Source organism: Pristiophorus japonicus, chromosome 1 (genome assembly GCF_044704955.1).
Source record: "Pristiophorus japonicus isolate sPriJap1 chromosome 1, sPriJap1.hap1, whole genome shotgun sequence".
In the NCBI taxonomy this organism is placed as follows: domain Eukaryota; kingdom Metazoa; phylum Chordata; class Chondrichthyes; family Pristiophoridae; genus Pristiophorus; species Pristiophorus japonicus.
In genome coordinates this window covers 45,550,442-45,609,364 of record NC_091977.1, presented here as the reverse complement: position 1 = coordinate 45,609,364, position 58,923 = coordinate 45,550,442, and the positions used below count along the sequence as shown (strand labels likewise).

The window sequence follows — 58,923 nt, the reverse complement described above, 5'->3', positions numbered from 1 at the left end:
GGGGGGGAGAGGAGGGAGGGGGGGAGAGGAGGGAGGGGGTGGGGAGAGGAGGGAGGGGGTGAGGAGAGGAGGGAGGGGGTGAGGAGAGGAGGGGGGAGAGGAGGGAGGGGGAGAGGAGGGAGGGGGGAGGAGAGGAGGGAGGGGGAGCAGAGAGGGGGAGGGGGAGGAGAGAGGGGGGAGGGGGTAGGAGAGGAGGGAGGGGGTAGGAGAGGAGGGAGGGGGTAGGAGAGGAGGGAGGAGGTAGGAGAGGAGGGAGGGGGTAGGAGAGGAGGGAGGGGATAGGAGAGGTGGGAGGGGGTAAGAGAGGAGGGAGGGGGTAAGAGAGGAGGGAGGGGGGAAGGGGAGGAGGGAGAGGCTGAACGGGCCCGGTCGACGAGAGGAAGCCGGGCCGAAAACTTCAGGCGGGGCCTGACCCCAGCAAGATGCCAGGCGGGCAGGTCCCGCCGAGGACGTGGAGGGAAGGGGAACGGCTGAACGGGAGGGAGGGGGGAGGTGAGCGGGGGGGGGTGGGGGGTGAGAGCCGGAGCGGAGCAGGAGCTGAATGGGGGGAGGGGTGGGAGGGGAGAGCGGCAGGCAGCGGACCTGAAAGTGATGGGGGCGGGGGGGGGGGGGGTGGAGAGCGGGAGCTCGAGAGGGGGGAGGCCTGAGTCCGATCTTCGCCGCCCTAGTGAGCCCATTCGGCCAGGGTTAGGGCTTCGGGCCCCTCCCACACAGCCTCTGGAGTTGGAGCTACTACACATGCGTGCACACTCTAGCGCGCATGTGCAGAAGTCCCAGCACTGTTTTGAGCACCGGGACCTGGCTCCGCCCCCAACTTGTGCTGCGCTGCGTCAAGGGCCTGAAACGTCCCAGCAGTGGGGAGAATACCAAGGTAAGTTTGACTTTCAGCATGATAGGGGGGCTCTTGGTGGTGAAGGTGTGTACCCCATACACTTCTTCCTCGGGTTGAGTTGCCTCTCTTTTTTGTTCTGCATGATCCGCACCGGATCGATCATCCTCTGCCGATTCTGCCACGTGGTGAGTCGCAGCACTCTTGCACATTCGCTAGAGGTGCCCCATTGTTTCGCAGCCTTTGCACACGTAGTGCTTGAATCGACATTGATGGGCTCGATGATCACCCCTGCAGCGTCAACATGGTGCTAATGGATTTGCATTCACGCCCGATGGCAGACTCTGAGTCATTCAAGGTCTTGCAGCTGCAGACATGTAGGCCCTGCCATATGCAGTTCTGCCTGCTAGCAACGTTATTTTATGCACAGTACTTGCCGGTGAGCTTCTATGCTGGGAAGATATCTGTCTGGTATTATTCATCATGGATATGAATGCCTGGGCAATCGTGATGGCCTTGCTCAGATCTAGGGATTTGGCGGACAGCAGCTTGCGAAGAATGGCCAATGCTAAGCACAAAGATGTTCCGCAGCATTTCCCCCAAAAATCCAGCAAATTCGCAAGTTCCCGCAAGGCGTCTTAAGTCGGCGACATAACTCGCCACGTCCTGGCCTTCGGAGCGGTGGTGCATGTAAAAGTGATACCTGGCCATTAAGTCGCTCTCCTTCGGCTTGAGGTGGTACCAAACCAGCGTACACAACTCTGTATATGTCTTCTCCGCTGGTTCCTCCGGTGCTAGCAGATTCTTGATGAGGCCATATATTGTGGGCCCACACACGATGAGGAGAATCGCTCTGCGCTTGATCGCTTTATCGTCTTCATCCAGCTCGTTGGCCACGAAGTACTGGTTGAGATGCTTAACGAAGGCTTCCCAATCATCACCTTCAACAAATCTCTCTAAAATACCAACGGCAGCCATGACCGCATGAAAGTTCGTAATCTGTTATTCGTCGCCAATTGTTAAGTATGGAAGAACTCCACAAGATTGAGTACTGTGAGCTAAAACTGATGTGACCTTAAGTCTCTTTAATACAACTCCAGAGTGCCTAAAGCAGCACGGCAGAAATCCTTTTATACGCCCTTGCACGAGGTAGGCAGGTGACCCTTGTGCCTCCAACAGTTGCGCTCTCTGGTGGCAAGTCTTACACAGTTACAATGTGTACATACATAACAGAGATAGTCATTGCTTTGCACTTGTGTGGCGCGAATATTACCTGAATGTCAACCAGGTCTTGTAGCATGCAGGCATGGACTGCTCCATTATCTGAGGAGTTACAAATGGAACTGAACACTGTGCAATCATCAGCGAACATCCGCACTTCTGACCTTATGATAGAGGAAAGGTCATTGATTGAAGCAGCTGAAGCTGGATGGGCCTAGGACACTGTCCTGAGGAACTCCTGCAGCGATGTCCTGGGGCTGAGATGATTGAACCCCAACAACCACAACCATCTTCGTTTGTGCTAGTTATGACTCCAGCCAATGGAGAGTTTTCCCCTGATTTCCATTGACTTCAATTTTATTAGGGCTCCTTGATGCCACACTTGGTCAAATGCTGCCTTGATGTCAAGGGCAGTCACTCTCATCTCACCTCTGGAATTCAGCTATTTTGTCCATGTTTGGACCAAGGCTGTAATGAGGTCTGGAGCCGGGTGGTCCTGGCAGAACCCAAACTGGGCATTGGTGAGCACGTTATTGGTAAGTACCACTTGGAAGTTGTCATCGACAGTACTATCATCACTTTACTTATGATTGAGAGTAGACTGATGGGGCGGTAATTGGCCAGATTGGATTTGTGGACAGCACATACATACCTGGGCAGTTTTCCACATTGTCGGTAGATGCCAGTGTTATAGCTGTACTGGAACAGCTTGGCTAGAGGCGCTGCTAGCTGTGGAGCACAAGTCTTCAGCACAACAGCTGTGATATTGTCGGGGCCCATAGCCTTTGCTGTGTCCATTGCACTCAGCCGTTTCTTGATATCACATGGAATGAACTGAATTGGCTGAAGACTGGCTTCTGTGATGGTGGGGACCTCAGGAGGAAGCCGAGATGGATCATCCACTCGGCACTTCTGGCTGAAGATGGTTGCCAAAGCTTCAGCCTTGTCTTTTACACTCATTTTCTGTGCTCTGTCATCATTGAGGATAGGGATCTTCATGGAGCCTCCTCCTCCCATTTGTTATTTAATTGTCCACCGCCATTCACGACTGGATGTGGCAGGACTGCAGAGCTTTGATCTGATCCGTTGATTGTGGGATCACTTAGCTCTCTTTATAGCATACTGCTTCCGCTTAGCATGCATGTAGTCCTGTGTTGCAGCTTCCCAAGATTGGCACCTCATTTTTAGGTACGACTGGTGCTGCTCCTGGAATGCTCTTCTACACTCCTCATTGAGCCAGGGTTGGTCCCCTGGCTTGATGGTAATGTTAGAGTGAGGGATATGCCAAGCCATGAGGTTACAGATTGTAGTGGAAAGAATTCGGTTGCTGCTGATGGACCACAACGGCTCATGGATATCCAGTTTTGAGCTGCTAGATCTGTTCTGAATCTATCCCATTTAGTATGGTGGTCGTGCCACATAACACAATGGAGGGTGTACTCGGTGTGAAGACGAGATTTTGTCTCCACAAGGACTGTGCGGTGGTCACTGTTACCAATGCTGTCATGGACAGATGCATCTGCGATAGGTAGATTGGCGAGGACGAAGTCAAGTAGATTTTTCACTTGGCAGGGCCTTCTGCCACAGGCCCAATCTGGCAGCTATGTCTTCAGGCCTCGGCCAGCTTGGTCAGTCGTGGTGCTACCGTGCCACACTTGGTGATGGACATTGAAGTCTCCAACTTAGAGTACATTCTGTGCCCTTGCTACCCTCAGTGCTTCTTCCAAGTGGTGTTCAACATGGAGGAGTACTGATTCATCAGCTGAGGGAGGACGGTAGGTGGTAATCAGCAGGAGATTACCTTACCCATGAGTAACCTGAAGCCATGAGACTTCATGGGATCCGGAATCAATGTTGAGGACTCCGAGGGTCACTCTCTCCCGACTGTATACCATTGTGTCACCACCTCTGGTGGGTCTGCCCTGCCGGTGGAACTCTGAAAGGTATGATTCTGTGAGTATGACTACGTCAGGCTGTTGCTTGACTAGTCTGTGGGACAGCTCTCCCAATGTTGGCACAAGTCCCCAGATGTTAGTGAGGAGGACTTTGCAGGATCGATTGGGCTGGGTGTGCTGTTGTCGTGTCTGAAGCCAGTACCTCGGTTGATGCTGGGTGGTGTTATTATTGTTCTTATTATTATTGCTTTTTTTTGCGATTTGTTACAACTGAGTGGCTTCCTAGGCCATTTCAGAGGGCAGTTAAGAGTCAACCACATTACTGTGGGTCTGGAGTCACATATAGGCCAGACCAGGTAAGGGCGGCAGATTTGTTTCCCCTAATGTACATTAGTGAACCTGACGGGTTTTACAACAATCCGGTAGTTTCATGGTCACCATTATTGATACTAGTTTTTTATTCTAGATTTATTTAATTAACTGAATTTAAATTCCCCAGCTGCCGTGGTGGGATTTGAACTCATGTCTCTGGATCATTATTCCAGGCCTCTGGATTACTAGTCCAATAAAATAACCACTATGCTACCGTATCCTAAAGGTAACATATGAATGTTAACAAAAGTTTTTGCAACTCCTCCCCATCTCAGGTAATTAAAAAATTTTTTATTGATTAAATGGTTCCAAACGCTCGTAACAACTAAAACAGTAACAGAACTTCTCTTCCCATTTATCGAGCTTTCTCTGTTTTATGTATTGTGATGTTTTGAGATTTTGACTATTTTGCCTAGGAGGGATTTCAGATTAATTGATATTAGGATGTTGCTATTAAGTTACGTTCAGCTCACAGGGGATTAAATTCACAGAACACACACGATTCTGGGAATGTTGATTAAATCCAGCAAAGCAGCTGGAAAAATGGTGATTCTCACATACCACATCAACTTGAGACACTGGGGTTCGACAAGGCATTCCAGTAACCTTTACACTTAATAGATTTTAATGGTTTCAATCATTTACATCTCAAAAAAAGGAACGAATCATAATCCTGCAGAAGAGAAATTGACTGTTTAAGAGAAAGTGAGTGATGCTTTCTCTGCACCTGCAGATTGCCAGACTAACTAAAATCTGGCAACTTTGCAAATACCATTTGCAAAAACCAAAGTGAGAAGCAGCAAACAGGACAGCACAGAGACGTCCAACTTTATTCTGCAAATGGAACCATCTTCCAGTCTCACTCCTCGATTTCACTGGCAGCCACTACAGAGGACATTCAATTAAGAGTTAGGATGTGTATGCCCCGAAATTGTGCATTTCCTTTTTTGAAATATTCTTTTTTGAATGGTTATTTTATTTTACACAAGACAGTGATTGAGCCTGCAGTAAATCAAGATGACTGTTTTGAACTAGTTGCAAGGAGCCCCATCTAGTGGCGTCATTTAAAAACCGAGAGTTAACTTCCTTTTTAAATTATGAAGGGCATACTTTCTCTGTTGTGTACAGTTTAAAAAAAAATCTTTCACTAAACTGCCATCATAAACCAATTAGTCACTCACAAAAAGAAAATATTTCTGCAGCAATTTAATGAGTTTTTCCCAGAGTTAAATTTCCAGTTTATTGTGTTTGCTGAAATAATGCAAACATTGAAACACAATTTTCTGGGCACTTTCTTCACCGCCAACTACAATACTGAGTCCAATAAAAGAAAACAAGACTACTACAGTGACACAGCAGTTAAACATAGGCATGAATTTATAATATATAAGGAAAAAAGACTTGCATTTATATAGCGTCTTTCATGACCTCAGGATGTCCTAAAGCGCTTTACAGTCAATTAAGTACTTTTGAAGTGTAGTCACTTGTAATGTAGAAAACATGGTAGACAATTTGTGGTCCCACAAACAGCAATGCGATAATATATTTTAGTGATGTTGGTTGGGGATAAATGTTGGCCAGGACACTAGGCATAACACCTCTTCGAATAGTGCCATGGAATCTTTTAAATTTACCAGAGAGAGTAGAGGGGCCCTCGGTTTAACGTCTCATCCGAAAGACGGCACCTTTGACAGTGCAATACTCCCTCAATACTACACTGGGGTGTCAGCCTAGATTTTGTGCTCAAGGAGGGTTGCAACCTTCTGACTCAAAGGCAAGAGTGCTACCAACTAAGCCACGATTGACATCTAAATAAATATTCAACATAAATATTCAACATAATCTTACCTTGAGCATAAAGTGAGCAAGTGAGGCTCTAGAATACCCAATCATCCTCCGCACCTCGGCTATTCTAACCTGGCTCTTCACTTTCCACAGATGACATTTTCTTGGTGAGAATGGTACTGGAACCCCTCGTGCTTTTGAGATGAGCCCAGTGAAAACTGTCAAAAAATACAACTACAGTCTATCATCATTAGCTCTGTAAAACTAATGGCTGTGCAATCCAAAATATAAACTCACATTCATAATAATCATGTTACATCAATTTAAAGCTTCATCTGCACAAGCAGGCTTTAGATCACCTCAATCGGAAGGAATTCACGGTATTTTATCTTTTTTTCGCCATCGATTTTCCAGTTTTCTCCCCTCCTCTGAAGATATCGACTCCTTACTGGGGTATAGTGCCACAGATACCTTCAAATACCTCACCCAAGTGTTTTCCATGTGTGAGTTTCTGGTCACTTGCCATTTTAATTCTCTGTCCTACTCCCACTCTGACCTTGGTCTCCTAAACTGTTCCAATGAAGCTCGAGGAACAGGACCTCATCTTTTGATTAGTCACTATACAACCTTTGAGACTCATCGAGTTCAACAATTTCAGATCATAACCATTGCTCCTATTTTTGGGTACAGCAGCTGTTGGTCATGATTCTGGTGTTCATTAAATCATTCCTGCCTTTCACCCTATCACAGACCTTCCCTTTTGTTCTTTCCTCCTCCGCCCCCTTTCCCTGCCTCTGTACTTGCTTAAAACCTGTAACATCTGTAACATTTTTCAGTTGTGACAAAAGGTCACCGGCTTGAAACGTTCCTCCCTCCTCAGATGGTGCCTGACTTGTCAGTATTTCCAGCATTTTCTGATTATGAGGTACTAGTTTACCAACTGGAGGAAAAAGACTCGCATTTATACAGCGCCTTTCGTGACCATCAGACGTCCTAAAGCGCTTTACAGCCAATGAAGTATTGAAGTGTAGTCATTGTGCAATGTTCCCTTGAAGCTGTGCAGCCCCATTTAAAAGGGACCCACTCAGCCGATGAGCCGGCTTTTAAAGTGAAAAAAATGCGCTTGAATGGGCCACGCAGCCTGTTAAAAGGGGCCACGTGGCCTTAAAAAAAATTACGAGGCACATTGCACTGTAGGAAATGCAGCAGGCAATTTGTGCACAGCAAGCTCGCACATACAGCAATGTTATAATGACCAGATAATCGGTTTTAGTGATGTTGTTTGAGGGGTAAGTATTGGCTGGGTCACTAGGGAAAATGGAGAAAAAGATTTAGTAATGTAATGGTTACATTACTGGACTAATAATCCAGAGAATGTGAGTTCAAATTGCTACCGTGACATTTTGAGAATTTGAATGCAGTTTGAAATAAAATCTGCAGATAAAATAAAAGTTGCTAACAGTAAAAGTGACCATCAAGCTGTGGAACTGTTGTAAAAAAAAAACAACCTGTTCACTAATGTCCTTATAGAAGAAAATCTGCAGTCCTTACACCATCTGGCCTAAACGTGACTCCAGTTCCACACCAATGTGCTTGACTATTAGCTACCCTGTGAAGTAGCCTAGAAAGCCACTGCCTGTATCAAAACAACAAAGAATACCACATGGACTGTGACCTGAGGTTCATGAAGGCGACCCACCACCACCTTCTCAGGGCAACTAGGGTTGGTTAACAAATGCGGTCTTGCCAGTAACGTCCACATCCCGGTAATGAATTAGAATAAACATTCCAGCTTCAGCTTGGCTTAGTTGGCACCACTTTTGCTTCTCGCTCAGACAATTGTGGGTTCAGGCCCTGCATCAGGATTTGGACTCATAATGTTGATTAGGTGCTTCTATTGGGCACTGAAAGAATGCTGCTCTGCTCAGGTTGGTACTGAACTTCAAGTGTTGTTGCAGCTGCATCCAGGCAAGTGGTGAGTATGCTACTGCGTTCCTGACTTGAGCCATAAGAACGTAAGAAATACGAGCACAAATAGGCCATACAGCCCCTCGAGCCTGCTCCGCCATTCAACAAAATCATGGCTGATCTTCTACCTCAACTTCACTTTCCCACACTATTTCCATATCCTGATTACCTCAACCATTGGTGGCCATGCCTTCTGTTGCCTCGGCCCTAAGCTCTGGAATTCCCTGCCTGAATCTCTCTGCCTCTCTTTCCTCCCTTAAGATGCTCCTTAACACCTGCCTCTTTGACCAAGCTTTTGATCACCTGTCCTAATTTCTCCTTATGTGGCTCGGTGTCAAATATTTTGTCTTATAATACTCCTGTGAAGCACCTTGGGACATTTTAATACATTAAAGGCACTATAGAAATACAAGTTGTTGTTGGTATCCAAAAGTCTATCGATCTCTGTCTTGAATATACTCAACTGAGCCTCCACAGCCCTCTGGGGTAGAGAATTCCAAAGATTCGCAACACTTTGAGTAAAGAAATTCCTCCTCATCTGTCCTAAATGGCCGACCCCTTATTCTGAGACTGTGACCTCTAGGTCTAGACTCTCCAGCCAGGGGAAACATCCTCCCAGCATTTACCCTAGCAAGCCCCTTTAAGAATTTTAGATGTTTTAATGAGGTCACCTCTCATTCTTAACTCTAGGGAATATAGGCCTAGTCTGCTCAATCTCTCCTCATAGGATAATCCCCTCATCCCAGGAATCAGTCTAGTGACCTTCGTTGCACTCCCTCTAAGGCAAAAATATCCTTTCTTAGGTAAGGAGACCAAAACTGTACACAGTACTCCAGGTGTGGTCTCACTAAGGCCCTGTACAATTGGAGTAACACTCCTTTACTCTCATATGGCAATCCTTTTGCAATTAAAACCAAGATACCATTTGCTTTCCTCATTGTTTGCTGTACCTGCATGTTAACTTTCTGTGATTTGTGTACAAGGACACCCAGTCCCTCTGAATACCATCATCTCCCAATCACACGCCATTAAAAAAATATTCTGCTATTTTTCCTACTTCATACTTCTCCACATTATATTCCATCTGCCATGTGCTTGCCCACTCATGCTTTACCTGTCTATATCCCTTTGCAGCCTCTTTGCATCCTCTTCACAGCATACAACTTAGAGCCTAAGCAGTTGAAGGCACGGTGGGCAATGTTGGAGCAAAGGAAATTAAGGATGCACAGGAGGCCAGAACTGGGGGAGCACTTAGATCTCAGTTATAGAGATAGGGACAAGGTCAATACATACAAACCTATATTCATTGTATATGATCACATATGCAACTATAGGAATCTAACAAAGAAAGAACTTGCATTTGCATAATGTATTTCCCAATGAACCAAAACACTTTACAGCCAACAAAGTATTTTTGATCTGTAGTCACTGTTGTAATGTAGGGAAATTCAGCAGCCAATTTTTGCACAGCAAGGTCCCACAAACAGCAGCAGTGAGATAATGACCAGATAATCTGTGGGGTTTTATTTACGTGTTGGTTGATGTGCTGGCCAGAATACCAGAAAAACTCCCCTGTTCCTCTTCAAACAGCACTCTGGGATCTTTTATATCCACCCGAGAGGTCAGACTTGGTTTAATATCTCATCTGAAAGGCAGCACCCCTCAGTACTGCACTGAAGTGCCACTCAGTCTCTGGAGTGGGGCTTGAACATACGGTGTTCTGACTCAAACACGGGAATACTACCACTGAGTCAAGGCAGACACATGGCAAAAAACTGACCAACAACTTCAAAAAAGTTAACAACTTACAATTGGCGCTGAGTATAAGCTAATGATGTGAAAATAAATAATTACACTGTAAGTGCATTGAGATATGGATCTGTTGAACTTAAGCAGTAGATATGCCCAACATATTGCAAGAAATGCCATAAGTACAGAAAAGATGGCAAGCGGATAAAAGAATTGTAGACACAAGATTTACTTTCTAGGTGCAGTGTGGGGCATCCTGTTAGACTAATTTCTTAGATGTAAATGCTCATATTTTGATTTGTGACACTCAATGAACTTAATCCACAACATGGTCCTTTTTGGTACTTTATTGATGTCACAAATTCAACGGTGAAGCAACAACAACCTGTATTTATATAGCGCCTTTAACGTAGTAAAATGTCACAAGGCGCTTTACAGGAGTGTTATAAGACAAAACAAATAGATTTGACACCGAGCCACATAAGAAGAAATTATGGCAGATGATCAAAAGCTTGGTCAAAGAGGTAGGTTTTAAGGATCATCTTAAAGGAGGAAAGAGAGAGAGAGAGAGGTTTAGGGAGGGAGTTCCGGAGCTTAGGGCCCAGGCAGCTGAAGGCACAGCCGCCGATGGTTGACCAGTTATAATTAGGGATGCTCAAGAGGGAAGAATTTGAGGAGCGCAGATATCTCGAGGGGGTTGTGAGGCTGAAGGTAATTACAGAGATAGGGAAGTGCGAGGCCATGGAGGGATTTGTAAACAAGGATGAGAATTTTGAAATTGAGGCGTAGCTTAATCAGGAGCCAATGTAGGTAGGTCAACGAGCACAGGGGTGATGGGTGAGCGGGACTTGGTGCGAGTTAGGACACGGGCAGCTGAGCTTTGGATCACCTCAAGTTTACGTAGGGTAGAATGTGGGAGGCCAGCTAAGAGTGCGTCAGATCTAGAAGTAACAAAGGCATGGATGAGAGTTTCAGCAGCAGATGAGCTGAGGCAGGGGTGGAGACGGGCAATGTTACAAAGGTGGAAATAGGCGGTTTTAGTTATGCCGTGGCTATGTGGCCAGAAGCTCATTTCAGGGTCAAATATGACACCTAGGTTGCGAACTGGTTTAGTCTCAGACAGGTGCTAGGGAGAGGGGTGGTGTCGATAGTTAGGGAACGCAGTTTGTAATTGGAGAAAATTTCTGCTCATCCAGTACTGGATATCGGACAAGCAGTCTGACAATTTAGAGACCATGGAGGGGTTGAGAGTGGTGGTGAGGTAGAGCTGGGTATCGTCAGCGTACATGTGGAAACTGATGCCATGTTTTCAGATGATGTCACCAAGGGACAGCATAGAGATGAGAAATAGGAGGGGGCCAAGGATAGATCCTTGGGGGACACCAGAGGTAACGATGCGGGAGTGGGAAGAGAAGCTATTGCAGGAGAGTTTCTGTGTACGATTAGATAGATAAGAATGGAACCAGGCGAGTGCAGTCCCACCCAGCTGGATCGTGGTGGAGAGGTGTTGGAGGAGGATGGAGTGGTCAACCATATCAAAGGCTGCAGAAAGGACGAGGTGAGATAATTTACCTTTGTCACAGTCACAAAGGATGTAATTTGTGACTTTAATGAGAACCGTTTCGGTACTGTGGCAGGGACGGAAACTAGATGTTTCTAGATTGATGGGATTCAAACGTGGAGTTCCAGGAAAGATGTGCACGGATTTGGGAGGCGACAACACGTTCAAGGACTTGAGAGTAAAGCGAGGTTGGAGATGGGCGGTAGCTTGCAAGCAGTGGGGTCAAGGATTGTTTTTTTGAGAGGGGTGATGACAGCAGATTTGAAGGAGAGGGGGACAGTATCTGAGGAGGGAAACGTTAACAATGTCAGCTAACATGGGAGCCAGAAAAGGAAGTTGGGTGGTCAGCAGGCTGTAGTGTAAAGATAAATATTTGAAAAAGAAAAATTAGGAAAGTTTATGAGGAAACAGCAAGAGATTTAGTCGATAGCTCAGAGAGCAACTACAGGAAGGAAGAGCTGATGGCCTCCTTCTGCTTTCCAGTTCACACCTGCGCATCTCCATAGGCCCGATTTGCCAATTCCCACCCCACACCATCCTATCTTCCTCCGTGGAGCTGAAGGCAGTGTCTAGCATAAGATTGAGCGATTTCCCGCTGGACTTTCCCTTGTGGCTAGCCGCTGGTCTTGTCCCCGCTGCCCATAAGTTCGTCGGACAGGAGGCTTGCCGCACTTTCTATGAAGTTATGGCAGTGGTGCAGGACCAGCCACGAGATTTGCTGAGCCTGCAACAACTTGCCTTACTTGCTTTATTGCCACAAACTAGTAAGGCACAATGACCTGTACCTGGTGGAGGAGCCAAGTGAAGAGGAGAAAATGGTCTTCAGCTCTGAAGGGGAGTCCAGTGATGATTAATTTGCTTTAGCATGGATAGAGAATTGGCTGGCGAACAGAAAGCAGAGAGTCGGGAGAAATGGGTCCTTTTCCGGTTGGAAATCAGTGGTTACTGGTGTGTCACAGGGATCAGTGCTGGGACCACAACTGTTTACAATATACATAGATGACCTAGAAGAGGGGACAGAGTGTAGTGCAACAAAATTTGCAGATGACACTAAGATTAGTGGGAAAGCGGGTTGTGTAGAGGACTCAAAGAGGCTGCAAGGAGATTTGGATAGGTTAAGCGAATGGGCTAAGGTTTGGCAGATGGAATACAATGTCGGAAAGTGTGAGGTCATCCACCTTGGGGAAAAAAAACAGTAAAAGGGATTATTATTTGAATGGGGAGAAATTACAACATGCTGTGGTGCAGAGGGACCTGGGGGTCCTTGTGCATGAATCCCAAAAGGTTAGTTTGCCATTGCAGCAGGTAATCAGGAAAGCGAATGGAATGTTGGCCTTCATTGCGAGAGGGATGGAGTACAAAAGCAGGGAGGTCCTGCTGCAACTGTATAAGGTACTGGTAAGGCTGCACCTGGAGTACTGTGTGCAGTTTTGATCACCTTACTTAAGGAAGGATATACTAGCTTTGGAAGGGGTACAGAGACAATTCACTAGGCTGATTCCAGAAATAAGGGGGTTACCTTATGATAGATTGAGTAGACTGGGTCTTTACTCGTTGGAGTTCAGAAGGATGAGGGGTGATCTTATAGAAACATTTAAAATCATGAAAGGGAAAGACAAGATAGAGGCAGAGAGGTTGTTTCCACTGGTCGGGGAGACTAGAACTAGGGGGCACAGCCTCAAAATACGGAGGAGCCAATTTAAAACCGAGTTGAGAAAGAATTTCTTCTCCCAGAGGGTTGTGAATCTGTGGAATTCTCTGCCCAAGGAAGCAGTTGAGGCTAGCTCATTGAATGTTTTCAAGTCAAAGATCGACAGATTTTTAACCAATAAGCGAATTAAGGGTTACGGGGAGAGGGCGGGTAAGTGGAGCTGAGTCCACGGCCAGATCAGCCATGATCTTATTGAATGGCGGAGCAGCCTCGAGGGGCTAGATGGCCTACTCCTGTTCCTAATTCTTATGTTCTTATGATAAGTATCAGATTCTCAGCTTGCCAATAAAACAGAATAAGCATTGCCATCCTTGAGATTCAATTTGTGCACTATCATACTCAGGTCAGTCATTTACAATTATAGCCTCCAATGGCAATGGCACCCTCCGCAAAGCACAGATATCAAGCCATTAAGTAAATTCAATAACGTTTTCAGACTGCAGCGAATGTCATGTAAGTGAACCTCCAGGAATAGGTCCAACCAGAGTTGGCAACCCTACCTCCTTCTGCGCTGTAAACTTCTATGAGTGAGCTAATGTGCGGAGAGAGTTAAGGTTCGAGAGACCAAAGGGCCTTGTGATATCTGAGGCTTTAGATTGTTTTTGAAATGCTGACGCTCATCTCCCTTCCGTCATTTAATGCGCCGCATCGCAAATACCCGCGGTGCCGCCGGACGCAGAAAACGGAAGTGACGTTGTTAGTAACGCTCCTGAGAAACCGAAGCGAAGACAAAACAAGCATTAAAAAATTGTGAGAGAGATCGCGAGTGACGGGGGTCAGGGGCCGAGTGACGGGGGTCAGAGGGCGCGTGACGGGGGTCAGGGGCCGAGTGACGGGGTCAGATTGTGAGGCGGTGAGTGTGAAGCAAAGCCACTGAGTCCCTCTGACCGCCACCAATGGACAGCGACACGAACCTGGACGGGGAGGTCGATCACTCCTTCTTCGACAGCGACAGCGAGGGCGGGAGGTGCAGCCCCGGCCCCGACACAGGCCCCAGTCCCGGCCCCCACACCGACACAGACCCGAGCTCCGCGGACGCTTCCTACCTGGGCAGCGACGGTGAGGGGCCGGGGAGCTCGCTGTGCCAGGGCGAGTGCGGCCAAGGAGCGACTGGCCAATGCAACGACCATGTATCAGAGAGCCGAAGCCGGCCGGGAAGTTTGGCTTCCCCCGCCTCCTTGTCCTCTGCATCCCCCGCCTCCGAATCGCTCTCTTCCCCGTCCTCCTCCTCCTCCTCATCATCATCATCATCATCCAGTGGAAAGGAGGCCAGCTTCCCAGGGGAAGCTCGGGTGAAAAGCACAAGGCCGTCCAATCATTCGGGGGACAACGCGGGAAGCAGCGATGAAGGCAGCCGGGAGATTGGATGCAGACCACAGTCTGGCCCCAGTGCCCAGCGGAGTTCCCGCTCCAGGTCGGGTGAAGCTGCTCCTTCGGATCCAGCACCAAATTCTGAGTCGGACTCCGACAGCCGCAGCTCGGATCGCTCGTCTTCCTCTTCATCAGGGAAATGCTCTCCATCTCTCCCCACATCCCAGCGGCGACCCAAATCTTCCCCGAAGTCCAGGAAAGGGCCGATCAAAGGCCAAGGGAAGGACGAAGACTCCGAGGGTACAGTAACCGACGTGACTCCCCTCACTAGTCCCGATAGCAGTCCCGTTTACCGATGTAAAGAATCAAAAGCCAACTCCCGCAGGAAAAAGAGCAGCACTAAACAGGAAAATATTAGCCAGGAAGTCTACAGCAGTCTGGACAGATTAAGCTTTGATAAGGGAAATGGTCAAGGGAGGCAAAAGTCACGGAGGCAGAGGCAACCGAGGGAAGCTAAGTCTTGCGCTATGTCTTCAAAGTCAGATTCTTTGGGGCACAAGAGGCTTGATCAAAGACATAGACAGAAGATCATCAATGATGCCACTGATCTTAACCAACTACTGAAAGGTGAAACTTAAACTGTTTCTTTTTGTCAGATGAAGGTTAGTTATTAAACCGTTAATAAACTTTATTTCAGTTGTAGAAACATACTAGTAATTGCCCAGGGATGAACCCTACCCTATATATGATCTATTGATACACCTGTTAATATATTACAAATCTGCCACATGCTGTTTGCAAAGCCTTACTTCCTGTGACAACAGCCTTAAGGAAATGTGTCACAAAAACATAATAAGAGCAGGAGTAGGCCATTTGGCCCTTTGAGCCTGCTCTGCCACTTAATAAGATGGTGGCTGATCATCTAGCTCAGCTCCACCTTCCCGCAATATCCCCATATCTCTTGGTATCCAAAAATCTATCGATATTTGTCTTGAATATACTCAACGACTGAGCATCCACAGCTCTGGGGTAGAGAATTCCAAAGATTCACAATCCTTTGAGAGACACGGATTAATCAAGGACAGCCAGCATGGATTTGTTAAGGGAAGGTCATGTCTGACTAACTTGATTGAATTTTTTGAGGAGGTAACAAGGAAGGTTGATGAGAGTAGTCCGTTTGATGTAGTGTATATGGATTTTAGCAAAGCTTTTGATAAGGACCCACATGGCAGACTGGTCACGAAAGTAAAAGCCCATGGGATCCAGGGCAAAGTGCCAAGTTGGATCCAAAATTGGCTCAGAGGCAGGAAGCAAAGGATAATGGTGGATGGGTGTTTTTGTGACTGGAAGGCCTTTCCAGTGGGGTTCCGCAAGGCTCAGTATTAGGTCCCTTGCTTTTAGTGATGTATATCAATGATTGAATGTAGAGGATATGATTAAAAAGTTTGCAGATGAGACAAAAATTGGCCGTGTGGTTCATAATGAAGAAGAAAGCTGTAGACTGCAGGAAGATATCAATGAACTGGTCAGGTGGGCAGAATAGTGGCAAATGGAATTCAATCCAGAGAAGTGTGAGGTAATGCATTTGGGGAGGGCTAACAAGGCATGGGAATATACAATAAATGGTAGGACACAGAAGTGTAGAGGAACAAAGGGACCTTGGAGTGCAAGTCCACAGATCGCTGAAGGTAGCAGGCCAGGTAGATAAGGTGGTTAAGAAGGCATATGGAATACTTGCCTTTATTAACTGAAACATAGAATACAGGAACAAGGAGATTATGCTTGAACTGTATAAAACACTAGTTGGGCCACAGCTGGAGTACTGTGTGCAGATCTGGTCATCACATTACAGGAAAGATGTGATTGCACTAGCAAGGTTACAGAGGAAATTTATGAGCATGTTGCCTGGACTGGAGAATTTTAGCTCTGAGGAAAGATTGGATAGACTGGGGTTGTTTTCTTTGGAACAGAGGAGGTTGAGGGGAGACCTTATTGAGGTGTATAAAATTATGAGGGGCCTAGATAGAGTGGATAGGAAGGACTTATTTCCCTTAGCAGGGGAGGTCAATAACCAGGGGGCATAGATTTAAAGTGCTTCGTAGGAGGTTTGAGGGGAAATATTTTCACCCAGAGGGTGTTGGGTGTCTGGAACTCACTGCCTGAAAGGGTGGTAGAGGCAGAAACCGTCACCACATTTAAAAAGTACTTGGATGTGCACTTGAAGTGCCGTAATCTACAGGTTTACAGACCTAGAGCTGGAAAGTGGGATTAGGCTGAATAGCTCTTTGTCGGTCATCATGGACGCGATGGGCCGAGTTGGCCACATTCCGTGCTGTAAATTTCAATGAGTGCAGACATTTCTCCTTATCTCAGTCCAAAATGGCCAACCCCTTATCCTGAGACTAGTGAATCCTAGTTCTAGACTCTCCAGCCAGGGGAAACATCCACCCAGCATCTACCCTGTCACGCCCCTTTAAAATTTTGATATGTTTCAATGAAATCACCTCATTCTTCTAAACTCTCGTCATGCCGCAATTATACCCTCCTGCCAGTGGTGCTGCTGTAGCATCTTAGTTTTGCATCTCCCAGCTCCTCAGCTGGTATTGCAGAGAGACTCAGATGTTCCAACCAACTGTTTCCCAAGTTGCCATAAGTTTTGATGTTTTACTATTATATAAAATCTAACTATTATACCAGATGACAGAATGTGTCACTAAATTTAAATTAAGAACTGAAGTATGGCTGTGTGTTTATAATCCAATTAACCTTGTCTATAACAGCCCCTGAAGACTATACTTACTCTTGACTCCCCGTGTGTAATGCCAAAGCTGAATAATTATTTGGAAAGGCAGTTAGACATGTAGTGCATCTGATGTGTTTTGACAATGCATCTATATTTTTGCAAATTTCTGTTTTCTGTCATGCTTCAAGAAAAAGATTTTAAAAAAAAACAAGGCAATATCTCTAATCTTTCAGGAACTCATTAGTTTTGAATGTTCCTCTGTTCGCATGTGTATTTGTTGCTGCAGAATGTTGGGTTATGCAACTTCAAACTGAAGAAACATTTTAGTTGTGTTGTTGCTAGATGCACTGAGCTTATTAGTAACAATGCCCGATAGGGGGGGGAAAGCCAATACACATTAATGGTGCGCCGATATGTTGCTTGTGATGTTCTTAATTTAACACCTTAAATTGTTCCCACCATTATCACCACCTATGCTGATGTACTATGTTACCTAGTTAAAATACCCTCCTTGATGCACAGCATAATCTGTTGGGGCAGATTCTGTAATCTAAGTGTGCCGATTGGTTGGGTGGTTTTCACGTTTTAAGCGGGAATGTGAAGATTTCACATGCCCATCATTGCACTTCACTAAAATTGTGATGATAAAATCCATCAACAGTGTGGTAATGAAACTTTCACACCCACCTTTACATTTTACTAAAATTTTACTGAATCCTTTTATTGTTGAATTTTGCATTTGAGCAATTTTACTCGTTTACCCAAGACTGGTTGTGTTAAAAGTTTTTTTTTTAAGTGTTGAATTTAAAGTAATCTGAATGCTGTTGTTCCTCTTTCAGCTATGATGCATTTGGAAAAGAGAGAGCTGCGAAAAATAGTTACTGATTTTCCACCACAGAGGTACAGGAAAAACTACACCTTCAGTAATGACGAGACAAAGCGGATTGATCGCGAAAATCAGAGATTGTTACACGAACTGACCCGAAAGGCCACAAAGCCAACAGTTGTTGCACCAAAGAAAATCTCACCTGCGACGGTCCGAATTTACCACAGCACTCTGAACAGGCAGCGGGAGCAAGTGAGGATCGAAAGAGAAAACCTGGTGAGTTTTCTACATAGCCCAGAGGTAGAGAAGCAGGAGTGCCCAGAAAATTTCAAAAAAGCTACATTGAGCTTTCTGCTGAATTAGCTGGTCTCACAAAGGGAGGTGCTGTGATACAGTCAGTCAGTCTAGGCTAATCAGGGTGCTCACTTCTGATTTTCCAAAGACCACCTGTTGGCTGTGGAGCCTGCAATAGCTGAGGTTGAATAGCACATTGACACTCCATCCAGGCTCATGCATGGTGAATGACTACTTGGGCAAAATAACAGAGAGATGCTGCTGCTCAGGGAACCATAGAACAGCCAGAGAAGGGAGAAAAATCAATATTTTGATAATGGTTTTTGTCATTCAACAAATTTTGTAGAACATATAGTTTAATTCTGATCTGTTAACTTGGAATTTTTTTAAATATTTGATCCTTTTTAACTGGGTTCCATATGTCTTGTATGAAAAGACTGATCAGTTGTAAATCAGATGTACCCATAGTCTGTGTATAATGGTTCACAACTTGGAATAATGGCACTACTTGCATTGTGAGGAGGACACAAAACATTTGCAAAAGGATATAGACAGGCTAAGTGAGTGGGCAAAAAATTTGGCAGATGGAGTATAATGTTGGAAAGTGTGAAGTTATCCACTTTGGCAGAAATAATAGGAAAGCAAATTATAATTTAAATGGAGAAAAATTGCAAAGTGCTGCAGTACGGAGAGACCTGGGGGTCCTTGTGCACGAAACACAAAATGTTAGTATGCAGGTACAGCAAGTAATAAGGAAGGCAAATGGAATGTTGGCCTTTGTTGCAAAGTGGATAGAGTATAAAAGCAGAGAAGTCCTGCCTCAACTGTACAGGGTATTGGTGAGGCCACACCTGGAGTACTGCGTACAGTTTTGGTCTCCGCATTTAAGGAAGGATATACTTGCATTGGAGGCAGTTCAGAGAAGGTTCACCAGGTTGATTCCGGAAATGAGGGGATTGACTTATGAGGGTAGGTTGGGCCTATACACATTGGAGTTCAAAAGAATGAGAGGTGATCTTATTGAAACTTATAAGATAATGAGGGGGCTCGACAAGGTGGCTGCAGAAAAGATATTTCCACTCATGGGGAAAACTAAAACTAGGGGACATAGTCTTAGAATAAGGGGCCGCCCATTTAAAACTGAGATGAGGAGAAATTTCTTCTCTTAGAGGGTTGTAATCTATGGAATTCTCTGCTCCAGAGAGCTGTGGAGGCTGGGTTATTGAATATATTTAAGGTGGAGATAGATTTTTGAGCGATAAGGGAGTAAAGCCTTATGGGGAGCGGGCAGGGAAGTGGAACTGAGTCCATGATCAGATCAGCCATGATCTTATTGAATGGCGGAGCAGGCTCGAGGGGCCAAATGGCCTACTCCTGCTCCTATTTCTTATGTTCTTAAGATGTGTAGGGTAACTGTAGAAATGGCTATGCGAATGCCTTCATACACAGGAAAAACATTGGCAATAATTAAACCCAGAAGTTAAAACAGGAATCAGTAAATGGTAGGGTATAATACCTGTCATGGAAACTTCATTACTGTAAGTAGTATCATTACAGTGGAAGTGGATATCACAATTGATGGTCTTCAAAGCACGGGCCACTGATTTGATTGAAGAATTTGCTTGAGACCTCTGAATAGTAGATTATTCTGTGCTAATTTATTAAATGCTGCATATAAAACACCATTTAAAAACTGTGCTGGGATCCCAACTATTTACAATCTATATAAACGATTTGGAAGAAGGGCCTGAGTGTAACGTAGCCAATTTTGTTGATGATACAAAGATGGGAGGAAAAGCAATGTGTGAGGAGGACACAAAAAATCTGCAAAAGGACATAGACAGGCTAAGTGAGTGGGAAAAAATTTGGCAGATGGAGTATAATGTTGGAAAGTGTGAGGTCATGCACTTTGGCAGAAAAAAAAAATCAAAGAGCAAGTTATTATTTAAACGGAGAAAGATTGCAAAGTGCCGCAATACAGCAGGACCTGGGGGTACTTGTTCATGAAACACAAAAGGATAGTATGCAGATACAGCAAATGATCAGGAAAGCCAATGTTATCTTGGCCTTTATTGCAAAGGGGATGGAGTATAAAAGCAGGGAAGTCTTGCTACAGCTATATAAGGTATCGGTGAGGCCGCACCTGGAATACTGCGTGCAGTTTTGGTTTCCATATTTACGAAAGGATATACTTGCTTTGGAGGTGGTTCACTAGGTTGATTACGGGGATGAGGGGGTTGAGTTATGAGGAAAGGTTGAGTAGGTTGGGCCTCTACCCATTGGAATTCAGAAGAATGAGAGGTGATCTTATCGAAACATATAAGATTATGAGGGGCTTGACAAGGTGGATGCAGAGAGGATGTTTCCACTGATGGGGGAGACTAGAACTAGGGGGCATAATCTTAGAATAAGGGGCCACCCATTTAAAACTGAGATGAGGAGGAATTTCTTCTCTGAGGATTGTAAATCTATGGAATTCGTTGCCTCAGAGAGCTGTGGAAGCTGGGACATTGAATACATTTAAGATAGAGATAGACAGTTTCTTAACAGATAAGGGAATAAGAGGTTATGGGGAGCGGGCAGGGAAGTGAACCTGAGTCCATGATCGTATTAAATGGCGGAGCTGGTTCAAGGGGGGCCGTATGGCCTACTCCTGCTCCTATTTCTTATGTTCTTATAAATTCAAATCATTCTTTTTAACCATAAAATGAACAAATGGGATTCTATAGACAAAGGAATTTAAAAATCTGTGCGTATTTCTTAGTGCACTGTTGATTCATTCAGGTTGAATTCTTATCCATCCTATTTAATGCACATGTTAACTCCCTTTAAAATAAACAGATTGATGTCTTTGCTAAAATAGCAAAAACAGGAATTTGAATGCAAAAGTGTTAAAAAATTCACCAAAAGTACGCACAAGGTAAATTAAACTCGTGCTCCTCTAGCCAAGTTGTTCCAGTACAGCTACAACACTCGGTACCTACCCGATAATGTGAAAAATTGCCCAGGTATGTCCAGTTCACAAAAAGCAGGAGAAATCCAAGCTGGCCAATTACCACCCCATCAGCCTTCTCCCAGTCATCTGGCAATTAACGGAAGGTGTCGTTGACACTGCTATCAAGTGGCAGTTACTCTCCAAGTAATCTACTCACTGATACTCAATTTAGGTTCTGCCACTTGGCACTAGACCCCATTACAGCCTTGGTCCAAACATGGATAAAAGAGCTGAATTCCAAAGGTGAGTGCGAGGACTGCTCTTGACATCAAGGCAGCATTTGACTGAGTGTGGCACCAAAGAGCTCTAGTAAAACTGAAGTCCGTGGGGATTCAGTTTAATGCTAGGGATTCCCCATCCCTAGCATCAGGCAACTCACCTCCCCTAAAACACTGGCACACACCTGTCCCCCATAGCTGAAATCCTATCGCGGGAGAGAAAATAGGAACGAGTTGGGGTCTGAAGTTGTTAAAGTCAATATTACAGCCAGAGGGCTGCCAACTAACTGCCTAGTAGAAAGAAGAGGTGCTGTTTTTTAAGCCTGTGTTGAACTTTATTGGAACACTGTAAAAGACCAAAGACAGATAGGTCAATCTGGGAAGGTGGCAGAGAATTTAAGTGGCAAGCAACAGGGAGTTCGGGGTCATACTTGCAGACAGAACAGAGGTAGTTGGCAAATCGCATGTCCACTCTATGGCCCCAAGTTTCCACATGCTACAAAACGGGTGCCCCTCTGAGCTGGGCACCCGTTTTTCGCGCCGAAAAGGACGCCTGAAAAAAAACCGCGCGATTCTGGAGCGCTTTGCAGCTTGGCGCGGCGCCCAGGGGGCGGAGCCTACCGCTCGCGCCGATTTTGTAAGTGGGAAGGGGCGGGTACCATTTAAATTAGTTTTTTTCGTGCCGGCAACGCTGCGTGTGCGCGTTGGAGCGTTCGCGCACACACAGTGTGAAGGAAACATTGGCACTCGCCCATTTTTGTAGTTCTTTGTAGCTGTTTAATTTTTGAACATTTTTTAATAAAAGCACATTGCCCTTCCATGATCAGCACTGAGGCTTCTTGCAGCAGTGAGAAGGCTGCAGGAAGCCTCAGAAGTTGAGGCAGTCGTTTCCCGACGGCCTCCGCCCCCCCCCCACTGCCGTCGGGAATGGCTGCTTCAACATCTGAGGCGTCCTGCAGCCTTCTCACTGCCTCCTCCCCCACCCCCCTGCCGTCGGGAACGGCTGCCTCCTCCTCCCTGCCTCCCCCCCGCTGCGGTCGGTCGGTCGGGCCCTAACTCCCTCCCCCCTCCCGCCGTCGGGAACGGCTGCCTCCTCCTCCCTGCCTCCCCCCCGCTGCGGTCGGTCGGGCGGGCCCTCACTCCCTCCCCCCTTCCCGCCGTCGGGAACGGCTGCCTCCTCCTCCCTGCCTCTCCCCCCGCCTCCCCGCCGCTGCGGTTGGTCGGGCCTTCCCTCCCTCCCGTTCACGAGAACGACGCCACACCGCTGAGCTGACTTTAAGGCTTCCACCTCAAGTGGAAGGCTGCACAAATGCCTGCTTTACTGCCTGCCTGACCCTCCCTCCCTCCCGTTCGCGGGAACGACGCCACACCGCTGAGCTGACTGAACCTGCCTAAAGCACTTTCACACAGGTAGGAAGATGGTTTATTTAATCTTTTCTTTGCTTATAAATGTTTATTCAGGTTGGATTTATTTGTATAATATTTGTATAAGTATAAATAAGGATTTATTGTAGAATTTAATGACTTCCCTTCCCCCCCCTCCCCCGCCCCCCCCCCCCCCACACCTCGTTCCGGACGCCGAATTTGTAACCTGCGCCTGATTTTTTTAATGTGTAGACAAGGTTTTTTCAGTTCTACAAAAATCTTCACTTGCTCCATTCTAAGTTAGTTTGGAGTACGTTTTCACTGTGGAAACTTTGAAATCAGGCGTCAGTGGCCGGACACGCCCCCTTTTGAAGAAAAAATTCTGTTCCAAAGTGAAACTGTTCTAACTGACTGGAACTGCAGAAAAAAAAATGTGGAGAATTGCGATTTCTAAGATAGTCCGTTCTCCACCAGTTGCTCCTGAAAATCAGGAGCAAATCATGTGGAAACTTGGGGCCTATATTTCGTCTCACCATTGTAGATGAGACTGTACTTTGAGCATGAAAGCAGTGTAGTAGGTTGGAGGAAGTACGTATAAAGTTGCTGTCTTGTCCGGAAGGAGTGTGAGGGTGTAATAAACGTATGAACAATGCCAGACAGGTAAAGACCATCTGGTCCATCGAGCCTGTCCCGCACAATTGCAATAACTTGTGTATCACAACTTATACACTCCACCCCACCTGAAAGATGATATCCTGGGAGAGGCAAAAAAACAGATTAAAAAATCCCAAGCCAATTTGGGGGGGGGAAATATCTGGGAAATTCCTCTTCGCCCCATCTAGGCGATCGAAACTAGTCCAGGAGATCACTTTGGCCTTGAATTCCCTGCAGTACCTACCTTCTGAAAGAGATGATCGCCACCCCAGCCAGAAACACATCCAGCTTTCACTTGAAGGAATTCAGTGAGTCTGCATCCACCACAGGAAGCGGCAGCTTGTCCAGAGGTCTACTATTCTCTGGGAAAAGAGCCACCTCCTGACATCTATTCTAGATGTAGCTCTATGCAACTTAAAGTTGTGACCCCTGGTCCTGCCTAACCTATTTAATTGAAATGAACTGTCAGCTGGAGCACCGTCTATTCCCTTCATTATCTTATAAACCTCAATCAGATCCCCCTAAGTCTACGCTGTTCTGAGGTACAGAGTCCCAACTCTTTCAGCCTATCTTGATAACTATGATGCTTTAGACTTGGAATTAGCCTAGTGGCCCTCTTCTACACCCTTTCCAGAACCTCAATATCACTCACCATGTGAGGAGACCAAAACTGGACACTAATCCAAGTGCAGCCTGACTAAGGTCTTGTAGAAGGGCAAAACAGCATACCTAAACCTCGTCTTATACGCAATTAGAAAATAGGAGCAGTAGTAGGCCATTCGGCCCTTCGTGCCTGCACCGCCATTCAATATGATCATGGCTGATCCTCTATCTCAACACCATATTCCTGTTTGTTCCCCATACCCCTTTTTTGTGTCTGGAAATCTATCTATCTCCTTCTTAAATATATTCAGTGATTTGGCCTCCACAGCCTTCTGTGGTAGAGAATTTCACAGGTTCATGATCCCTGAGTGAAAAAATTTCTCCTCATCTCAATCCTAAATTTCCTACCCTGTATCCCTCGACTGTGATCCCTTGTTCTAGACTTCCCAGCCAGGGGAAACATCCTCCCCGCATCCAGTCTATCTAACTCAGTCAGAATTTTATACGTTTCAATGAGATCCCCTCTCATTCTTCTAAACTCTAGTGAATACAGGCCTAGTCGACCCAATCTCTCCTCATGCGACAGTCCTGCCATCACAGAAATCAGTCTGGTGAACCTTCGCTGCACTCTCTCTATATCCTTTCTTAGGTAAGGAGACCAAAACTGCACACAGTACTCCAGGCCCCAAGCTATCACCATTTAAATAATACTTTGTCTTTGTTTTTCCTACCAAAGTGGATAACTTCACATTTATCCACGTTATACTGCATCTGCCATGTGTTTGCCCACTCATTCAACCTATCTAAATCGCCTTGCAGCGTCTTTGCATCCTCCTCACAACTCACAATCCCACCTAGTTTTGTGTCTCAGCAAACTTGGAAATATTACATTTGGTTCCCTCGTCCAAATCATTTATTATATATATATATATATATATATATATATATATTGTGAATAGTTGGGGCCCAAGCACTGATCCCTGTGGTACCCCACTAGTCACTGCCCACCATCCCGAAAAGACCCGTTTATTCCTACTCTCTGTTTCCTGTCAGTTAACCAATTTTCCATCCATGCCAGTACATTACCCCCAATCCTATTTGCTTTAATTTTGCACACTAACCTCTTATGTGGGACTTTATCAAAGGCCTTCTGAAAATCCAAATACACTACATCCACTGGTTCTCCCTTATCAGTTACATCCTCAAAAAACTCCAGTAGGTTTGTCAAACATAATTTTCCTTTCATAAATCTATGTTGACTTTGTCTAATCCCGTTGATATTATCAAAGTGTGCCGTTATCACATCCTTTGTAATAGACTCTAGCATTTTCCCTACTACTGATGTTGGGCTAACCGGTCTGCAGTTCGCGGTTTTCTCTCTCCCTCCTTTTTTAAATAGTGGGGTTACATTTGCCAACCTCCAATCTGCAGGAACTGTTTCATAATCTATACAATTTTGGAAGATGACAACCAATGCATCCACTATTTCCATGGCTACCACTTTTAGTACTCTGGCAATTGTCCTATGGATGCACTCCAACACCCTATTTGCTCTAGCTATTGCTGCACAGCATTGCTCATGTACCTTTAAGGATGTATGCACTAGAATGCCCAAATCTCTTTCTACCTCCACCATCTTTAATGTCTTTCCCTGAAGGGTGTATGAATGTTGAGCATTTGCCCTGCCCACCTGCATAATACTGCACTTATCTAAGTTATACATCATTTTCCAATCTTGAGCCCAATCTCCCAACACATTAAGATCTGCCTGAAGCAGACGAGCATCTCCTACAGTTCTAACACGCAAACAGATTTTGGTATCATTTGCAAATTGTGTTCCCAACCCCTGAATCCAGATCATTAATAAAAATAGTAAAAAGCAACGGTCCCAATACTGATTTCTGCAGGGCACCACTGGTGACCGGTCTCCAACAGATCCAAATCCATCTGGAACTACTTTTTGCCTGCTTCCTGCCAGCCAGTTCTCAATCCAGTTCAATATATTACCACTAATACCAGAAGCTCCGAAGAGAATCTTCTTATGCGGTACCTTATCAAAAGCTTTTTGGAAATCGAAGTAGACAATGTCTACTGGGCTCCCTCGTCCTCCAACTTTGTAACTTCTTCAAAAAAATACAATTAGATTTGTAAGACATGACCTCTTTTTTTAAATGAAGCCATGTTGGGTGTCCCTAATATGTCCCTCCCTATCCATGTATTCATATATTGCATCCCTTATGATTCTTTCAAGCATCTTACCTATTACTGATGTTAAACTGATGGGCCTATAGTTATCTGGGTCTGTCTTGTCACTTTCTTTTAAAATGAGGACTACATTAACCTCCTTCCAATCTGTAGGAACCATTCCAGAGTGCAGTGAGCTATTAAAAATACAGGCCAGGGGCTCACACAGCACATGTCCCATCTCCCGGAGGACCCGCAGGTGGGTATTAACCCTGACCTACTGCTCTATTTATTTTCAAGTTCTTAATTCTTTCTAAAATAATATGGTTATCTATGTTAATGGTACTAACAAAACAATAATATTAAATTCTAATATTCGAGCATCATCCTCAAGAGTGAAGACTGATGCAAAGGACTCATTTAATATTTCCACCATACCTAGTGAGTCCTTTGTAACCTGTCCTTGAACACCCCTCAGTGGCCTAATACAGTCTCTTACTCTTCACATAATTAAACAAGCTCTTCCCGTTATAGCCAGGGTTGTCAACAATCCTGCTTTCCATTAGCCTTTTTGCTGATCTAATAGCAACTTTTGTTTTCTTTATTCCTTATATTCAACCCTGTTTATTTGAGTATTAAATGTTTTTAATTTAATATTGTGGGTTGTATTGAATGGGCATCTCCTGTATTTGCATGGGAAGGTGCCAGGGGGAGGAGAGTTGTTGGTTGTTTGGGGTGGGGGGGGGGGGGGGTTAATGGAATAGTGTACCAGGGTGTAACGGAGGGATCAGTCCATTTTTTAGAATGCTGAGAGGGATGGGGAGGTGAGAAAAAAATGTTTGGAGGTGGTAGAAATGGTGGAAGATGATCTGTCGAATGTGCAGTGGCAGGTGAGGACATGGGTGGCGGTGGGGGGGAAGGGGCTCGAACACTTCCAAGAAGGGGTGAGGGCAGAAGTAAAGGAAATGGGTGGACTCAGTCAAGGACCCTATCAACCAACCTATTTTTTTTTCTTCCACCAGAAGGCTCATGGGGTGGAACCTGTTCCACTTGCCTGTTTTTCATACATCCCATTCCATTGCCTATCCATATAGTTTTTCTCATGTTCTCTGTGTCTGTCATATGTCCTGTATTTCTCTCATTGTGGCCCTTTTGTCTCCTGTGCATATCACTTCTGCCATTTAACCATTTTCTGATCCCCACCATAGCAAAGTCATTCTGTGTGTTTTCCTGCATGTGTGGTTATGTTTTCCTGCCCCTTGTTCTGTTCCTTTCTAAATGCCGTTTGTCTGTAATAGTTTCTAAAGAAAATATTCATGAAGGTCAAATTGATGCTGACTGGAATAAAATCTCTCGCCAGCATTAAGTATAAGTGGAGAGAAGCTCATGACATATGGACACCTATATTCGGAGAGCTTGTACATATATAGTCAAACACACGCAAATGCTGTTTATTTTTTATTGGGGTTTTAATGTTGTGCAATTGTGTCTTCCATTGCCGCTTGTTATTGCTGCCGAGTCTTGCTGTGTAGTCCTGTTAGATGACAGGAAGAGGGCATGTTTTACAACACATTGCATTAGTCCAGGGTCCTTGTGCATGAAACACAAAAGTTAGTAGGCAGGTACAACAAGTAATCAGGAAGGCAAATGTCATGTTGGCCTTTATTGCAAGGGGAATAGAGTATAAAAGCAGAGAAGTCCTACTACTGCACAGGGTATTGGTGAGGCCACACCTAGAGTACTACATACAGTTTTGGTCTCCGTATTTAAGGAAGGATATACTTGCATTGGAGGCTGTTCAGAGAAGGTTCACTTGGTTGATTCCAGAGATGAGCGGGTTGACTTATGAAGATAGATTGAGTAGGTTGGACCTATACTCATTGGAGTTCAGAAGAATGAGAGGTGATCTTATCGAATCATATAAGATAATGAAGGGGCTCGACAAGGTGGATGCAGAGAGGATATTTCCACTCATAGGGGAAACTAAAACGAGGGGACATAGTCTCAGAATAAGGGGCTGTCCGTTTAAAACTGAGATGAGGAGGAATTTCTTCTCTCGGAGGGTTGTAAGTCTATGGAATGCTCTGCCCCAGAAAGCTGTGGAGGCTGGGTCATTGAATATATTTAAGACAGTGATAGACAGATTTTTGAGCAATAAGGGAATAAAGGGTTATGGGGAGTGGGTAGGGACGTGGAGCTGAGTCCAGGATCAGATCAGCCATGTTGGTGTTAAATGGCAGAGCAGGCTCAAGGGGCCTACTCCTGCTCCTATTTCTTATGTTCTTATGATAGTGAGATCAGCTGGCATATAATTGTTGCTTAAAATACTGAATCACTTTCAGAGGCTTAATAGTGCTGTATGATTTAGGTAATTGAAATTTATTGCAATATTTTGGCATACCCATTAATTTCAGTGGCTAAGACTTTCACATTTTTGGATTTACTAAAGAAATTCAAGCATACAAGCCAAGTGCTCTTTGGTGCTGTAGTTTTCCTATTTTACTGTAAAAACCTCTTACTGAAATACTTCAGTGGTTGCATGTTAGTTCTCTTTACTGAAAAATCCTTTTGAAGCAAACTCTGATGACGATTTGCATCTGTGTACTGTAATGTCCTTCCCTTGTCTATAACAGGTTTATAGTTAGAGCTGAGCGGCTACACAACTGGGCAATTGAGCTGTAGAGAATTGGATCTATTATGTGTCAGCTAGTAGGAGGTTATGACAATCTAAGTAGCCTGACAGCTGTGCTTCACTTATCTTAAAAGATTTGCACTTGTCCATCTAGTAATGGAGCGGTTGTAGAACTGATGAAGATTTGTTTTGAGAAGGTGGGAAACCCAGCCTCAAATATTTATTAACCAGATATTCCCATTGCACACTATTAGAAATGGGAAGTTTACAGATTGTTTTAGTTTATATATTGAAATCTGAAATCGAACTACTAAAGGGTTAAAAGAAATACAGCGACACGTGCTAACATTGCATTACAACTTTTACAAAATTGCCGTTGTATTCTGGACAGTGTGAGAGTTATATTAACACCTGTTGGTCTGAAGGTTGTTATGACCTTGGACAGACTTGCCATACAGTGAGAGTTGATTTTGATTGGGCCATGTGACTCCAGCCCTTTAATACTAGGCCATTATGGTCATAGCCTACGAACGAGTCACAAGATCCTTTATCCCAGGCACACTCGTAAATCGTTTAGACCTGTTCCAGCAGTCTTCTGTTCAGTTCTACTCAATGTGATATTTTATTTTGAAAACTAACATAGAAACATAGAAAATAGGTGCAGGAGTAGGCCATTCGGCCCTTCGAGCCTGCACCGCCATTCACTGAGTTCATGGCTGAACATGCAACTTCAGTACCCCATTCCTGCTTTCTTGCCATACCCCTTGATCCCCCTAGTAGTAAGGACTTCATCTAACTCCTTTTTGAATATATTTAGTGAATTGGCCTCAACAACTTTCTGTGGTAGAGAATTCTCTGGGTGAAGAAGTTTCTCCTCATCTCAGTCCTAAATGGCTTACCCCTTATCCTTAGACTGTGACCCCTGGTTCTGGACTTCCCCAACATTGGGAACATTCTTCCTGCATCTAACCTGTCTAAACCCATCAGAATTTTAAACGTTTCTATGAGGTCCCCTCTCATTCTTCTGAACTCCAGTGAATACAAGCCCAGTTGATTCAGTCTTTCTTGATAGGTCAGTCCCGCCATCCCGGGAATCAGTATGGTGAACCTTCGCTGCACTCCCTCAATAGCAAGAATGTCCTTCCTCAAGTTAGGAGTCCAAAACTGTACACAATACTCCAGGTGTGGCCTCACCAAGGCCCTGTACAACTGTACCAACACCTCCCTGCCCCTGTACTCAAATCCCCTCGCTATGAAGGCCAACATGCCATTTGCTTTCTTAACCGCCTGCTGCACCTGCATGCCAACCTTCAATGACTGATGTACCATGACACCCAGGTCTCTCTGCACCTCCCCTTTTCCTAATCTGTCACCATTCAGATAATAGTCTGTCTCTCTGTTTTTACCACCAAAGTGGATAACCTCACATTTATCCACATTATACATCATCTGCCATGCATTTGCCCACTCACCTAACCTCTCCAAGTCGCTCTGCAGCCTCATAGCATCCTCCTCGCAGCTCACACTGCCACCCAACTTGGTGTCATCCGCAAATTTGGAGATACTACATTTAATCCCCTCATCTAAATCATTAATGTACAGTGTAAACAGCTGGGGCCCCAGCACAGAACCTTGCGGTACCCCACTAGTCACTGCCTGCCATTCTGAAAAGTCCCCATTTACTCCTACTCTTTGCTTCCTGTCTGACAACCAGTTCTCAATCCATGTCAGCACACTATCCCCAATCCCATGTGCTTTAATCTCTTGTGTGGGACCTTGTCGAACGCCTTCTGAAAGTCCAAATATACCACATCAACTGGTTCTCCCTTGTCCACTCTACTGGAAACATCCTCAAAAAATTCCAGAAGACTTGTCAAGCATGATTTCCCTTTCACAAATCCATGCTGACTTGGACCTATCATGTCACCTCTTTCCACATGCACTGCTATGACATCCTTAATAATTGATTCCATCATCTTACCCACTACCGATGTCAGGCTGACCGGTCTATAATTCCCTGTTATCTCTCCCTCCTTTTTTAAAAAGTGGGGTTACATTGGCTACCCTCCACTCCATAGGAACTGATCCAGAGTCAATGGAATGTTGGAAAATGACTGTCAATGCATCCACTATTTCCAAGGCCACCTCCTTAAGTACTCTGGGATGCAGTCCATCAGGCCCTGGGGATTTATCGGCCTTCAATCCCATCAATTTCCCCAACACAATTTCCCGACTAATAAGGATTTCCCTCAGTTCCTCCTCCTTACTAGACCCTCCGACCCCTTTTATATCCGGAAGGTTATTTGTGTCCTCCTTAGTGAATACCGAACCAAAGTACTTGTTCAATTGATCCGCCATTTCTTTGTTCCCCGTTATGACTTCCCCTGATCCTGACTGCAGGGGACCTACGTTTGTCTTTACTAACCTTTTTCTTTTTACATATCTATAGAAACTTTTGCAATCCGCCTTAATGTTCCCTGCAAGCTTCTTCTCGTACTCCATTTTCCCTGCCCTAATCAAACCCTTTGTCCTCCTCTGCTGAGTTCTAAATTTCTCCCAGTCCCCGGGTTCTCTACTATTTTTGGCCAATTTGTATGCCACTTCCATGACTTTAATACTATCCCTGATTTCCCTTGATAGCCACCTTCCCTTTTTTATTTTTACGCCAGACAGGAATGTACAATTGTTGTAGTTCATCCATGTGGTCTCTAAAAGGAGGAGGAACTGATGCAAAAAGGCTTGGATGAGATGTAGGTGCAATTTCTGTTAGCTATAGGAGTTGCATACACATTGTTGACTCTGAGAATATCACTCAATGCAACTATTATGTGGTATAATTGCTACACTACAGAGGAAGAAGAGCCAAGAACTAAAAGTATAAATAGCGTAGAACTGGAGTTTGCCACATTAGAATCTGCTTGATCAAATGAGGCTGTCTCAGATAATATATTGAGAGCTTGCCTGCAACTGTACATTGTGGAGTTACAGAATGAACATTTCAAGGGCTTTGATGTTTATTTTATTAATTAGAATTAAGACTTGATCATGCCACAGCAGTGGTTAAGTGCCACTGCTGAGAGGTGATCTGGGAGCATAGCTGTGTGCCAAAGTTTTGGTTAATGGACTTGATTCCACTGCTATTTGAACATAAGAAATAGGAGCAGGAGTAGGCCCTTCGAGCCTGCTCCGCCATTCAATAAGTTCATGTCTGAACTTCCACCTCAACATCATCTTCCTGCACTATCCCCAAATCCAAAAATCTGTCGATCTCTGTCTTGATATACTCAATGACTGAGTATCCACCGCCCTCTGGGGTAGAGAATTTCAAAGATTCACAACCCTTTGAGTGAAGAAATTTCTCCTCATCTCAGTCCTAAATTTGCACAGACATTTCCCTATTGTACAAGTTGCGGAGACAATGACAGGGAACCCATTCACATTGCCACAGCATCTTGCAGCAATCACAGAATTACATCAAATCTACAACACAGAAACAGGCCATTCGGTCCAAAAGGTCGATGCCCATGCTTATTCCTGGTGGTAGTAGTAGTAGTACTCCATATGATCCTCCTCCCACTCTAATTACCTTTTTCCCACCCTGTCCCCTCTAATTTCTTTTCCCTCATAGAAAATGGGTGCAGGAGCAGGCTATTCGACCCTTCAAGCCTGCGCCGCCATTCAATATGATCATAGCTGATCATTCAACCTCAGTACCCCACCCCAGCCTTCTCTCCATACCCCTTGATCCCTTTAGCCTTAAGGGCCACATGTAACTCCCTTTTGAATATGTCCGACGAACTGGACTCAACAACTTTCTGTGGCAAAAAATTCCACAGGTTCACAACTCTCTGGGTGAAAAGGTTTCTCCTCATCTCAGTCCGAGATGGCTTACCCCTTATCCTTAGACTGTGTCCCCGGTTCTGGACTTCCCCAACATCGGGAACATGCTTCCTGCATCGAACCTGTCCAGTCCCGTCAGAATCTTATACGTTTCTTTGAGATCCCCTCTCATTCTTCTAAATTCCAATGAGTATAAGCCTAGCCAATCCAGTCTTTCCTCACATATCAGTCCTGCCATCCCGGGGATCAGTCTGGTGAACCTTCGCTGCACTCCCTCAATAGCTAACACATCCTTCCTCAGATTAGGGGGGATGGGATGGGAGACAGAGGGAAGTAGAATGGGGGCAGAAGCAAAAGATAGAAAGAAGAAAAGTAAAAGTGGAGGGCAGAGAAACCTAAGGCAAAAAGAAAAAAGGGCCACATTACAGCAAAATTCTAAAGGGGCAAAATGAGTTAGAAAGACAAGCCTGAAGACTCTGTGCCTCAGTGCAAGGAGTATTCGGAATAAGGTGGATGAATTAACTGCGCAGATAGCAGTTAATGGGTATGATGTAATTGGCATCACGGAGACATGGCTCCAGGGTGACCAAGGCTGGGAACTCAACATCCAGGGGTATTCAACATTTCGGAAGGATAGACAGCAAGGAAAGGAGGCGGGGTGGCATTGCTGGTTAAAGCGGAAATTAATACAATAGTAAGAAAGGACATTAGCTTGGATGATGTGGAATCAGTATGGGTGGAGCTACGGAATACCAAAGGGCAGAAAACACTAGTGGGAGTTGTGTACAGACCACCAAACAGTAGTAGTGAGGTTGTGGACAGCCATCAAACAAGAAATAGGGATGCATGCAATAAAGGTACAGCAGTTATCATGGGTAACTTTAATCTACATATTGATTGGGCTAACCAAACTGGTAGCAATGTGGTGGAGGAGGATTTCCTGGAGTGTATTAGGGATGGTTTTCTAGACCAATATGTCGAGGAACCAACTAGGGAGCTGGCCATCCGAGACTGGGTGATGTGTAATGAGAAAGGACTAATTAGCAATCTTGTTTTGCGAGGCTCCTTGGGGAAGAGTGACCATAACATGGTAGAATTCTTTATTAAGATGGAGAGTGACACAGTTAATTCAGAAACTAGGGTCCTGAACTTAAGGAAAGGTAACTTCGATGGTTTGAGGCGTGAATTGGCTAGAATAGACTGGCAAATTATATTTAAAGGGTTGACGGTGGATAGGCAATGGCAGACATTTAAAGATCACATGGATCAACTTCAACAATTGTACATCCCTGTCTGGAGTAAAAATAAAACTGGAAAGGTGGCTCAACCGTGGCTAACAAGGGAAATTAAGGATAGTGTTAAATCCAAGGAAGAGGCATATAAATTGGCCAGAAAAAGCAACAAACCTGAGGACTAGGAGAAATTTAGAATTCAGCAGAGGAGGACAAAGTGTTTAATTAAGAGGGGGAAAATAGAGTACGAGAAGAAGCATGGCGGGAACATAAAAACTGACTGCAAAAGCTTCTATAGATATGTGAAGAGAAAAAGATTAGTGAACATAAGAACATAAGAATCAGGAACAGGAGTAGGCCATCTAGGCCCTCGAGCCTGCTCCGCCATTCAATAAGATCATGGCTGATCTGGCCATGGACTCAGCTCCACTTACCCGCCCTCTCCCCGTAACCCTTAATTCCCTTATTGGTTAAAAATCTATCTATCTGTGACTTGAATACAAACGTAGGTCCCTTGCAGTTGGATTCAGGTGAATTTATAATGGGGAACAAAGAAATGGCAGACCAATTGAACAAATACTTTCAACGAAGGAAGACACAAATAACCTTCCGGAAGTACGAAGTAACAGAGTGTCTAGTGAGAAGGAGGAACTGAAGGATATCCTTATTAGGCGGGAAATTGTGTTAGGGAAATTTATGGGATCGAAGGCCGATAAATCCCCGGGGCCTGATAGTCTGCACCCCAGAGTACTTAAGGAAGTGGCCCAAGAAATAGTGGATGCATTGGTGGTCATTTTCCAACAGTCTATCAACTCTGGATCAGTTCCTACGGACTGGAGGGTAGCTAATGTAACACCACTTTTTAAAAAGGGAGGGAGAGAGAAAGCGGGTAATTATAGACCGGTTAGCCTGACATCAGTCGTGGGGAAAATGATAGAATCAATCATTAAGGATGAAATAGCAGCGCATTTGGAAAGCAGTCCAAGTCAACATGGATTTATGAAAGGGAAATCATGCTTGACAAATCTTCTGGAATTTTTTGAGGATGTAACTAGTAGAATGGACGAGGGAGAACCAGTGGATGTGGTGTATTTGGACTTTCAAAAGGCTTTTGACAAGGTCACACACAAGAGATTGGTGTGCAAAATCAAAGCACATGGTATTGGGGGTAATATACTGACGTGGATAGAGAACTGGTTGGTAGACAGGAAGCAGACAGTCGGGATAAACGGGTCCTTTTCAGAATGGCAGGCAGTGACTAGTGGAGTGCCGCAGGGCTCAGTGCTGGGACCCCAGCTCTTTACAATATACATCAATGATTTAGATGAAGGAATTGAGTGTAATATCTCCAAGTTTACAGATGACACTAAACTGGGTGGCGGTGTGAGCTCTGAGGGGGACGCTAAGAGGCTGCAAGGTGATTTGGACAGGTTAGGTGAGTGGGCAAATGCATGGCAGGTGCAGTATAATGTGGATAAATGTGAGATTATCCATTTTGGGGGCAAAAATGCGAAGACAGAATATTATCTGAATGGCGGCAGATTAGGAAAAGGGGACGTGCAACGAGACCTGGGTGTCATGGTTCATCAGTCATTGAAAGTTGGCATGCAGGTACAGCAGGTGGTGAAGAAGGCAAATGGTATGTTGGCCTTCATAGCTAGGGGATTTGAGTATAGGAGCAGGGAGGTCTTACTGCAATTGTACAGGGCCTTGGTGAGGCCTCACCTGGAATATTGTGTTGAGTTTTGGTCTCCTAATCTGAGGAAGGACGTTCTTGCTATTGAGGGAGTGCAGCGGAGGTTCACCAGACTGATTCCTGGGATGGCTGGACTGACATATGAGGAGGGACTGGATCAACTGGGCCTTTATACATTTGAGTTTAGAAGGATGAGAGGGGATCTCATAGAAACATATAAGATTCTGACGGGACGGGACAGGTTAGATGCGGGTAGAATGTTCCCGATGTTGGGGAAGTCCAGAACCAGGGGACACAGTCTTAGGATAACGGGTAGGCCATTTAGGACTGAGGAGAAACTTCTTCACTCAGAGTTGTTAACCTGTGGAATTCCCTGCCGCAGAGTTGTTGATGCCAGTTCATTGGATATATTCAAGAGGGAGTTAGATATATGGCCCTTACGGCTAAGATGATCAAGGGGTATGGAGATAAAGCAGGAAAGGGGTACTGAGGGAATGATCAGCCATGATCTTATTGAATGGTGGTGCAGGCTCGAAGGGCCGAATGGCCTAATCCTGCAGCTATTTTCTATGTTTCTAGGAGACCAAAACTGCACACAATACTCACCGTGTGGTCTCACCAAAGCCCTGTACAACTGCAGCAAGACCTCCCTGCTCCTATACTCAAATCCCCTCACTATGAAGGCCAGCATGTCTTTTGCTTTCTTTACTGCCTGCTGTACCTGCATGCCTACCTTCAATGACTGATGTACCATGACACCCTGGTCTCGTTGCACCTCCCCTTTTACTAATCTGTCATCTGGTTTTGCCACCAAAGTGGTGGATAACCTCACATTTATCCACATTATACTGCACCTGCCATGCATTTGCCCATTCACCTAACCTGTTCAAGTCCCCCTGCAGCCTCTTAGCATCTCCTCGCAGCTCGCACTGCCAACCAGCTTAGTGTCATCTGCAAACTTGGAGATATTACATTCAATTCCTTCGTCTAAATCATTAATGTATATTGTAAATAGCTGGGGTCCCAGCACTGAACCCTGCGGCACCCCACTAGTCACTGTCTACCATTCTGAAAAGGACCCGTTTATTCCCACTCTTTGCTTCCTGTCTGCCAACTATTTCTCTATCCATGTCAATACATTACCCCCAATCCCATGTGCCTTAATTTTGAACACTAATCTCTTGTGTGGGACCTTGTCAAAAGCCTTTTCAAAGTCCAAATACACCACATCCACTGGTTCTCCCTTATCCACTCTACTAGTTACATCCTCAAAAAACTCTAGAAGATTTGTCAAGCATGATTTCCCTTTCATAAATCCATGCTGACTTGGACCGATCCTGTCACTGCTTTCCAAATGCGCTGCTATTTCATCTTTAGTAATTGACTCCAGCATTTTCCCCACCACCAATGTCAGGCTAACCGATCTATAATTCACTGTTTTCTCTCCCTCCTTTTTTAAAAAGTGGGGTTACATTAGCTACCCTCCAATCCACAGGAACTGAACCAGAGTCCATGGAATGTTGAAAAACTATCACCAATGCATCTACTTTTTCTAGGGCCACTTCCTTAAGTACTCTGGGATGCAGACTCTCAGGTCCTGGGGATTTATCGGTCTTCAGTCCCTTCAATTTCCCTAACACCATTTCCTGACTAATAAGGATTTCCCTCAGTTCCCCCTTCTCGCCAGAACCTCGGTCCCCGAGTATTTTCAGGAGGTTATTCGGGTCTTCCTTAGTGAAGACAGAACCAAAGTATTTGTTCAGTTGGTCTGCCATTTCCTTGTTCCCCATAATGAATTCACCTGATTCTGACTGCAAGGGACCTACATTAGTCTTCACTAATCATTTTTTCTTCGATATCTATGGAAGATTTTGCAGTCAGTTTTTATGTTCCCTGCAAGCTTACTTTCATACTCTATTTTCTCCCTCCTATTTAAACCCTTAATCCTCCTCTGCTGAATTCTAAATTTCTCCCAAGGTTTGCTTTTTTTCTGGCTAATTTATATGCCTCTTCCTTGGATTTAACACTTTCCCTAATTTCCCTTGTTAGCCACGTTTGAGCCACCTTCCCTTTTATATTTTTACGCTACACAGGGATGTGCAATTGTTGTAGTTCATCCATGTGATCTTTAAATGTCTGCCATTGCCTATCCACCGTCAACCCTTTAAGTATCATTCGCCAGTCTATCCGAGCCAATTCACGTCTCATACCATCAAAGTTTCCTTTCTTTAAGTTCAGGACACTAGTCTCTGAATTAACTGTGTCACTCTCCATCTCACTCTTCCCCAAGGGACCTCGCACGATCAGATTGCTAATTAATCCTCTCTCGTTACACAAGACCCAGTCGAGGATGGCCTGCTCTCCAGTTGGTTCGCCGACATATGTGTGGAAGTCCAGGACAGTACTGAAGCTGCTCAGACAGATCTAATCTAATTGCCATGCATTGCCCTGCTGATCGAGGAGTGGGGGGCGGTGGGCAGTTTTTGGGATGATGATGAATTTAAAAAATAGTTTTAGTTAATGACTGCGTAAACATCATGCAGCATTCAAATTTAGTTTGGGTATTAGTACTCTTCTGTTTATCAAACTCAAATAAATACTAAATGTTTACTTGGAGCAGCAATGTAAATGAAAATACCAGATCAGATGGGTCATTTAAAAGAGCATTGAAGTGAAAGCAAATTTTATGCAGAAAGCTTTAAAAGCTGTAGCATTTTGGATCTCAACAGGTATGATTTTGCACCATACCAGCCCTGAAAATGTAGGTATGCCCTTCAGATACCTACCGTTGCCACATTTCCTTCCATTTGGCTCAAATTTGGTTTGCTGGTTTTGTTAACCTATAAAAAAAGACTATAGCTCTGTAAGTGGAATTAAAATTGGCATAAAATGCCAAATTAAAAACTTATAATAATGTGCGATGCCTAAAAGGCACATGTGACCTCATCCAAGGGTGGATCCATGATTCTGGGAATGGAGGTAGGTAGGAGAGGAATTTAAGGCTAGGAAAATAGTCAATACTGCATCTTGTAACTTAGAATAATTAGTGAGGAAAGGAGGGGAGGAGAACATATTAGTTATCAATGCTGTACAAAAAATGTATTACAATTCGCAGTAGTAAAGATACCATTCAGACAAAAACTTTTGATCCTTACTATAATTACACAAGTTTTCTTAGTATTGCAGTTCATGGCTCTGTTCTAAGATTAGTGAAACAGAATATGTGTTGGCCATCCTATGCAAACCCATGTGAACTTGATCTGTCGTCATAATGTAATCCAGGCCGTTGCTTAAAATAAAACTGAAGATGATAGAATCATAGAATGGAAAAAAGGCCATTTGGCCCCTCGAGCCCGCGCCGACTCTCACCTAGTCCCACTCACCTGCCCTTTCCCTGTAATCCTGCAATTTTTTCCCTTCAGATACTTATCCAACTCCCTTTTAGAGATAAAATTGAGTTTGCCTCCACCACCCTTTTAAGCAGTGCATTCCAGATCTTAACCCCTTGCTGCGTAAAAAAAATGTTTTTCTTAGGTCGTCTTTGGTTCTTTTGCCATGTCCTCTGGTTCTCGACCCTTCTGCCAATGGGAACAGTTTCTCTCTATCTACTGTCCAGACCCCTCATGCTTTTGCATGATCTCGATCAAATCTCTCAATCATCTCTGCTCCAAGGAAAACAGTCCCAGCTTCTCCGGTCTATCAATATAACTGAGGTCCCTCATTTCTGGAATCTTTCTCGTAAATCTTTTCTGCACCCTCTCTAATGCCTTCACAAGTGTGGTGCCCAGAATTGGACACAATACTCAAGTTAGGGCCGAACCAGTGTTTTCTACAGATTCATCATCATTTACACACTTTTGTACTCTATACCTCCATTTATGAAGCCCAGGATCCCGTAAGTCTTTTTAACTGCTTTCTCAACCTGCCCTGCCACCTTCAACAATTTATGCTCACAAATCCCCAGGTCTCTCTGTGCACCCCCTTTAGGATTGTACCCTTTAGTTTATATGTCCTCTCATTCTTTCTACCAAAATGCATCACTTCACACTTTTCTTCATTAAATTTCATCTGCCACGTGTCTGCCCATCTCACTAGCCTGTCTATGTCTTCCTGAAGGCTATCATTCTCATAGATTCATAGTCATTACGGCACAGAAGGAGGCCATTTGGCCCATCGAGTCCATGCCGGCACTCTAGAGCAATCCAGTCAGTCCTATTCCCCCATTCTATCCCCGTAGTCCTGCAAGTTTATTTCCCTCAAGTGAATGTCCAATTTCCTTTCGAAATCACGGATCGTCTCCGCTTCCACCAACCCCGTCGGCAGCGAGTTCCAGGTCGTTACCACTCGCTGCGTAAAAAAAGTTCTTCCTCACATCTCCCCTGTATCTCTTCCCCAAAACCATAAGTCTGTGTCCCCTAGTCCTTGTACCATCAGCTAATGGGAACAGCTTTTCTTTGTCTACCTTATCCAAACCCATCATAATCTTGTACACCTCTATCAAATCTCCCCATAACCTCCTTTGCTCCAAGGAGAACAAACCCAGCTTCTCCACCCTAACCTTGTAGCTAAAATCCCTCATCCCTGGACCCATTCTATTAAATCTCGTTGTTGGACAAGAACTTGGAGCGGGAAGGGGGGGGATCCAGTTGTCGTGGACCACGTAGGAACCAACGGCATAGATAGAACTAGTAATGAGGTTCTGCTGAGAGAGTTTGAGAAGTTGCCGTCCATATTAAAAAGAAGAACCTCGAAGGTAATAATCTCTGGCTTGTTACCTGAGCCACGCGCCAATTGATATAGGGATAAGCAGATTAGAAAGTTAAATGCATGGCTCAAAGAGTGGTGTGGGAGGCAGGGGTTTGGCTTCGTGGGGCACTGGCACCAGTACTGGGGAAAGATGGAGAGGTTCTGTTGGGACGGGCTCCACTTGGAACCAGTGTCCTGGCGAATCGAATAACTAGGGCAGTAGACAGGGCTTTAAACTAATGAAGGAGGGGAGAGGATTCAGGAAATAGCAAATTTAAAAGCAGCAAGAGAAATGTCAAGTCTCTCAAGCAGAGCAGAGTTTTGGGTAAAAATAAGCAGAGTGGGTCAGGAAGGGACAGAGAGTAACACAGGTAATAGGGCATCACTGACGAAGGTGACATCAGGAAAAAAAAAGTCAAAGCTGAAGGCACTATATATGAATGTGCAAAGCATTCGCAACAAAATAGATGAATTAATAGTGCAGATAGAAATTAATAGGTTTGATCTAATAGCTACTACGGAGACGTGGTTGCAAAGTGACCACAGTTGAGAGCTAAATATTCCTGTATACCTAACTTTTAGAAGAGATAGGCAAAATGGAAAAGGAGGAGGGGTAGCCTTGATAGTAAAGGATGGAATAAAGACAGTAGAGAGAAAGGATCTTAGCTCAGAAAATCAAGAAGTAGAATCAGTTTGGGTGGAACTATGAAACAACAAGGGGCAGAAAACATCGGCGGGAGTTGTTTATAGGCCCCCAGACAGTAGTGGTAATATAGGACACAGTATAAATCAGGACATTGAAAGGTACATGTAACAAAGATAATACAATAATCGTGGGGGACTTTAATCTACATCGAGACTGGGCAAACTGAATTGGCAGTAATAGTGTGGAGGACGAATTCATGGAATGTATACAAGATGGTTTTCTAGATCAGCATGTTGAGGAACCAACTAGAGAACAGACTATTTTAGATCTAGTATCGTGCAATGAGAAAGGGTTAATTAATAAGTTTGCAGTAAAGGGGCCTTTAGGGAAGAGTGACCATATTGTGATAGAATTTTACATTACGTTTTAAAGTGATTTAGTTAAATCAGAAACTAGGGTCTTAAATCTAAACAAAGGAAACTACGTAGGTATGAGGGGAGAGTTGGCTAAGATAGATAGGGAAACTACATTAAAAGGTATGATGGTAGAAAAGTAATGGCTAACATTTAAAGAATGAATACATAATTTACAACAAATATACATTCCTTTAAGGCACAAAAACCCCACAGAAAAAGTGGTTCAAACGTGGCTAACAAGCAAAGTTAAAGATAGTATTAGATCAAAGGAAGAGGCTTATAATGTTGCCAAAAAGAGCAGTCAGCCTGAGGATTGGGAGGATTTTAGAATTCAGCAAAAGAGGACCAAGAAATTGATAAAGAAAGGAAAAATAGAATATGAGAGTAAACTAGCAAGAGACATCAAAGCAGACTGTAAAAGCTTCTGTAGGTATGTAAAAAGGAAAAGATTAGCGCAAGTAAATGTGGGTCCCTTACAGGCTGAGACAGGAGAAATTATAATGGGGAATAAGGAAATGGCAGAGAAATTAAACAAATACTGTGTGTCGGTCTTGACGGAAGAAGACACGAAAAACCTCCTGGAAATAGTGGAGTACCAAGGGTGCAGCGACAGTGAGGAACTGAAAGAAATTAGTATTGGTAAAAAAAATAGTACTGGAGAAATTAATGGGATTGAAAGCCGATAAATCCCCTGGACCTGATGGCCGACATCCTAAGGTTTTGAAAGAGGTGGCTATAGAGATAGTGGATGCATTGGTTGTCATCTTCCAAAATTCCATAAATTCTAGAATGGTTCCCGCAGCTAATGTAACACTGCTATTTTAGAATGGAGGGAGAGAGAAAACCGGGAACTACAGACCAGTTGGCCTGAAATCAGTAGTAGGGAAAATGCTAGAATCTATTATTAAGGACGTGGTAACAGGGCACTTAGAAAATAATAATAGGATTGGGCAGAGTCAACATGGATTTATGAAAGAGAAACTATGTTTGAGTTTTTTGAGGTTGGAACTAGCAGAATAGACCAGTGGATGTGGTGTATTTGGATTTTCAGATGGCATTCGATAAGGTGCCACACAAAATTGAACAAAATTAGGGCTCATGGGATTTGGGGTAATAATGGATTGAGGAATGGTTAATGGACAGAAAACAGTCATTTTTGGGTTGGCAGGCTGTAACTAGTGGGTTGCCACAAGGATCAGTGCTTGGGCCCCAGCTATTCACAATCTATATCAATGATTTGGATGAGCAGACCAAATGTAATATATCCAAGTTTGCTGATGATACAAAGCTAGGAGCTAAATTTTAAAAGTAGGACCTCAAAAGTAGTAATCTCAGGATTGCTACCAGTGCCACGTGCTAGGCAGAGTAGGAATCGCAGGATAGCTCAGATTAATACGTAGCTTGAGGAGTGGTGCATAAAGGAGGGATTCAAATTCTTGGGACATTGGAACCGGTTCTGGGGGAGATGGGACCAGTACAAACCGGACGGTCTGCACCTGGGCAGGACCGGAACCAATGTCCAAGGGTGAGCGTTTGCTAGTGCTGTTGCGGAGAAATTAAACATGGCAGGGGGATGGGAACCTATGCAGGGAGACAGAGGGAAGTAGAATGGGGGCAGAAGCAAAAGATAGAAAGAAGAAAAGTAAAAGTGGAGGGCAGAGAAACCTAAGGCAAAAAGAAAAAAGGGCCACATTACAGCAAAATTCTAAAAGGGCAAAGTGTGTTAGAAAGACAAGCCTGAAGGCTCTGTGCCTCAATGCGAGGAGTATTCAGAATAAGGTGGACGAGTTAACTGCGCAGATAGCAGTTAACTGGTCTCATGTAATTGGCATCATGGAGACATGGCTCCAGGGTGACCAAGGCTGGGAACTCAACATCCAGGAGTATTCAACATTTAGGAAGGATAGACAGAAAGGAAAAGGAGGCGGGGTGGCATTGCTGGTTAAAGAGGAAATTAATGCAATAGTAAGAAAGAACATTAGCTTGGATGATGTGGAATCGGTATGGGTGGAGCTACGGAATACCAAGAGGCAGAAAACGCTAGTGGGAGTTGTGCTCAGACCACCAAACAGTAGTAGTAAGGTTGGGGACAGCATCAAACAAGAAATTAGGGATGCATGCAATAAAGGTACAGCAGTTATCATGGATGACTTTAATCTACATATTGATTGGGCTAACCAAACTGGTAGCAATACGGTGGAGGAGAATTTCCTGGAGTGTCTTGGGGATGGTTTTCTAGACCAATATGTCGAGGAACCATCTAGGGAGCTGGCCATCCTAGACTGGGTGATGTGTAATGAGAAAGGACTAATTAGCAATCTTGTGCGAGGCCCCTTGGGGAAGAGTGACCATAACGTGGTAGAATTCTTTATCAGGATGGAGAGTGACACAGTTAATTCAGAAACTAGGGTCCTGAACTTAAGGAAAGGTAATTTCGATGGTTTGAGGTGTGAATTGACTAGAATAGACTGGCAAATGATACTTAAAGGGATGACGGTGGATAGGCAATGGCAAATATTTAAAGATCACATGGATGAACTTCAGCAATTGTACATCCCTGTCTGGAGTAAAAATAAAACGGGGAAGATGGCTCATCCGTGGCTAACAAGGGAAATTAAGGATAGTGTTAAATCCAAGGAAGAGGCATACAAATTGGCCAGAAAAAGCAACAAACCTGAAGACTGGGAGAAATTTAGAATTCAGCAGAGGAGGACAAAGGGTTTAATTAAGAGGGGGATAATAGAGTATGAGAAGAAGCTTGCTGGGAACATAAAAACTAACTGCAAAAGCTTCTATAGATATGTGAAGACAAACGTAGATCCCTTGTAATCGGATTCAGGTGAATTTATAATGGGGAACAAAAAAATGGCAGACCAATTGAACAAATCCTTTGGTTCTGTCTTCATGAAGGAAGACATAAATAACCTTCTGGAAGTACTAGGGGACCGAGGGTCTAGTGAGAAGGAGGAACTCAAGGATATCCTTATTAAGTGGGAAATTGTGTTAGGAAAATTGATGGGATTGAAGGCCGATAAATCCCCGGGACCTGATAGTCTGCATCCCAGAGTACTTAAGGAAGTGGCCCTAGAAATAGTGGATGCATTGGTGATCATTTTCCAATAGTCTATCAACTCTGGATCAGTTCCTATGGACTGGAGGGTAGCTAATGTAACACCACTTTTTAAAAAGGGAGGGAGAGAAAAAGCGGGTAATTATAGACCGGTTAGCCTGACATCAGTAGTGGGGAAAATGTTGGAATCAATTATTAAGGATGAAATAGCAGCGCATTTGGAAAGCAGTGACAGGATCGGTCCAAGTCAGCATGGATTTATGAAGGGGAAATCATGCTTGACAAATCTTCTGGAATTTTTCTGGAAGGGAGAACCAGTGGATGTGGTGTATATGGACTTTGAAAAGGCTTTTGACAAGGTCCCACACAAGAGACTGGTGTGCAAAATCAAGGCACATGGTATTGGGGGTAATATACTGACGTGGATAGAGAACTGGTTGGCAGTCAGGAAGCAGAGAGTGGGGATAAACGGATCCTTTTCAAAATGGCAGGCAGTGATTAGTGGAGTGCCGCAGGGCACAGTGCTGGGACACCAGCTCTTTACAATATACATCAATGATTTGGATGAAGGAATTGAGTGTAATATCTCCCAAGTTTGCAGATGACACTAAATTGGTTGGCGGTGTGAGCTGTGAGGGGGATGCCAGGAGGCTGCAGGGTGACTTGGACAGGTTAGGTGAGTGGGCAAAAATGCATGGCAGATGCAGTATAATGTGGATAAATGTGAGGTTATCCACTCTTGGGGCAAAAACGCGAAGACAGAATATTATCTGAATGGCGGCAGATTAGGAAAAGGGGAGGTGCAATGAGACCTGGGCGTCATGGTTCATCAGTCATTGAAAGTTACAGGTACAACAGGCGGTGAAGAAGGCAAATGGTATGTTGGCCTTCATAGCTAGGGAATTTGAGTATTAGGAGCAGGGAGGCCTTACTGCAGTTGTACAGAGCCTTCGTGAGGCCTCACCTGGAATATTGTGTTGAGTTTTGGTCTCCTAATCTGAGGAAGGACGTTCTTGCTATTGAGGGAGTGCAGCGGAGGTTCACTAGATTGATTCCCGGGATGGCTGGACTGAGCTATGAGGAGGGACTGGATCAACTGGGCCTTTATACATTGGAGTTTAGAAGGATGAGAGGGGATCTCATAGAAACATATAAGATTCTGATGGGACGGGACAGGTTAGATGCGGGAAGAATGTTCCCGATGTTGGGGAAGTCCAGAACCAGGGGACACAGTCTTAGGATAAGGGGTAGGTCATTTAGGACTGAGATGAAGAGAAACTTCTTCACTCAGAGAGTTGTTAACCTGTGGAATTCCCTGCCGCAGAGAGTTGTTGATGCCAGTTCATTGGATATATTCAAGAGGGAGTTAGTTTGGCCCTTACGGCTAAGGTGATCAAGGGATATGGAGAGAAAGCAGGAAAGGGGTACTGAGGGAATTATCAGCCATGATCTTATTGAATGGTGGTGCAGGCTCCAAGGGCCCAATGGCCTACTCCTGTAGCTATTTTCTATGTTTCTATGTTTCTAGGTGGTACTGCAAGTTGTGAGGAGAATGCAAAGAGGTTAAAGGGGGATATAGACAGGCTAAGTGAGTGGGCAAGAATGTGGCAAATGGAATATAATGTGGAGAAATGTGAAGTTATCCACTTTGATAGGAAAAATAGAAAAGCAGTGTATTTTTTAAATTGTGAGAGATTAGGAATAGGAGCAGGAGTAGGCCATTTGGCCCCTTGAGCCTGCTCTGCCATTCAATGAAATCATGGCTGATCACCTACCTCTGGCTGGGCAGTCTAGAACCAGGGGTCACAATCTTACAATAAGTGTCGGCCATTTAGGACAGAGATATTGAGAAATTTCTTCGCTCAGAGGGTTGTGAATCTTTGGAATTCGCTACGCTATAGGGCTGCAAAGCTCAGTTGTTGAGCACATTCAAGACATAGATTGATAGATTTTTGTTATTAAGGGAATCGAGGAATATGGGGACAGTGCAGGCAGGTGGAGATAGTTGGTCAGCCACGATCTCATTGAATGGCTCGAGGGGCCAAATGGCCTACTCCTGCTCCTATTTCTTATGGCCTTATGTTCTCGGTCTGGGCGTAACCGTGACTTTAGTCCAAACTGTGGTTGACTCTTAATGCCCTCTGAATTAGTACAAATAATGGGAGCACTGTTGTGGAAGCGGCTCACAAAGCCCACCACCATCATGTTATGGTAATGAGGGTTGGCAATAAATGCTGCTTTGCCAGGGTCCCCCATATTCTGAGAACAAAATAAAAAATGTACAACTTGTGTTCCTGTGTAGGTGACTTATGGCACTACTCACCTAAAGGCTGACAGCGCAGCCACATCTCTGTGATTTCTGGAATGGAGCACGTTATCCTTATCTAGTCAGCTCATAATAGTGGTTTGAATTGTGTTCCGTCCGAGAGCAATAGATATCTTCTCTTCGTTACTTCATAAAGGCCGATAACCAATGCTCAAACTATGCACTAACTCTCCTGTAACTTGTGGCATGCTCCCAGAAATGGGAATTAAAATTCTACCTTGCCAATTAAGAATGATTTACAGATTATGGCACAAGTCTACTTCATAACTAAACTCTTAAAACAATTTCTGCGGTTTCAAATTGTGAAAGATTTCAACGCAGTAACAAAAGGTCACCATTCTACAGTCACTCAGTTTGTGATTCACTCAAGGGTAATTCGTTACTCTACAGCTGTGCTGCAAGTACTAGCCTCTAAAGTTTGCTTGGGAGGTGTAAGTCACATCTTCAGTATGTTCTAAGATTTCACATTCTGGAACGCAATAACTCCCTGCACAGGCTATTTCAGGCAACAGTGCTTCCTCTGGCTTGTGCTTAGCTAGTTATTTCCATTTGACGCCAAAGAATCTGGCAGCAGACACGAACGCTTGTGACATGTACCTTCAGAGCCAAAGTGATTTTTAACTCTTGGTGTGCTGTGTACTTCAGAATTAAAAATGTGGCTTCAGAGATGCTTAGGATTAAGTACAATTTGTCATTCTAAAATTCATTTCTTGAATGTTCATGGTTCAAAGTTCCAGATAAAAGTTATTTGTTTGGAAATGTGAAAGAACAAAATATCGATATTAGGAAAAGTTTAATGGTATGTGGGCCACAACTGTGTTTTCATATCATTTCAGTTGTTCATTTTTCTTGAGTCACAGTTCTTTCCATTTAACTTTTGTATTGGTTTGCTCAGGAATCAAAGAGGATGTCTATATTTATTCAGGAAAATTACATGAGTCGAATCTATTTTGTGTAACAAAACACACAAAGGTAGAGTTTGTGCTAGTGTCAACGCAAAATAGGTGAAATCGACCAAACCAGCACAAAAGATCATGGAATTTTAAACCTAAGTTGTGTCAGGCATAAATCGAGTTTTTGCAATCTTATGCGCTGATCTAACAGTAATTTTGCTCGAAGACAGCCCCATCCACAAATGGCCATGCCCCCAGATCAAAATAATGATCATGGAGAGTTTCCACTGATTGCGGCCGTTTGAGGAGGCTCTTCAAATTGGGCTCCTTTTTTAAAGGTGCATAGGCACTAGTAGGAACATTTTTTAAGTTTTTACATATTTAAAAAATATTTAATTTACTAAAACTGACTAGTATATACCAATGAAATTAGTAAATGATTCAGTATACTTTTTTGTCATTTTCAGTGATTTTAAAATCAGGTTACCCACAGGTGCAACAGATTTACTGGCATGGGTGGTGGAACAAGAAACCTCAGTGCGTTTCAAGAAGGAACTAGACAGGGATTCTGAGTTACTAGAAATGCACCAAGGGAACACTATGGATAGGAGGTCTAGAGGGACCGAAGGTCGTCTCCTGTCTGAAACTGTTACTATGTTATGGAATTATTGTTTAACATCACCAGCAGCTCTTACCAGGCTCACTTCTTATGCTGTTGTAAAGAGCGGGTTTTTCTATTTCAATGGAACCTGGAGTCCCAGAAAGCTAGAACGGGCTCCACCTGAACCGGGATGGGACCCATGTTTTAGCGGAAGGATAAATAGGGAGGTGGCAAAGGATTTAAATAAAGGCTTTTCATTGAATATATTCAATGCTGAGACAGACAAATTCCTGAACGACAGGGGAGTCAAGGACCTTGGGGAACAGGCAGGAAAGTGCCTACACACCACCCTATTGGCAAAAACATCTTCCTGCATTTCCTTTATCCTTTCATTGACCTTCATTTATAAATATGACCCCTAGTGCTTAAATTCTGTACATGGCAGAAAAGCTTACTTGGCTCCAATTCGTTCAATGTTGGTCTAACTTTCTGCTGTCCATTCATTCAGCGGAGTGCAAACCCATTTATAAACTGTGTAGGAACGCCACGTTGGGCATTTCCTGTTTTGTTTTGCGACAGTCATCTCCAACCTAAAATCTTTTCCTTCCAATTACTTGCCCTCGTCCCCTCTGGATAACTTTAGAGGCTGGCCGAGGCGTCAGTACTTCAGGCAGTATTCTGCAGCCATGCAGAGGGGTAGATTTAGTGATTGGTGTGAGGTGTGAGATGATTGCCTTTGGCTCAATTGGGGATGTGACCGTCCCTTTGCCGGATCTTTCGGACTTGTGGCCTGCTAGCCAGCATCTGAGGTTAAATCAGTCGTCTACACACCATTGAGCCTCACCAGTGGCCCCAGGGACGCAAGAAATTACATTCTGCGGACAAACTCCTTCATTGCACACATCCAGTGAGCTTCAGTCCTGCTCACCCAATGTTTTCTGAAGTCAGTGCCTAAAGTGGAAAATGTGTGTGTATGTATGTATGTGTATGTGTTTGTATGTGTGTGTGTATGTGGGAACCTGTTCAACCTTCGCCGTCTTCAGGTGATGTCCAACCTCTGTCGTCGAGCTACAGTACGCAGACGACGCCTGCGTCTGTGCACATACAGAGGCTGAACTCCAGGACATAGTCGACGTATTTACTGAGGCTTACGAAAGCATGGGCCTTACGCTAAACATCCGTAAGACAAAGGTCCTCCACCAGCCTTTCCTCGCCGCACAGCACTGCCCCCCAGTCATCAAGATCCACGGCGCGGGCCTAGACAATGTGGACCACTTCCCTTATCTCGGGAGTCTCCTATCAACAAGAACAGGCATCGACGACGAGATCCAACACCGCCTCCAGTGTACCAGTGCAGCCTTCGGCCGCCTGAGGAAAAGAGTGTTTGAAGACCAGGCCCTCAAAACTGCCACCAAGCTCATGGTCTACAGGGCTGTAGTAATACCTGCCCTCTTGTATGGCTCAGAAACATGGACCATGTACAATAGACACCTCAAGTCGCTGGAGAAATACCACCAACGATGTCTCGGTAAGATCCTACAAATCCCCTGGGAGGACAGATGCACCAACGTTAGCGTCCTCGTCCAAGCCAACATCCCCAGCATTGAAGCACTGACCACACTTGATCAGCTCTGCTGGGCAGGCCACATAGCTCGCATGCCAGACACGAGACTCTCAAAGCAAGCACTCTACTCGGAACTCCTTCACGGCAAATGAGCCAAAGGTGGGCAGCGGAAACATTACAAGGACACACTCAAAGCCTCCCTGATAAAATGCAACATCCCCACTGATACCTGGGAGTCCCTGGCCAAAGACCGCCCAAAGTGGAGGAAGTGCATCCGGGAGGGCGCTGAGCACCTCGAGTCTCGTCGTCAAGAGCATGCAGAAATCAAGCGCAGGCAGCGGAAAGAGCGTGCGGCAAACCAGTCCCACTTACCCCTTCCCTCAATGACTATCTGTCCCACCTGTGACAGAGACTGTGGTTCATATTGGATTGTACAGCCACTTAAGAACTCATGTTAAGAGTGGAAGCAAGTCTTCCTCGATTCCGAGGAACTGCCTGTGATGATGTATGTATGTGTGTGGCAGCACTGGCCAGCCCACACTGCGATATGTGTGTGCTCTCGGTCCGTGCAGCAGAGCTGGTCTCCAGTCGTCCTGGTTAACCCTTGCCACTGGATAAAGGCCTAGCTCTGTGAAGCCCGTGTGGTGGCTGATGTGCAACGGTCTTATTAAAAATTAGATTGTGATAATCCCATTTTCAATTGTATTAATAAGACTGCACCAGTTTATCACTCTTATACCTCAATTTTTTGATTCAAAGAAAAAACTAAACGATTGTGTTCTATTATGCTGACCTGATTGTGCTGGTTCATAGATGATTTTGCATGTGATTATGCAAATGAGTTTGGGCGGAAATTTGAACCGTAACTACACTTCGGGGGAGGAAAAGCGCAATTTTGAGCACAATTTGTGCCCAGTTTGCCAATTGTGCCCAAAGCGGAAACTCTACCCCAAGTTAACCTTACTTGTTATTTTAAACTTGCATGTGTGTATGTTTGACTTGCACAGATGTGTCCTCAGTGGAAGCAGGATAAACTAGTGCTGTGCTTGTGGAGTTAACTCGTATGGTATTTCAGAATGATACAGCCTCACGATGTAATGTTCAAAGCATCAACCTTCCTCTGCATTGCATTATGACCCAGGTGTAAATTTGAAATATTTAGCTGAAAACTTAGAATATCTAGCAAATCCATAAGTTTGCCCAAAGATAACATGTAAATAAAAGCAAAGCACAATTCAAGGTACTTTGCTTCTTCGTTACTGTCAACTGAAGAAGTATTTTAAAACAAACAGTATCAGTAATCCTGACTCAGACTTGGGCCTTTAAAAAGTTCTGAGTTACAAAATGGCAGCTATCTGGCCATTGCTCAGATGGCTGATACCATATTTTTTTAAAGATGAACTGCATTGCACATCCAATGATCTATTTGAGAAATACCACATAATCATGTATGTATTGATTGCCAATTTTTTTGCACCAAAACTCATACTATTGTGTTGATAGTTTTAAACTACTGATGCATTTTCAGATAGTAACAAACATAAATCTATTGGATGAATAAAAACTCACTTCAGGAGAAGGCTTTGTATGAGACTTTATGCTCTAATGTATTTAATTAGAAGCAGTTCATTGAACCACAAGTCCATTTAATCAATTTTAGAGATGGCATCAGTTTTTATTCATCGTTAATAGAAATAAAAGCTCAGATAAGATCAACTCGTTTACGGAATGAAAAACAGATGAGTAGTTTAATTGAACTAATAGTAATTTGTATTTTTACTTTATTTTCCTAAAGCAACTTCCTTCAAAGTTCCTGAAAGCGGTACAGCCCTGTCCTCAGGTTACAGTTGGCACTAGTATTGTATGGCATTTAAAGCCATTGTCTGAGTGAGTTCTCTACAGTTGGGCTAATCATGCACTAGCTGCTATTCACTATCAGTTTGACTTGTGTATAGAAAATAACTTCCTCTTTTTCCATTTTTCTATATTTTTATTTATCAGTTAATGAAATTGGCTGTAGTGTTAAGTCACTAATGGCATTGCACTCTACAGATACCAGGTTATTTTGGATATAAAGAAACTTTTGTACACAGTCAGGGGATTAACTTATGCTACTTTCTCCATGGTTGCTGTTGGATGTACTCCAATCTGCTATAACACTTGAAGCAAGCCTCTACTGTTTATAAGATTTGAATAATCTTAATTTAACTGAATACTATGTGTAGTATAGTCTTTGCGAGTACAAGGCTTAATATTTAATTTCTGTAACCAGTTACAGAAAATTTTTACAATTCTTACTCAAATTCTCGGGTCGTTATTTAAAATGAGACCAGATGGATGAGCAAGGTCGTGGCAACTGGCCAGTGGGTGCATATGAATGGATATGCTATAGTAGTCTCTCATACAAATTATTTAATTGCCATAAAGGGGCACAAACAATATCCAAATCCACAGTTGACTGACTATAGCATTACGACATTCACAATTGACGGGCATGGAAAGACCAACTGGTCCATCAAATCTGCCCCACGCTATGATGCCCAGACCATCATGGCTAAATACTTCTTCCCACCCACCCCTGCTGCTATGTAATCTCCTGGGACAGGCAAAACAAAGAGGAAAAAGTCCAAGGCCAGCAAGGGAAAGATACTCTGGAAAATTTCTCTCCGGCCTCCTCAGGCATTCAAAACCAGTCCAGGAAATCACACGGACCAAGTGTTATCTATAAAGACACGTGCCTTGTATATGATGCGATCTCTGCCCCAGTAAGGAACCGGTCCAGCTCCCTCTTGAATGCATGAAGCACCCACCACACCAGCTGGCAACGCATTCCGGAGGCTCACTATTTTCTGGGAAAAGAAGAACCGTTGAACACCCAGTCTGTTCCTACTCTTACGTAGTTTAAACTCGTGACCCCTGGTCCTCCCAGTCTGTTAAAATTGGAATAAGAACATAAGAAATAGGAGCAGGAGTAGGCCATACGGCCCCTTGAGCCTGCTCCACCGTTCAATAAGATCATTGCTGATCTGATCATGGACTCAGCTCCACATCCCCGCCCGCTCCCCATAACCCCTTATCCTCTTATCATTTAAGAAACTGTCTATTTCTGTCTTAAATTTATTCAATGTCCCAGCTTCCACAGCTCTCTGAGGCAGCGAATTCCACAGATTTACAACCCCCTGGGAGAAGAAATTTCTCCTCATCTCTGTTCTAAATGGGCAGCCCCTTATTCGAAGATCATGCCCTCTAGTTCTAGTCTCCCCCATCAGTGGAAACATCCTCTCTGTATCCACCTTGTCAAGCCCCTCATAATCTTATACGTTTCGATAAGATCACCTCTCATTCTTCTGAATTCCAATGAGTAGAGGCCCAACCTACTCACTTTTCCTCATAAATCAACCCCCTCATCCCCGGAATCAACCTCGTGAACCTTCTCTGAACTGCCTTCAAAGCAAGTATATTCTTTCGTAAATATGGAAACCAAAACTGTAGGCAGTACTCCAGGTGTGGCCTCACCAATACCTTATATAGCTGTGGCAAGACTTCCCTGCTTTTATACTCCATCCTCTTTGCAGTAAAGGGCAAGATACCATTGGTCTTCCTGATCACTTGCTGTATCTGCATACTATCCTTTTGTGTTTCATGCACAATTACCCCAGGTCTATCAATAGGGACATTATCCAGCCCTTTAATTATATTATAGACCTCTGTCAGGTGATCAATATATGCTGCTCTAAAGTAAACAAATCAAGGTCTTTCAGCCTATTTGAGTAGCCGTGGTTCTTTTAAACTGGGAATCATTCTTGTAGCTCTCCTCTGGACCTTTTCCAAGACCACTATACTATCCACCATGTGGGGTGACCAAAACCAGGCACAATACTCTAGATGCAGTCTGACCAATGACTTGTGTAGTGTCAAATTGGGTCCTTTGATACTGAATGAGTCTATCAATAGAACAACCACTTGCATTTATGGAGCGCTTTTAACGTCAAGACGCTTCACAGGAGCGTTATCAAACAGTAGGGCTGGAGGAAGTTGCAGAGATGTGGAGGGGCAAGGACATGAGGAATTTGAAAATAATAATTTTAAAATTGAGGCTTTGCCGGACCGGGAGCTAATGCCCTATTAGTTTTCGCTACAGTTTCTCTACATTAGTCATGAACCTTTAGTGATCTGTGCGCAATAATACTCTATCTTTTTCTCCATCAACCTCCTCCAGTATTGTTCCCTGTGAATGATATCTGTATTCTGTGTTGGCCCTACCAACATTCACGACACTACGTTTATCTAAAATAAACACTCTTTGCCATTGTGTGGCCCACTCCCCAACACATCTAAATCTTTTTGGATTTGATTGCACTCCACTACCGTCTTAATCCGTGCACAGATTTTGGTGTCATCTGCATACGCCGAACACCGATGTCTAGGTCATTAATAAAGGCCGTGAAGAGTAGCGGGTCTAGGACCGCTCCTCACTAGTAACATGTCTTCAAGCTGAACCACATCCGTTTACTGCAACTTTTTGGCTGTGGAATTGTAGCCAATTCCTGATCCAGCATTTGAATTTCTCCTGATGCCACAAGACTTTATTTTCATGGCAATTCCAGCCCCGCCTTTAAAATTGTTTCCACAAGGCTAGGTATCCACTGGAACCATTATGTGGTTTGGCACTTTAATTCTACTGGTGTTAGCTGATTACTGTGTTGGTGATTGAAGACCTAGATCTTCTAGTACACATTCTAATGTACATCATAAGCTGTTTAGCTGTTGTCAAGCCTTTCAATTTTTGGGCATTCTGATCTTGTTAAAACTTAAACACAGCTCAGCTGATGTCAGTTCTATCAAAAAATGTCACTTTAAATTCTCAAAGATCTGATACAGGTGGGTTAGAAAATTATAGCAGTGGTATTAACATCTTTATCAAATGCTTTGCTTTTTGTGCCTGTCTGGTAATTATATTCTGTATCCCAGTGAAACAATTTGTCACATGTTCTGTGAAATTAAAGTTTGTTATTTTTTTGAAAACTGCAGGCTTTTCTGAAGAGATTGGAGGCAGTGCAACCAACTGTCGGGCTGAAGCGCTCTACTCAGCTGTTGGAATACCAGCGACAAATGTCATTCACGGAGTCGTCACAGCGAAGCAGGCCAACAACAAGTGGGAGCATGTCAAGTTAGTATACTTATACCACTCTCCAAATATCGCACAAGCGTAGTGCATTTCATACCTATTCTTTGACAATTGATAATGAATTACTTCCTTAAGAATATTTTTTTCGCCACCCTCATCTTTACTGCATTTACTGCATCACACTTCCCAAGAGAATGGCGCAAACGTTTTTTTTTAAACAAACCAAAAGATCAAAATTAAGCTCAACTCAGTTTATACAGAATAAATCATAATCGAGCATTATCATTATATAAAAATATGTTGGCACACAGGAGTACGTTCTTAGGACAGATGCATGTCTGCAGCACATAATATGATGGGATAATATTGCCGGGCCAGACAGGACAAGGGGAATATGGGCCAATTTAAAAATAGATGCAGAGAATGGATAGTAATGAAATAGCAGACTTGTTAAATTAGTATTTTGTATCTATTTTCTGTGTTGGCCCTAACATGCATGACACTACGTTTATCTAAAATAAACACTCTTTGCCATTGTGTGGCCCACTCCCCAACACATCTAAATCTTTTTGGATTTGATTGCACTCCACTACCGTCTTACAGTGGAGAAAGAGGAAGGAATATCAGCGGCACAAGGGAACCTAGAAATCAGTCACGGGGAGGTGGATGGGTGGGGTAGTGGAGGATCTTAATGGATTTAACACAAGTTTTTTTTAATGGGTAATCGAGAAAATAATGGAACTTGATAAATTTCCTAAACCTGATGCTTTCTATCCCACGGTAGCAAATTAAATAGATGAGGAAGTTGCAGACAGGTTTGACATAACTTTCCAGCGCTCTCTAGATTTGGGAATTGTGCCTTTGAATTGAAAAATTGCAAATATCACTATTATTTAAAAAGGGAAGGAAGGAGAAACTAGAGGCCCAAATTTGCCCAGGAGTTGCTCTGTTTTTTTTGGAGCAACTTAATTTTTCTGGAGTATCTTAAAAATCCCCATTCTGCACATTTAATTTGCAGCAGTGTAAGTGAGTTAGTCAGGATTTTTTTTATTTATTTTTTTTTCAAAAGGGGGCATTACCAGCTGAGAATGTAGATAAGACTAAAAGTGTTCGTGTGTCAGTGAATTCGCTGAAACAGATTGAAGGGAAAAGAATCCAGTATCAACACAGCCACCTATGTCTGTTTTGGCCATTTAAGCCAGTTTGGACAGCTAATAGTTGCTCCAAACTAACTTAGGCCAGTGTCTGTGGCCACACAGAAAACCCTTGCGGAGAGTTAAGAAATCAGCGCAGGTAGCCAGAGATGGGGGAAGGAAAGCACAGAGGACCTTGCAAAGCACTAAACACCTTCACAACAACATTCAAATCAAAAACCATCAGTAATAATTAATAAATAAATAAATAATAAAAACTTAAGTCCTACCTTCATATCAAAACACTCCTCCTCCCCCACCTCCAACCCCCCAATCAAAACAAAGCACAATCATCAATAAATAAAAAATAAAACTCAAGTCCGACTGGCCGGTCGATGATGGAGGCCACTCAGCCGGGGATAGGGGCAGGAGAACGCACCCCTCGAGAACGCACCAGCAAGCCCTTCGGCCAGGGATAGGGGCGGGAGAACGCCTTTCTCCAAGGGACTTCACCACTTCTCCGAGAGACTTCACTGGACTTCTCCGAGGACTGGACTTCTCCGAGAGACTTCACTGGACTTCTCCAAGGACTGGACTTCTCTGAGGACTGGACTTCTACAAGGACTTCTTCAAGGGACCCCCGGCTGGAGGCAGGAGCTACTGCGCATGCACAAAACCTCCAGTGCACATGCGTTGAGCTGCTGGCACTGTTTTTCGTGCAGGGCCCGAGCTCCGCCCCCTAATGGACAGACCATGCTGCGCCAAGCCATAGGAGAGGGCACAGAGCGGGGAGAATACGGAGCTACATTTTCGGCGCCGTTTTGGGGAGCAGAAAGTCGGCGCGCCTCAGGTAAGTGCGCCAAAAAAAATGGAGGGCCAAATCTGGGCCCGAGGTAACTACAGATCTGTTGTGGGAAGTTACTCAAATCTATCATTAGGGAAAGAGTGACTGAGCACTTGGACAAGTATGAGCTAATCAAAGAGAATAAGCATTGATGTGCAAGGAAAAGGTCATGTCTGACTAATCTTGTTGAATTTTTCGAGCAAGTTGCTCACATAGTGGATAGGGAAGTGTGAAGCAATGCATTTTAGAAGCAAGAATGAGGAGAGGTATTATAAACTAAATGGTACAATTTTAAATGGAGTGCAGGAACAGAGATACCTGGGGATTCACATACACATCTTTGAAGGTGGCAGGACAAGTTGATATGGCCATTCAAAAGCATAAGGCTTTATAAATAGAGGCTTAGAGTACAAAAGCAAGGAAGTTATGCTCAACCTTCATAAATCACTGGTTAGAGCTCAGTTGGAGTGACCCATTCTTGGCACCACACTTCAGGAGGGATGTCAAGGCCTTGGAGAGGGTGCAGAGAAGATTTACTAGAATGGTACCAAGGATGAGGGACTTCAGATATGTGGAGTGACTAGAGAAGCTGGGAGTGTTCTCCTTAGACCAGCGACGGTTATCGGTAGATTTAATAGAGATGTTCAAAATTATCAACAGTTTTGATAGAGCAAGTAGGGAGAAACTGTTTCCACTGGCAGGAGAGTCAGTAACCAGAGGACACAGATTTAAGGTAATTGGCAAAAGAACCAGAGGGGTGATGAGGAGAAATGTTTCTGCTCTTGTTTTCTTCTTGCTGAATATGAGAAATTCTCTTCCTGGCATTGCCTTGGTCAATTGTGCCACAGATTTTGAAACATGGGTTCAAATATTGGCCCTTGCTGACACTCTGACTTCTATCAGATAGTAATTTGATGCTCATGGCACATCAAATGGAAATGAACCGTTAACAGAGATAATGAGGCATCAGTTGAAGTGCCACCTCATACCTCACATTGTACATCCAGCAGTTCATTTTTGAGTGATACTGGCAACAGCATTGCAGATATGCATTGCAGATGGCTATCCATCCACTCAGCCAGTGTCCAAGTTGCACAAGTATGCAGAGGATTAAAACAGATCAAAATAAAGTCCAAACTTCAAGTGGTATTCTATTTTGGCATTATTCTTAAATTACCTTTTTAATGTACATTTTTCTCTTCACTTTAGGAATCAGTTCAAGATCATCCAGCCACAAAAATATTCATCCAGCATCTACTTCAAGTGCTTGAGAGTCATCTAAACTACCCAAGCCTATGTGAGCAGTCTAGTTATAAAAGATTAACTGGACTCAGCTTGTTGCTATTGTTGAAGTGACTTGTATTCTGTGGCTACAAACTGTATGTTTAAGACAATTCTTAAACTGTATTTTAAACAAAAATCTAGCGTCAATATTTTTATGTCGAATTGAGGTGTGTTTTATAAATGTGCAATGTGATATGATATCTGCTAATAAGTCTTGTATAGTGATTGGCCAAGTCTTGAGCTTTTTTTGTAATTGAGTATTAATCGGAATAATTTATCCAATATTTCTAAATAAAGTGTGAAATTTACAGTAATTCTCTGTTCTTTTTTGAAAATATTGTTTGCAATAGAGCATGGTGTTACACATAGTTGAATTGATCACAAGACTGGATTACATATACTTAATTGCACTCCATTATGCTGACTTCGAGCAGACAAAATTATCCTGTAAATGACAATTGGAGGCATTATTTTAAACTGACAATATAATGGTTATGGTGAACACTGTGCTTCACTTTGTGCTCTGACAGATTGAGCAGGTTGGACTGTTCTTCCTAAACAATGACCTGTATTTTGTGGTTGTAATGA

General features: G+C 44.0%; 1 protein-coding gene across 2 annotated transcripts; it reads left to right on the top strand.

Moving 5' to 3' along the window:
• The first annotated feature begins 13,878 nt into the window (after positions 1–13,878).
• cfap97 (cilia and flagella associated protein 97) lies at positions 13,879–58,629 on the top strand. Of its 2 annotated transcripts, none has more exons than XM_070878981.1 (4): positions 13,879–14,702; positions 17,985–18,247; positions 54,978–55,116; positions 58,261–58,629. In XM_070878981.1, the coding sequence occupies exons 1-4, from the start codon at positions 13,988–13,990 to the stop codon at positions 58,320–58,322; spliced, it is 1,179 nt and encodes a 392-aa protein (XP_070735082.1). In that variant the 5' UTR covers positions 13,879–13,987; the 3' UTR covers positions 58,323–58,629. The 2 variants fall into 2 exon arrangements, with proteins under 2 accessions (XP_070735082.1, XP_070735074.1); XM_070878973.1 differs by having other exon boundaries at positions 13,882–15,029.
• Positions 58,630–58,923: the final 294 nt, after the last annotated feature.

Bases quoted from the DNA above. Each gene is read 5' to 3' on its own strand.
- cfap97 (XM_070878973.1), top strand. From the start codon at position 13,988: ATGGACAGCGACACGAACCTGGACGGGGAGGTCGATCACTCCTTCTTC. The intron at 18,248-54,977 runs GTGAGTTTTCTA...TGAAAACTGCAG, and splicing joins GGATCGAAAGAGAAAACCTG to GCTTTTCTGAAGAGATTGGA. The intron at 55,117-58,260 runs GTTAGTATACTT...TCTTCACTTTAG, and splicing joins AACAAGTGGGAGCATGTCAA to GAATCAGTTCAAGATCATCC.